Source organism: Oncorhynchus mykiss, chromosome 30 (genome assembly GCF_013265735.2).
Source record: "Oncorhynchus mykiss isolate Arlee chromosome 30, USDA_OmykA_1.1, whole genome shotgun sequence".
In the NCBI taxonomy this organism is placed as follows: Eukaryota; Metazoa; Chordata; class Actinopteri; order Salmoniformes; family Salmonidae; genus Oncorhynchus; species Oncorhynchus mykiss.
In genome coordinates, this window is record NC_050570.1 from 17,339,602 (window position 1) to 17,411,690 (window position 72,089).

General features: G+C 42.3%; 2 protein-coding genes across 2 annotated transcripts in view; one reads left to right on the top strand and one right to left on the bottom strand.

Annotated features, from left to right (window-relative positions):
• Window positions 1-299: 299 nt before the first annotated feature.
• LOC110521440 (nuclear factor interleukin-3-regulated protein-like) lies at window positions 300-15,189 on the top strand. Its single transcript, XM_021598987.2, has 2 exons — window positions 300-379; window positions 13,205-15,189. The coding sequence occupies exon 2, from the start codon at window positions 13,311-13,313 to the stop codon at window positions 14,148-14,150; it is 840 nt and encodes a 279-aa protein (XP_021454662.1). The 5' UTR covers window positions 300-379; window positions 13,205-13,310; the 3' UTR covers window positions 14,151-15,189.
• Window positions 15,190-37,488: 22,299 nt separating this feature from the next.
• Window positions 37,489-72,089, bottom strand: part of LOC110521441 (leucine-rich repeat and immunoglobulin-like domain-containing nogo receptor-interacting protein 3) — a 42,282-nt gene continuing 7,681 nt past the window's right edge. Inside the window, exon 2 of the mRNA XM_021598988.2 lies at window positions 37,489-41,510. Within this exon, the coding sequence (XP_021454663.1) occupies window positions 39,640-41,460 (1,821 nt within the window). The 5' untranslated portion in view covers window positions 41,461-41,510 and the 3' untranslated portion in view covers window positions 37,489-39,639. The remainder of the gene's footprint in view (window positions 41,511-72,089) is intronic.

The following is a 72,089-nucleotide window of genomic DNA, read 5'->3' on the forward strand; positions in this document are numbered from 1 at the left end:
ATCTCCCTGACGATAACATGCGTAAGCCTCAAACTTTACACTGAGGGGGACTGAGGGGGATACAGACACACAGAACACAAGTGATGGGCTAGGCTCGATGGTGCAGGGGTGGAAAGACAAACAAGCAGACAGACTTAATGCGCTAAGAGTGAAAAAAACAAAAGGTTGTGAGATGTCACACATAGTATTGGTGGTCATAGCCACATTACTGTAGGTGAACTTCAGTTGAGTTACAGTGGAAGGATGATTATACAGTTCTGTAAGTTGCCGTCTGTTTCTCACAGAAACGCAATGGGTGGGCGGTGGCACTTTGAGTGAGGTCATTGTCATGTTGCATCAGTGTTGGACGTACTGGAATATAGTAGTCTGGCAGCAGAAGGTAAGATCCTGTGTTCATTTTCACCTAATTTTCACCCAACTAAATTCAAGTTCCCTTCACATATGACGTATACAGCTACAGAGAGAGTGAGGTAAATATCAAGGAGTTGATTGGGTACAATAAGTCATTTTTTAGAGTCGTGCTCTGTCGTCTGATCTAACTCTCAAGTCTCAGGTTGCAGCAGTCATCAGAGAATATTACTGCACTCTTGAATTCCTAACAAATATTTTCAGACTTCAAAAGTTAGTCTTGATTTACACAATTCTAGTTTTGAGATTTTTGGAGTGTGTTATCATAGCAAGTCTATTTTACATGTGGTATCTCAGATCTGGGTATATTTTAAAAGAGGTGACTTCCCCATTTAAAAAAGATCACACATTTTATAAAATGTTGACACTGGATAGGAGCTCGTTTAAAAAAAAAATTAACATCTTTCTTTAACTTATTTAGAATACTTTTGCACAACATACAAAAACCAATACAATAATGCTATTTATTGCATATGTGTTGCATACGTGTAAACTAGGAGAAATGTAAGATGTAGTCAGGCAGTGTAGGACCTGTAAGACCTTTCTACATTTACATAAAAGTGATTACAGCAATGACAAATATTTTTAATTGACCGATTATTGTTCTATATAAGAGGGTGAAAATGTAGAATTGTAAAAGAAGAGACATCAGACAGATATTATTGTCTATTTTTTTCCCTGTTGAAAATGTTACAAACTTTGTAGAGTTAAAGGCTTAGTTACTTCTCCCTACATACTGTATAAAGCTTGTAGAAGGTAGAACAACCAGAAAATTCATAATGGATCTCGTTGTTGTTCTTCTTCTTCTTCTGGTGACGAGCTAATAAATAAGAGTCAATTAAAGTGTTATTAATAAAAAAGTACTTTTCTTATAAACACATACAATGCAAGAAAGATCCTATGAAAGATCGTTAACTGAAAAAGCATGCTTGTAATGAAGGCAAAATTCCCTGGAGAATTTAAGAGGTACTGGACATTTTCTATCATTGCCACCGTGACAGTTCGCCGAAAACATAAACAGCAAAAGTCAGGAGGTTAACCAATGGTTTCATATTAGGAACCAGGGAGAGAGACTCAAGTACTTCACAAAGCAAGGAAGGAAACAACAACAGACCAACTGGTGCTGTGACTGCTGCAGTAAAAACAGATAGGTGTCAAAAGAAGAAGTTTGAGAGTTTCTTACTAAAAAGCAGGGTCTATAATAAGCATGTCACTAAGAAGCAGGTGCAGAACTCTAGCAGTGAGGTTCTCGTCTCTGGAGAGGACTGTTCAGGAAGCTGAGCAACTCTCTCTGCTGCAGTCCTGTGCTTTCAAGCTTCCCTAATCGCTAACGCTGTACACAGCATCACTGCTCTCCACTTGCTAGTTCTCAGCCCTTGACCCCTGACAAATGTCCTCCAACTCACTGTTCCCTTACAAAAAAAGATTGAGGTTTTGAAACTGCAGTAAAAGTGCAGTAACTGCAGTCGACTGAGGTATTTTGGACACAATAAATGCAAAATAACTGCAGTGTACCGCAGTTGAACAGCAGTTATACTGCACTTTAACTGCAGTTACACTGCAAACTTACTGCAGTAAAAAAAACGGTTATTTTGGAAACAGTATTTTCAGTATACTGCTGTTATATTGCAATCTGACTGCAATCTTTTTACGGAAGAGTTGGGGCAAGTTTTTCCAGTTTGTACCCATTTAGGCCACTCTGCCATCTCGACACAGAGCTGCTCTACTTCCAGCACCTCTAGCACCAGGCTGTAAATATGTAGCACCGCATGAAATACTGTGCAACAGTACAGCAGCAATGTCAATGAGGTTTAAAATGGTCTGGATGTGGCTGTACACGCCATAAACAGATTGGTTGCTTCTAGTTATCAATTGATGAAGATATGCATTAAGAAATGATCATGACCTGCAATTTTTCTAGCTCATCATACAACAATATAAAGAGAAGGTACAACTGCAAGGGAAACGTTGAGAAGTCCAGCTATATCTGGTGTAGGGGAGTGGGTAGACTATATATAGGTATTTTGACCTCTAAACGCGTGTGCTCTCCACCACAAGGCAGAGCACTAATCTCTGTCTCTCATCTCAGTCTTTGGGTAAATGTTTATGTCCTTTGCTTTGACTGCCACTTCAAAGAGTAAGTATCAGCAACGCGCAACAACGCTGGTCTACTGTGATCTACATGAATGGTAAAATTCTCAAAGTTGTATTTTCTGGGGTTCTCGTACATGCAACATTTCCATTTTTAAACTCTTTTTCAATATTGTTAGCTTTCGTAATATTTAATTGATGTAGCAAAATTGCTTCAGACAAAGATCTACATAATTATAATATATCTAATAGGACAGACAGCGAGACTGCTCGCAAAGTATTCATGAAAACGAGAACTTGCAGGATATTTCACTAAAAGTTGAGGTAAAAAGCTATAATAGTTATGTTTTTGCACTTTATACAGCACTGGTTCGTGTGTGAAATCCTGTGCGAAAACATATTTTTCAGTGCATCTATGAAGTGTTAAGTACAGCGGTCAACAAGAGGTGTAATATCTGATTGTACATTTTGCCCGTTAAGAAGCTTTAATTTTGCCTAATGGTGCCACGACTTCCGCCGAAGTCGGCTCCTCTCCTTGATCGGGCGGCGTTCGGCGGTCGATGTCACCGGCTTTCTAACCATCGCTGCTCCATTTTTCATGTATCCATTTGTTTTGTCTTGTTCCCTGCACACCTAGTTTTCATTCCCCAATCAATCTACATGTATTTATTCCTCTGTTCTCCATCATGTCTTTGTATAAGATTGTTTGTGTTACGTGTGTATTGTTGACGCGCCAGACTGGCTTGTTTTTTCCATGCTATTTTTTCACGAAGATGTTTATTGTTAAACACAATTCTTGTGACTGTTTTGCGCGTTCTGCACTTTTGCCTAAATAAAGTGTGTACCTGTTCACAAATCTCTGCTCTCCTGCACCTGACTTCGCTACAAGTATGCACACATCTGACAAATCGAGACAATAAAGAGAGCGTGTCCCATGTGTGCATGTGCAGTTAAAAAGACTCATTATACTCATCATATTAAATAGCCAAAGGCTGAAACCTTGGTCAAAGGCCATAGGGCTCTCACTATACCAGTATCACTACTATTATACTGCACTTTCCATGACAAAAAAGTAAAACACAAAGAAGACTAAACTCTTTAAAAACCTGCTTTTTGTTAAAGAGTGTGTGCTATAGTTAGGAAAATTAGCGATTGTGACTCTGAATGACAACATAAGGCTGTTTGTATGTTTTCAATATTACAATGATTTTCCCCAAGAAATGTAGTTCGCTTCATAATAATAATAATTATCACGTTTTGTTTGCGTGCCGTGATACTTCTGAGTATCACGATACTGGTATCTTGACAACCCTAAAAGGGAGTGAGGTGGGAACATCCCTCTGACCCATGGTTATTAATAAATTATTTTCATCTCTCAGAGCAAAATGTTGACCTTCATGGACATGACAACCTTTGGGGAATTTTGTACAACACAGACGTGTGTCTGTCAGTGTGATTATAGCAATTTAGAATGGACACACTGTATTACCTACAGTTGTGATTGTGATCAGACACTTGATCAAAGGTATGATGAGTAAGTGGTCTCACCCAAGGGCACAGTCATTGCTGGTATGTTTACAACATTGAAACTCTGAGAGAGTAAATCCCCAGATTGGTAGCTCACTTCATTTTACACTGACATTTTACTGAGCTTCGTCCCAGAGCAGAGCAGCATAAGCCATATGAAGTTAAACACATGCCTTTCCCTCAAGGCCTCATATCTCCAGCTCGCATAACTTACACTAAGCTCAAATGACATAATTGTTGGTCTCATGTTACATAACTGGCAAATAAATGTAGTGTAAATCGCTAGTGTATTATTGTCTATTTCACATTTACAAGCCATCTTGTTTGCAACACACCACTGTAGGACCTTACCTTGTCCCTGCTAACCTTGTCTATAACCTTGTCTATAACCTTGTCTATAACCTTGTCTATAACCGTGTCTATAACCTTGTCTATAACCTTGTCTATAACCTTCTCTATAACCTTGTATATAACCGTGTCTATAACTGTGTCTATAACCTTGTCTATAACCTTGTCTATAACCTTGTCTATAACCGTGTCTATAACCTTGTCTATAACCGTGTCTATAACCGTGTCTATAACCTTGTCTATAACCTTGTCTATAACCGTGTCTATAACCGTGTCTATGACCTTGTCCCTGCTAACCTTGTCTATAACCTTGTCTATAACCTTGTCTATAACCGTGTCTATAACCCTGTCTATAACCTTGTCTATAACCGTGTCTATAACCTTGTCTATAACCCTGTCTATAACCGTGTCTATAACGTTGTCTATAACCCTGTCTATAACCTTGTCTATAACCATGTCTATAACCGTGTCTATAACCTTGTCTATAACCTTGTCTATAACCTTGTCTATAACCGTGTCTATAACCTTGTCCATAACCCTGTCTATAACCGTGTCTATAACCTTGTCTATAACCCTGTCTATAACCTTGTCTATAACTGTGTCTATAACCGTGTCTATAACCTTGTCTATAACCTTGTCTATAACCGTGTCTATAACCGTGTCTATAACCTTGTCCCTGCTAACCTTGTCTATAACCTTGTCTATAACCCTGTCTATAACCTTGTCTATAACATGGTCTATAACCCTGTCTATAACCCTGTCTATTACCTTGTCTATAACCCTGTCTATAACCTTGTCTATAACCTTGCCTATAACATTGTCTATAACCTTGTCTAAAATGTGGTCTATAACCTAGCCTATAACCGTGTCTATAACCCTGTCTATAACCTTGTCTATAACCTTGTCTATAACCTTGTCTACAACCTTGTCTATAACCTTGTCTATAACCCTGTCTATAACCCTGTCTATAACCTTGTCTATAACATTGTCTATAACCTTGTCTATAACCGTCTCTATAACCGTGTCTATAACCTTGTCCATAACCCTGTCTATAACCTTGTCTATAACTGTGTCTATAACCGTGTCTATAACCTTGTCTATAACCTTGTCTATAACCGTGTCTATAACCGTGTCTATAAACTTGTCCCTGCTAACCTTGTCTATAACCTTGTCTATAACCTTGTCTATAACCGTTTCTATAACCGTGTCTATAACCGTGTCTATAACCTTGTCTATAACCGTGTCTATAACCGTGTCTAAAACCTTGTCTATAACCGTGTCTATAACCCTGTCTATAACCTTGTCTATAACCTTGTCTATAACCTTGTCTATAACCCTGTCTATAACCTTGTCTATAACCGCGTCTATAACCGCGTCTATAACCGCGTCTATAACCGCGTCTATAACCTTGTCTATAACCTTGTCTATAACAGTGTCTATAACCTTGCCTATAACCGTGTCTATAACCTTGTCTATAACCATGTCTATAACCTCGTCTATAACCTTGTTTATAACCTTCTCTATAACCTTGTCTATAACCGTGTCTATAACCGTGTCTATAACCTTGTCTATAACCTTGTCTATAACCGTGTCTATAACGTTGTCTATAACCTTGTCTATAACCTTGTCTATAACCTTGTCTATAACCCAGTCTATAACCCTGTCTATAACCTTGTCTATAACCCTGTCTATAACCGTGTCTATAACCTTGTCTATAACCTTGTCTATAACCTTGTCTATAACCTTGTCTATAACCCTGTCTATAACCTTGTCTATAACCTTGTCTATAACCCTGTCTATAACCCTGTCTATAACCCTGTCTATAACCTTGTCTATAACCTTGTCTATAACCATGTTTATAACCCTGTCTATTTATATGTATTTATTAGTTAACCTTTATTTAACTAGGCAAGTCAGTTAAGAACAAATTATTATTTACAATGACGTCCTACCCCGGCCAAACCCTTACCCGGATGACGCAGGGCAAAATGTGCGCCGCCCTATGGGACTCCCAATCACGGCCGGTTGTGATACAGCCTGGAATTGAACCAGGGTCTGTAGTGACGCCTCTAACACTGAGATGCAGTACCTTTGACCGCTGCACCACTTGGGAGCCCCAAGGTCAATAACCTTGTCCACAACGTTGTCTATAACTCTGTCTATAACCCCGTCTATAACCTTGTCTATAACCTTGTCTATAACCCTGTCTATAACCCTGTTCATAACCTTGTCTATAACCTTGTCTATAACCCTGTCTATAACCCTGTTCATAACCTTGTCTATAACCTTGTCTATGGCCTTGTCTATGGTCTTGTCTATAACCCTGTCTATAACCCTGTCTATAACCTTGTCTATAACCTTGTCTACAACCCTGTCTAAAACCTTGGCTATAAATATGTCTATAACCTTGTCTATAAATATGTCTATAACCTTGTCTATAACCTTGTCTATGGTCTTGTCTATAATCATGTCTATAACGTTGTCTATAACCTTGTCAATGGTCTTGTCTATAACCTTGTCTATAATGTGGTCTATAACCTTGTCCATGGTCTTGTCTATAACCTTATCTATGGTCTTGTCTATAACCCTGTCTATAACCTTGTCTATAACCTTGTCTATAACCTTGTCTATAACCCGGTCTATAACCTTGTCTATAACCTTGTCTATAACCCTGTCTATAACCTTGTCTATAAATATGCCTATAACCTTGTCTACAAATATGTCTATAACCTTATCTATAACCTTGTCTATGGTCTTGTCTATAACCTTGTCTATAAAGTTGTCTATAACCTTGTCTATGGTCTTGTCTATAACGTTGTCTATAACCTTGTCTATGGTCTTGTCTATAACCTTGTCTATAACGTGGTCTATAACCTTGTCCATGGTCTTGTCTATAACCTTGTCTATGGTCTTGTCTATAACTTTGTCTATGGTCTTGTCTATAACCTTGTCCATGGTCTTGTCTATAACCTTGTCTATGGTCTTGTCTATAACCTTGTCTATGGTCTTGTCTATAACCTTGTCTATAACGTGGTCTATAACCTTGTCCATGGTCTTGTCTATAACCTTGTCCATGGTCTTGTCTATAACCTTGTCTATGGTCTTGTCTATAACCTTGTCTATGGTCTTGTCTATAACCTTGTCTATAACGTGGTCTATAACCTTGTCCATGGTCTTGTCTATAACCTTGTCCATGGTCTTGTCTATAACCTTGTCTATGGTCTTGTCTATAACCTTGTCCATGGTCTTGTCTATAACCTTGTCTATGGTATTGTCTATAACCTTGTCTATGGTCTTGTCTATAACCTTGTCTATAATGTTGTCTATAACCTTGTCTATGGTCTTGTCTATGGTCTTGTCTATAACGTTGTCTATAACCTTGTCTATGGTCTTGTCTATAACCTTGTCTATAACGTGGTCTATAACCTTGTCTATGGTATTGTCTATAACCTTGTCTATGGTCTTGTCTATAACCTTGTCTATAATGTTGTCTATAACCTTGTCTATGGTCTTGTCTATGGTCTTGTCTATAACGTTGTCTATAACCTTGTCCATGGTCTTGTCTATAACCTTGTCTATGGTATTGTCTATAACCTTGTCTATGGTCTTGTCTATGGTCTTGTCTATAACGTTGTCTATAACCTTGTCTATGGTCTTGTCTATAACCTTGTCTATAACGTGGTCTATAACCTTGTCTATGGTATTGTCTATAACCTTGTCTATGGTCTTGTCTATAACCTTGTCTATAATGTTGTCTATAACCTTATCTATGGTCTTGTCTATAACCCTGTCTATAACCTTGTCTATAACCTTGTCTATAACCTTGTCTATAACCCTGTCTATAACCTTGTCTATAACCTTGTCTATAACCCTGTCTATAACCTTGTCTATAAATATGCCTATAACCTTGTCTACAAATATGTCTATAACCTTGTCTATAACCTTGTCTATGGTCTTGTCTATAACCTTGTCTATAAAGTTGTCTATAACCTTGTCTATGGTCTTGTCTATAACGTTGTCTATAACCTTGTCTATGGTCTTGTCTATAACCTTGTCTATAACGTGGTCTATAACCTTGTCCATGGTCTTGTCTATAACCTTGTCTATGGTCTTGTCTATAACTTTGTCTATGGTCTTGTCTATAACCTTGTCCATGGTCTTGTCTATGACCTTGTCTATGGTCTTGTCTATAACCTTGTCTATGGTCTTGTCTATAACCTTGTCTATAACGTGGTCTATAACCTTGTCCATGGTCTTGTCTATAACCTTGTCCATGGTCTTGTCTATAACCTTGTCTATGGTCTTGTCTATAACCTTGTCTATGGTCTTGTCTATAACCTTGTCTATAACGTGGTCTATAACCTTGTCCATGGTCTTGTCTATAACCTTGTCCATGGTCTTGTCTATAACCTTGTCTATGGTCTTGTCTATAACCTTGTCCATGGTCTTGTCTATAACCTTGTCTATGGTATTGTCTATAACCTTGTCTATGGTCTTGTCTATAACCTTGTCTATAATGTTGTCTATAACCTTGTCTATGGTCTTGTCTATGGTCTTGTCTATAACGTTGTCTATAACCTTGTCTATGGTCTTGTCTATAACCTTGTCTATAACGTGGTCTATAACCTTGTCTATGGTATTGTCTATAACCTTGTGTATGGTCTTGTCTATAACCTTGTCTATAATGTTGTCTATAACCTTGTCTATGGTCTTGTCTATGGTCTTGTCTATAACGTTGTCTATAACCTTGTCTATGGTCTTGTCTATAACCTTGTCTATAACGTTGTCTATAACCTTGTCAATGGTCTTGTCTATAACCTTGTCTATAATGTGGTCTATAACCTTGTCCATGGTCTTGTCTATAACCTTATCTATGGTCTTGTCTATAACCCTGTCTATAACCTTGTCTATAACCTTGTCTATAACCTTGTCTATAACCCTGTCTATAACCTTGTCTATAACCTTGTCTATAACCCTGTCTATAACCTTGTCTATAAATATGCCTATAACCTTGTCTACAAATATGTCTATAACCTTGTCTATAACCTTGTCTATGGTCTTGTCTATAACCTTGTCTATAAAGTTGTCTATAACCTTGTCTATGGTCTTGTCTATAACGTTGTCTATAACCTTGTCTATGGTCTTGTCTATAACCTTGTCTATAACGTGGTCTATAACCTTGTCCATGGTCTTGTCTATAACCTTGTCTATGGTCTTGTCTATAACTTTGTCTATGGTCTTGTCTATAACCTTGTCCATGGTCTTGTCTATAACCTTGTCTATGGTCTTGTCTATAACCTTGTCTATGGTCTTGTCTATAACCTTGTCTATAACGTGGTCTATAACCTTGTCCATGGTCTTGTCTATAACCTTGTCCATGGTCTTGTCTATAACCTTGTCTATGGTCTTGTCTATAACCTTGTCTATGGTCTTGTCTATAACCTTGTCTATAACGTGGTCTATAACCTTGTCCATGGTCTTGTCTATAACCTTGTCCATGGTCTTGTCTATAACCTTGTCTATGGTCTTGTCTATAACCTTGTCCATGGTCTTGTCTATAACCTTGTCTATGGTATTGTCTATAACCTTGTCTATGGTCTTGTCTATAACCTTGTCTATAATGTTGTCTATAACCTTGTCTATGGTCTTGTCTATGGTCTTGTCTATAACGTTGTCTATAACCTTGTCTATGGTCTTGTCTATAACCTTGTCTATAACGTGGTCTATAACCTTGTCTATGGTCTTGTCTATAACCGTGTCTATAATCTTGTCTATAATAACTTATGGACTAGAGCTACAGCTGAAGCCGGAAGTTTACATACTCCTTAGCAACATACATTTAAACTCAGTTTTTCACAATTCCTGACACTTAATCCTAGTACAAATTCCCTGTCTTAGGTCAGTTAGGATCACCACTTTATTTTATGAATGTGAAATGTAAGAATAATAGTAGAGATAATGATTTATTTAAGATTTTATTTATTTAATCACATTCCCAGTGGGTCAGAAGTTTGCATACACTCAATTAGTATTTGGTAGCATTGCCTTTAAATTGTTTAACTTGGGTCGAACATTTCGGGTAGCCTTCCACAAGCTTCCCACAATACGTTGGGTGAATTTTGGCCCATTCCTCCTGACAGAGCAGGTGTAACTGAGTCAGGTTTGTAGGCCTCCTTGCCCGCACACGCTTTTTCAGTTCTGCTTACACATTTTCTATAGGATTGAGGTCAGAGTTTTGTGATGGCCACTCCAATACCTTGACCTTGTTGCCCTTAAGCCATTTTACCACAACTTTGGAAGTATGCTTGGGGTCATTGTCCATTTGGAAGACACATTTGTGACCAAGCTTTAACTTCCTGACTGATGTCTTGAGATGTTGCTTCAATATATCCACATCATATGACTTTGTCATGATGCCATCTATTTTGTGAAGTGCACCAGTCCCTCCTGCAGCAAAGCACCCCCACAACATGATGCTGCCACCCACGTGCTTCACAGTTGGGATGGTGTTCTTCGGCTTGCAAGCCTCCCCTTTTCCCTCCAAACATAACGATGGTCATTATGGCCAAATAGTTCTATTTTTGTTTCATCAGACCAGAGGACATTTCTCCAAAAAGTCAGATCTTTTTCCCCATGTGCAGTTGCAACCGTCGTTTGGCTTTTTTATGGCGGTTTTGGAGCAGTGGCTTCTTCCTTGCTGAGCAGTCTTTCAGGTTATGTCGAAATAGGACTCGTTTTACTGTGGATATAGATACTTTGTACCTGTTTCCTCCAGCATCTTCACAAGGTCCTTTGCTGTTGAGCTGCGATTGATTTGCACTTTTCGCACCAAAGGATGTTTATCTCTAGGAGACAGAACGTGTCTCCTTCTTGAACGGTATGATGGCTGCATGGTCCCATGGTGTTTATACTTGCGTACTATTGTTTGTACAGATGAATGTGGTACCTTCAGGCATTTGGAAATTGCTCCCAAGGATGAACCAGACTTTTGGAGGTCTACAAATATTTTTCTGAGGTCTTGGCTGATTTCTTTTGAGGTCTTGGCTGATTTTCCTATGACTCAAATTGTGTAAATTAGAAGCTTCTAAAGCCATGACATAATTTTCTGGAATTTTCCAAGCTGTTTAAAGGCACAGTCAACTTAGTGTATGTAATCTTCTGACCCAGTGGAATTGTGATACAGTGAATTATAAGTAAAATAATCTGTCTGTAAACAATTGTTGGAAAAATTACTTGTGTCATGCACAAGTAGATGTCCTAACCGACTTGCCAAAACTATAGTTTCTTAACAAGAAATTTGTGGAGTGGTTGAAAAACAAATTTTAATGACTCCAACCTAAGTGTATGTAACCTTCTGACTTCAACTGTACATTCACCTGGTCTCCTTCAGATTATTCTAGTAGTTCTTCTGTTCTTCTGTTGCTCTATGTTTCTGCCGTCATGGTGCTGACAGTTGGTGCATTATGGTCTCATCTCTCTCTGCTGTCGGAAACATGGTGGAGAAACAACGTCAAACAGCCATCAGCATTGTAACCCAAACCAGCCCGCGACCAATCAATCTCAACTATTGAGCTGCATACCACTGACATCCAGACAGATCAGAGTTCACATTGGGACATGGTGCCCTTACTAATAAGCATGTAATGGTTCAGGAGAGACTTTTATTAGGGTTGTATTAGGGTTTCTATTTTCCAGTGGCTAGGGCCCATGCACCTAACCTCTTATCTCATACAGAGGGGATAGAAGGTGAAAGGGAGGTAGAGGATATGGAACCAGAGATGAGCACACTGCAGGCAAGCAGTAGCTTCTTGTGAAGCGGTGGGCAAGTCAGTGCACCATAAAAAAAAAGACTGTGAGAGAGAGAGAGAGAGAGAGAGAGAGACAGAGAGAGAGAGTGTGTGTGAGAGAGAGAGAGAGAGAGAGTGTGTGTGTGAGAGAGAGAGAGAGAGTGTGTGAGAGAGAGAGAGAGAGAGAGAGAGAGAGAGAGAGAGAGAAAGAGAGAGAGAGGGAGTGTGTGTGAGAGAGAGTGAGTGTGTGAGAGACGGAGAGCAAAAGAGAGAGAAAAAGAGAGTGTGAGAGAGGGAGAGAGAGAGAAAAAAAGAGTGTGAGAGAGGGAGAGAGCAGAATTGTGAAACCAAAACCTTCCTTGTTTCTAAAACGGGCCTGATCTGCATCAAGCAGATTGAGTGTGATCGTAACTCTCAACCACTTGACTTGCCCGTTCTGTCAGACAAAATAGTGGTAGTAAAAAAGTAATAGTAATCTAGGAAAACAATATGAGTTTATTAGTCAAGTTGAAGGAAGAGACAGGTTCAGATAGGTTCCTGTGTCAAATCTAGAAGCTGGTTGTGTGAATGACATAAAAGCTGGCACAGCAAATACTAGACTATATATACTTATATATACTTATACTATATCATACCAACTCTCCAACATGAGCATTTTAATGTGTAGGCCATGCATACTGTCTGGTCTCTGTCTACGAGATGAATCACACGTTAAATGTACACGTCTTTCGGACATTAAGAGCAAAATGTGTTACATTATTTTAGTCACATTAGAGGGGATGGCTACACCTCAGACAACTCCTCCTCTCAGCCCTTCCACCATATACACCACTGCTTTATTCAGCCTGTATATCCGGTTAGACAGTGGGATATGAGTGTGTTAGTGGCTCTACAACACCATGTCATTCAAAGATTTCAATGCTCAAACACAGAAATGAATAAATGTTCTGATCTGTGACCCAGACTGTATAGCAGAAATGTGAAAATGTATAGCCTAATCATAGGATTTTGCAAATAACTAATAATAAACATTCCCTTCACAGGTGAAATCCTAGACAGAAACCTGAACGAAGTGCACGAGAACTTACTTATCCTTCTTTTATCTGCCCAACCAAGAAATAGTCATCCTACTTTCTATACTGAGAGCAGATGGAGCCCATGTCAGTATCTCTAAATGGGAGCACGGAGACAGTGGAGGATGGCCATACAGCCTCCCTAGAGGGGGCGCTGATACACAAGGGCCTGAGGCGCAAGAGAGAGTTCATTCCAGAGGAGAAGAAGGACGTCACATACTGGGAGAAGCGTCGCAAGAACAACGAGGCGGCCAAGCGCTCGAGGGAGAAGAGGAGGGTAAACGATTATGTGCTGGAGAGCCGCCTGGCGGCCATGAACAAAGAGAACGCCCGGTTGAACACAGAACTGCTGGCCCTCAAACTCCACTTTGGCCTGGTGAGCCCTGCGGGCTATGCTGCCCACCAGAGCAGCCTGCTACGGCTCCACCATGCCCATACCCACAGCCCTCATTCTCCGCCACCCAGCAGCCCAACCCAGCCCCTGGACAAGGACGTCTACTGGGGTAGGAGGCCCAGCTACAGAGACCCCTCTACTTTGCCAAATTACCACCACCTACCCCCTGTCCAGACTGGACAACTGGCTCCTGCCATGATCAATCCACATGCTCTACCAACTAGAAGGGCCTATCCATACTTCTTAGAAATTCCTGGTGTTGTCCACCCTGAAAACTCATCCTCCCTTCTCCTGCCCCCGCTTCTCCCCTCTCCCCTATTGTCCTGGACGGGGGTTCCCCTGCTGAGGCCCACCCCTAGGAGAGGGGGTTCAGATGAGGAGGGAGAACAGCAGGTCCCAGCAGCCTCCTCCAGTGCTGCATTACCGCACAAGTTGAGGCTGAAGACCATCAGTGCTCCTACTGTCCACAGGGATGTCAGAGACAGGGCCTCCCCCCCGCTCCCGCTCTATGTATCTGACTGACTGACCACATAGCACATGGCACAGCAGCACAGAGCAGACCAACCACAGCACTGAGAACATGAAGGATCCATGCTCTTAGCGCTGTAACATTGACACCAAATTTACAGAAATGCATTATGTCAACTTAAAACAGACATTTGTCTTTTGATTTATTTTCTGAAAGTTGTTGCTTCTCAGGTTTCACCATGCTTCCTTACTGCCCAAGTTAACTGGATTAAATACAATGTACAATACTTTACTGGCAATCATGCTGAACTAGCTGGACTTTGGGATGAAGCTATGTTTCATAGTACTGAGGGACTCTGGGGTGGTGGATGGAATTGATCTTTTTTTTTTAATTGAATCAAGTGTTTACGTTACTGTGTGGGTAATGTTAAGGTTTTGTTGGCTGGCTGGCTGGCTGGCTGGCTGGTATAGCAAGATAGCACTGTGGTTCAGTGCCTCTCTGGAGTGAGGAGAAGGGCCGTAGCTACACATGAGGACGCCGAGCTCCAGACCTCTGTCATTTAAAAAAATATATATGAATAATAAGACTACATTTATAAAATCTGTCAGGGTCTCAACTTACTGTTGAGAGTTAGAATAGTAGAACATACAAGGTGCAATTTCAAAACTTTGTTGCAACAGTTTTCCTCTTGGAATATGTCACTCACTGACAGTCACTCAATTAACCCATGTCAGTTAAATATTTTTAGATTGGTCAATTAGTCTAGTTAGTCTAGCCAGCTATCTAAACTTGTAGTAATCATGGCCGAATTACCAATCGAAAATGCAGGGCACGTGCCCAGCTGCCCTGACCTCCACAGAGCCCCCATTGATTTTGTTAGTCACTCTCACTCAGATAACATATTAACCTGGCAAAAGTCATGGCAAAATGTGCAGAATTGCACAAAATGTCTCCCCACCCAAGGGCAAAATGTGTAGAATTGCACAAAATGTCTCCCTACCCAAGGGCAAAATGTGCAGAATTGCAGGAAATTGGCTGTAAAACTGAAGAGAAAATGTGTTCTGTAAAGCAAACTTAATTGTTTACCTTTGTTAATAAAATACTTTTCTGCTAACAGATCCCTTATGTATTAAATTGTAGTTTTTAATCTCGGTACTGAGTTAGTGTGTAGCGGCTAATTGTATACCTAATAGCTATGTGTTTTCAGAGAGACTGAGGTGGGTGAAGCTACAGCAACCAATGTGATAAATGCTGGGGTTATTTATGCTTGTTTTTGTTGTTCTCAAGACTGCACTAAAACTCAGACCCTGACAACAACCCTGGTGAGGAGTATGTTTTTGGGTTGTGGTTACAGACATACTATTTTTGTCTCCTCTGCCTGCCAGCATTTCAAAGGTACTTCATAGACTTTGAGGTGGAGAGATGGGCCATCTGTAACATGTTTTATAAGGGATAGGTCGAAATTTACCGGTTGGTCCAAAATAGGGGAGGGTTGACAAACTTTTTTTTTGCTTTGGGGATGGTTGTGTGGTTTTTTGGGGAGCACAGGGGAGGGGAGTGCGTTTTTTCCTTGGTTTTCATTAGCTCTTCTGCTCGTATTTTCCCAATAAACAATGGCCTGACTTACTTTTGATATTATCCTATTAAAGTTTAGACAGGCTTGTGAAGGTTTGGTATGGTGTGGCTATTATTATGAAGCTATAGCTACTGCAGGCCTATGATATGAAGGCAGTGTGCCACGGCACTCCAACTGACTCCGACAATTGAACTTGAGGTGAGGAAGACTGTATCAGGCCTTCCAGAGTTACTCCTATAATTTAACAATATAATGCTTACATTTATACAAAATATTTGTATTGAAAATTAACGAATAATCCTCCTTCATTATGGCTACATGTATTTCTGTATAGCAGACACAGTAGTCCTCTGACATAAAGAAATGCATGTCTGTGTCGTAGCATACCACGGGCCTATCTCTATCTCTCTGGGGTTAGGACTAAGCTTCTCTTCTCAACAGCAAATGTTCAGAGGAGACTGCGTGAATCAGGCCTTCATGGTTGAATTGCTGCAAATAAACCACTACTAAGGGACACCAATAATAAGAAGAGACTTGTTTGGGCCAAGAAACACGAACAATGGATATTAGACTGGTGGAAACCTGTCCTTTGGTCTGATGAGTCCACATTTTGCGATTTTTGGTTCCAACCGCCGTGTGAGATGCAGAGAAGGTGAACGGATGATCACCGCATGTGTGTGTTATGGTGTGGGGGTGCTTTACTGGTGACGCTGTCAGTGATTTATTTAGAATTCAAGGCACACAACCAGCATGGCTGCCACAGCATTCTGCAGCGATACGCCATCCCACCTGGTTTGCGCTTAGTGGGAGAATCATTTGTTTTTCAACAGGACAATGACCCAACACACCTAAAGGCTGTGTAAGGGCTATTTGACCAAGCAGGAGAGTGATGGAGTGCTGACCGTAGAGTGAAGGAAAAGCAGCCAACAAGTGCTCAGCATATGCGGAAACTCCTTCAAGACAGTTGGAAAAGCATTTGTGGGGAAGCTGGTTGATAGAATGCCAAGAGTATGAAAACCTGTCATCAACGCAAAGGATGGCTACTTAGAATAATCTAAAATAGAAAATATATTTTGATTTGTTTAACACTTGTTTGGTTACTACATGATTCCATATGTGATATTTCATAGTTTTCATGTCTTCACAATTATTCTACAATGTAGAAAATAGTAAAAATAAAGAAAATCCCCTGAATGAGTAGGTGTGTCCAAACATTTGACTGGTACTGTAAATATATACATATACACACACTATATATATGCATATATACAAAAGTATGTGGACACCCCTATAAATGAGTGGATTAGTGTCACGTATATGGAGGGAGTCAGGAAGCAGGTGCAGAAGGAGAGTTTAATAACAAAGATGCAAGGCAAATGAACAAAACAGGGGATGCGTACTGCACATGAAAACATACCAATACTGACAGATGACTGAGGCTAATGAGGGCTAAATAAAGGGAAGGTAATGAAGGTGATGATGAAGTCCAGGTGGGCGTAATGATGGGGAACAGGTCTGCGTAATAATGGTTGCCAGGGCCGGTGGTTAGTAGACCGACGTCGAGAGCTGGAGAGAGGGTGTGACAATTCAACTATTTCAGCCACACCCTATGCTGACAGGTGTATAAAATTGAGCACACAGCCATGCAATCTCCATAGACAAACATTGGTTAAAAAAAATGGCTTTACTAAAGAGCTCAGTGACTTTCAACGTGGCACCGTCATAGGATGCCACCTTTCCAACAAGTCAGTTTGTCACATTTCTGCCCTGCTAGAGCTGCCCTGGTCAATTATGTGGTAGGCCACACATTCTCACAGAACTGGACCGTTGAGTGCTGAAGCGCATAGCGAGTAAAAATCCTCTGTCCTAGGTTGCAACACTCACAACCAAGTTCCAAACTGGCTCTGGAAGCAACGTCAGCACAAGAAGCTTCATGAAATGGTTTTCCATGGCCGAACAGCCACACACAGGCCTAAGATCACCATGCGCAATTCCAAGCGTCGGCTGGGGTGGTGTAAAGCTCGCTGCCATTGGACTCTGGAGCAGTATAAACGTGTTCTCTGGAGTGATGAATCATAATTCACCTTCTGGCAGTATGACAGACAAATCTGGGTTTGGCAGGAGAACGCTACGTGCCCGAATGCATGGTGCCAACTGTAAAGTTAGGTGGAGGAGAATTTGTTATTTTTTATTTCACCTTTATTTAACCAGGTAGGCTAGTTGAGAACAAGTTCTCATTTGCAACTGCGACCTGGCCAAGATAAAGCGTAGCAATTTGACACATACGACAACACAGAGTTACACATGGAATAAACAAAACATACAGTCAATAATACAGTAGAACAAAAGAAAACAAAAAGTATATATACAGTGAGTGCAAATGAGGTAAGTTAAGGAAATAAATAGGCCATGGTGGCAAAGTAATTACAATATAGCAATTAAACACTGGAATGGTAGATCGGCAGAAGATGAACGTGCAGGTAGAGATGCTGGGGTGCAAAGGAGCAAAATAAATAAAACCTGACTCAGTTACACCAGCTCTGTCAGGAGGAATGGGCCAAAACTCACCCAACTTACTGTGAGAAGCTTGCTGAAGGCTACCCGAAATGTTTGCCCCAAGTTAAACAATTTAAAGGCAATGCTACCAAATACTAATTGAGTGTATGTACACCTCTGACTCACTGGGAATGTGATGAAAGAAATACAATCTGAAATAAATCATTCTCTCTTCTATTATTCTGACATTTCACATTCATAAAATAAAGTGGTGATCCTAACTGACAGGGAATTTCTACTTGGATTAAAAGAAAGGAATTGTGGAAAACAGAGTTTAAATGTATTTGGCTAAGGTGTATGTAAACTTCCAAATTCACCTGTATAAATGCCCCCCTCATACTCATCTCGAGGTTGAGAATGTTTCCTCTCTATCTCTGTAATGTGTCTGTATCTATGTAATTGTATATGTATTTATGTAAAATATAGGGATCACAATAGAAATAAGTCCCCGGCATTAGTGCGCAATCCCAGTCACTTAAAAAAAATCTTTGTGTATTTATGTATTTTTTTAAACTGACAAATAAATTCAATCAATCAATCCAAACTGTGCAGCGGCCATTAGATGAATGGAAAGAAACATCTGTTACAAAACACAGAAAAGTTGAATGACATTCAGAGATTGTTAAACCAAGCCTGAAGTCGGTATGCTTTGTTTACTGGTTCTGTGGTGTATTGGCACAGGTGGAAAATTCGTTGCATATATTTTATATAATCATAAATATGGCATCAAAATGTTGAAAATCTGATTTCCCCCCTAGCTGATCATTGTCTACAGCCAGCTCCGATCGTAGTGTAATGAAACAGGCAGGGAGAGTGAGCTCGTCTGCGGTAGTCGGCGAACTCTCAATCTTCTGGCCTGCAGCCCTGAGTGGTCTGGCAGCCCAACTAATAGGCAAACGTTTTGCAAATTAAGAAATCATGTGACTAAAGTAAATCAAAATAAACTATACTATGAAACAAAGATAAATGTTATAAAGAATGATAGTAAAAACCTTTGGGGCACCTTAAATTAAATTTGCGGAAAAAGGCCAACTCCATCATTCATTGAATCAGATGGCTCATTTATCACAAAGCCCACTGATATTGCCAACTACTTTAAAAACCTCTTAAGGATCGGCCCCTTTTTTCAATTTTCACCTAAAATTACATACCCAAATCTAACTGCCTGTAGCTCAGACCCTGAAGCAAGGATATGCATATTATTGGTACCATTTGAAAGGAAACATGTAGGAGAATATAACACATTAGATCTGGTAAAAGATAATACAAAGGAAAAAAAAACAATTTGTTTGTATTTTTTTGTACCATCATCTTTGAAATGCAAGAGAAAGGCCATAATGTATTATTCCAGCCCAGTTGCAATTTAGATTTTGGCCACTAGACGGCAGCAGTGAATGTGCAATGTTTTAGACAGATTTTTTTTTTTTTTTAAATGATTTAACCGGATAGGCTAGTTGAGAACAAGTTCTCATTTGCAACTGCGACCTGGCCAAGATAAAGCAAAGCAGTTCGACACATACAACAACGCAGTTGTACATGGAATAAACAAACAATAAATAATAAATAATAAATCAATAATACAGTAGAAAAAGGCTATATACAGCATGTGCAAATGAGGTAGGATAAGGGAGGTAAGGCAAAGTAATTTCAATATAGCAATTAAACACTGGAATGGTAGAATGTGCAGAAGATGAATGTGCAAGTAGAGATACTGGGGTGCAAAGGAGCAAGATAAATAAATACATACAGAATGGGGATGAGGTAGTTGGATGGACTATTTACAGATGGGCTATGTACAGGTGCAGTGATCTGTGAGCTGCTCTGACAGCTGGTGCTTAAAGCTAGTGAGGGAGATAAGAGTCTCCGGCTTCAGTGATTTTTGCAGTTCGTTCCAGTCATTGGCAGCAGAGAACTGGAAGGAGAGGCGGCCAAAGGAAGAATTGGCTTTGGGGGTGACCAGTGAGATGTACAGTGGGGCAAAAAAAGTATTTAGTCAGCCACCAATTGTGCAAGTTCTCCCACTTAAAAAGATGAGAGAGGCCTGTAATTTGCATCATAGGTACACTTCAACTATGACAGACAAAATGAGAAAAAAAATCCAGAAAATGACATTGTAGGATTTTTTATGAATTTCTTTGCAAATTATGGTGGAAAATAAGTACTTGGTCAATAACAAAAGTTTATCTCAATACTTTGTTATATACCCTTTGTTGGCAATGACAGAGGTCAAATGTTTTCTGTAAGTCTTCACAAGGTTTTCATACACTGTTGCTGGTATTTTGGCCCATTCCTCCATGCAGATCTCCTCTAGAGCAGTGATGTTTTGGGGCTGTTGCTGGGCAACACGGACTTTCAACTCCCTCCAAAGATTTTCTATGGGGTTGAGATCTGGAGACTCGCTAGGCCACTCCAGGACCTTGAAATGCTTCTTCAAAGCCACTCCTTCGTTGCCCAGGTGGTGTGTCTTTCCTTTCCAGTATTTCCTTTACATGGATCAGTCGTCCTGGTCCCTTTGCAGAAAAACAGCCCCAAAGCATGATGTTTCCACCCCCATGCTTCACAGTAGGTATGGTGTTCTTTGGATGCAACTCAGCATAATTTGTCCTCCAAACACGACGAGTTGAGTTTTACCAAAAAGTTATATTTTGATTTCATCTGACCATATGACATTCTCCCAATCTTCTTCTGGATCATCCAAATGCTCTCTAGCAAACTTCAGACGGGCCTGGACATGTACTGGCTTAAGCAGGGGGACACGTCTGGCACTGCAGAATTTGAGTCCCTGGCGGCGTAGTGTGTTACTGATGGTAGGCTTTGTTACTTTGGTCCCAGCTCTCTGCAGGTCATTCACTAGGTTCCCCCGTGTGGTTCTGGGATTTTTGCTCACCGTTCTTGTGATCATTTTGACCCCACGGGATGAGATCTTGCGTGGAGCCCCAGATCGAGGGAGATTATCAGTGGTCTTGTATGTCTTCCATTTCCTAATAATTGCTCCCACAGTTGATTTCTTCAAACCAAGCTGCTTACGTATTGCAGATTCAGTCTTCACAGCCTGGTGCAGGTCTACAATTTTGTTTCTGGTGTCCTTTGACAGCTCTTTGGTCTTGGCCATAGTGGAGTTTGGAGTGTGACTGTTTGAGGTTGTGGACAGGTGTCTTTTATACTGATAACAAGCTCAAACAGGTGCCATTAATACAGGTAACGAGTGGAGGACAGAGGAGGACTGTACCTGCTGGAGCACGTGCTACGGGTGGGTGCTGCTATGGTGAACAGTGAGCTGAGATAAGGCGGGGCTTTACCTAGCAAAGACTTGGAGCCAGAGGGTTTGGTGACGAGTATGAAGCGAGGGCCAGCCAACAAGAGCGTACAGGTCGCAGTGGTGGGTAGTATATGGGGCTTTGGTGACAAAACGGATGGCACTGTGATAGACTGCATCCAATTTGTTGAGTAGAGTGTTGGAGGCTAATTTGTAAATGATCCTATCTATGAGGGTGCCTGTGTTTACGGATTTGGGGCTGTACCTGGTGGGTTCATTGATAATTTGTGTGAGATTGAGGGCATCAAGCTTAGATTGTAGGATGGCAGGGGTGTTAAGCATGTCACAGTTCCAATGATCCAATGAACCGTTGTATTTCTGTTCAACATTTTGTATCAAGACTGCCCAAATCTGCCTAACTTGTTTATTAATAACTTTTCATGTTCAAAACTGTGCACTCTCCTCAAACAATATCATGGTATTATTTCACTGTAATAGCTACTGTAAATTGGAGAGTTCAGTTAGATTAACAAGAATGTAAGCTTTCTGACAATATCAGAAATGTCTATGTCCTGGGAAATGGTCTTGTTACTTAGAACCGCATGCTAATCGCATTAGCCTACGTTAGCTCAACAGTCCTGCAGGGGACCCACCTATCCTGAAGAAGTTTTAATGACTTTTTAATTGGCAAGATAAGCCAATTTAGGGATGACATGCCAGCAACAAAGGCTGACACTACACATCCAAGTATATCGGACCAAATTATGAAAGGCAAGAATTTGACTTTTGAATTCCGTAAAGTCAGAGTGGAAGGGGTTAAAAAATGATTGTTGTCTGTCAACAATGACAAGCCACCGGGGACAATCCGGAGGGAAAATTACTGAGGATAATAGCAGATGATATTGCCACTCCTATTTGCCACATCTTCAATTTAAGCCTACTAGAAAGTGTGTGCCCTCAGGCCTGGAGGGAAGCTAAAGTCATTCCGCTACCCAAGAATAGTAAAGCCCCCTTTACTGGCTCAAATAGCTGACCAATCAGCCTGTTACCAACCCTTAGTAAACTTCTGGAAAAAAATGTGTTCGACCAGATACAATGCTATTTCACAGTACTCAGATTGACAACAGACTTTCAGCATGCTTACAGGGAAGGACACTCAACAAGTACAGATGATTGGCTGAGAGGAATTGATGATAAAATGATTGTGTCTTGTTAGATTTCAGTGCAGCTTTTGACATTATCGATCATAGTCTGCTGCTGGGAAAAAGTATGTGTTATGGCTTTACACCCACTGCTATAATGTGGATAAAGAGTTACTTGTCTAACAGAACACAGAGGGTGTTCTTTAATGGAAGCCTCTCAAACATAATCCAGGTACAATCAGGAATTCCCCAGGCAGCTGTTTAGGCCCCTTGCTCCTTTCAATCTTTACTAACGACATGCCATTGACTTTGAGTAAAGCCAGAGTGTCTATGTATGCGGATGACTCAACACTGAAATGACTGCAACACGTTACAAACAGTTGCAGTTAGTTTCAGAGTGGTTGGCAAGGAATAAATTAGCCCTAAATATTTGTAAAACTGAAAGCATTATATTTGGGACAAATCATTCACTAAACCCAAAATCTCAAATAAATCTTGTAATAAATAATGTGGAAATTGAGCAAGTTGAGGTGACTAAACTGCTGGGAGTTACGCTGGATTGTAAACTGTCATGGTCAAAACATATTGATACAACAGTAGCTAAGATGGGGAAAAGTATGTCCATGATAAGGTGCTGCTCTATGTGGTCAGGTGCCACAAAAAATTACTTAGGAGAATTGCAATTGGTTCCAAACAGGGCAGCACGGATGGCCCTTGGATGCACACAGAGAGCTAATATTAATAATATGCATGTCAATCTCTCCTGGCTCAAAGTGGAGGAGAGACTGACTTCTTCACTACTTGTATTTCTGAGAGGTATTGACAAGTTGAATGCACTGAGCTGTCTGTTTGAACAACTGGCACACAGCTCGGACACCCATGCATACCCCACAAGACATGCCACAAGAGGTCTCTTCACAGTCCCCAAGTCTAGAACAGACTATGGGAGGCGCACAGTACTACATAGAGCCATGACTACATGGAACTATATTCCACATCAAGTAACTGATGCAAGCAGTACAATTATATTTTAAAAAAGGACTAAAAAAGAACCTTATGGAACAGCGGGGACTGTGAAGCAACACAAACATAGGCACAGACACATGCATACACACACATATACACACACACGATAACATACGCACTATACACACACATACACATGGATTTAATACTGTAGATATGTGGTAGTGGTGGAGTAGGGGCCTGAGGGCACACAGTGTGTTGTGAAATCTGTGAATGTATAGTAATGTTTTTAAAATTGTATAAACTGCCATAATTTTGCTGGACCCCAGGAAGAGTAGCAGCTGCCTTGGCAGCAGCTAATGGAGATCCATAATAAATACAAATACATTTCTCATTAATGAGAGGTCAGAAAAGTCCAAGTATGACTAGGTGAGATGAGGGGGAGAATACCAACTTCACATAGGAGATACATTTCAACAGAACTAGTGATACATTCTGTGTATAATACAGATGTGACAACTTCGTGGTTAGTTACATGTAACTGCTGTAACCACCAGAAAGATGATTGGCCACATAACGGAATGGGGTTGGGGTCTCTATGAGTCACAGGCCAAGTTATGTTTTTTTGTCCCACTACATTGTCAGCCAACATCTTTTGGTGTTACCAACAGATGAGAACCAAGGTGGAATCGACATTATTTCAATACAACCACTGTGCATCACAGTAGCTACATCTTCATCGCTCACCTTTTGTACTGACATGAATTCTGAGTGTCACTGACTGACTTGTTGAATCTTCACCTTTGTGAAATGACAAAGTAGCTTCCTCTCTAAAAAGCTTTTACAGGCCTGTTCTTCGAGAAAAGAGCTAACAGAGTGACTAACATTATAAGGGGGAAGACATGTAGCCTGTGTCTCAATTTCTGTCACAGAATAAAACAGTGACATCCCACTGGGCACAGAAGTCTATTTTTGATTTACATTTATTTCAGTTGCCAAATTAAATCAAACTTTATTTGTCACATGCGCCGAATACAACAGTGAAATGCTTACTTACAGGCTCTAACCAATAGTGCGAAAAAAAGGTTTGTGTGTGTGTGTAGTTAAGTAAAGAAATAAAACAACAGTAAAAAGACATTTGAAAATAACAGTAGCAAGGTTATACCTGTTAGTCAGGCTTATTGAGGTAGTATGTACATGTAGGTATGGGTAAAGTGACTATGCATATATGATGAACAGAGAGTAGCAGCAGCATAAAAAGAGGGGTTGGCGGGTGATGGGACACAATGCAGATAGCCCAGTTAGCCAATGTGCGGGAGCACTGGTTGGTCGGCCCAATTGAGGTAGTATGTACATGAATGTATAGTTAAAGTGACTATGCATATATGATAAACAGAGAGTAGCAGCAGCGTAAAAGAGGGGTTGGGGGGGCACACAATGCAAATAGTCTGGGTAACCATTTGATTACCTGTTCAGGAGTCTTATGGCTTGGGGGTAAAAACTGTTGAGAAGCCTTTTTGTCCTAGACTTGGCACTCCGGTACCGCTTGCCATGCGGTAGTAGAGAGAACAGTCTATGACTGGGGTGGCTGGGGTCTTTGACAATTTTTAGGGCCTTCCTCTGACACCGCCTGGTGTAGAGGTCCTGGTTGGCAGGCAGCATTGGCCCAGTGATGTACTGGGCCGTAAGCACTACCCTCTGAAGTGCCTTGCGGTCGGAGGCCGAGCAATTGCCGTTCCAGGCAGTGATGCAACCGGTCAGGATGCTCTCGATGTTGCAGCTGTATAACCTTTTGAGGATCTCAGGACCCATGCCAAATCTTTTTAGTTTCCTGAGGGGGATTAGGCTTTGTCGTGCCCTCTTCACAACTGTCTTGGTGTGTTTGGACCATTCTAGTTTGTTATTGATGTGGACACCAAGGAACTTGAAGCTCTCAACCTGCTCCACTACAGCCCCGTCGATGAGAATGGGGGCGTGCTTGTCGCTCCTTTTCCTGTAGTCCACAATCATCTCCTTAGCCTTGGTTACGTTGAGGGATAGGTTGTTATTCTAGCACCACCCGGCCAGGTCTCTGATCTCCTCCCCATATGCTGTCTCGTCGTTGTCGGTGATCAGGCCTACCACTGTTGTGTCGCCTGCAAACTTAATGATGGTGTTGGAGTCGTGCCTGGCCATGTAGTCGTGGGTGAACAGATAGTACAGGAGGGGACAAAGCACGCACCCCTGGAGAGCTCCAGGATTGAGGATTAGCGTGTAAAATGTGTTGCTACCTACCCTCACCACCTGGTAGCGGCCCGTCAGGAAGTCCAGGATCCAGTTGCAGAGGGAGGTTTTTAGTCCCAGGTTCCTCAGCTTAGTGATGAGCTTCGAGGGTACTATGGTGTTGTACGCTGAGCTGTAGTCAATGAATAGCATTCTCACATAGGTGTTCCTTTTGTCCAGGTGGGAAAGGGCAGTGTGGAGTGCAATAGAGATGGAATCATCTGTGGATCTGTTTGGACGGTATGCAAATTGGAGTGGGTCTAGGGTTTCTGGGATAATGGTGTTGATGTGAGCCATTACCAGCTTTTCAAAGCACTTCATGGCTACGGACGTGAGAGCTACGTGTCTGTGGTCATTTAGGCAGGTTGCCTTTGTGTTCTTGTGCACAGGGACTATGGTGGTCTACATGTTGGTATTACAGACTCAATCAGGGACATGTTGAAAATGTCAGTGAAGACACCTGCCAGTTGGTCAGCACATGCCAGGAGCACACGTCCTGGTAATCCGTCTGGCCCCGCAGCCTTGTGTACGTCGACCTGTTTAAAGGTCTTACTCACGTCGGCTACGTAGAGCGTGATCACACAGTCGCCTGGGAACAACTGATGCTCTCATGCATGCCTCAGTGTTGCTTGCCTCAAAGCGAGCATAGAAGTGATTTAGCTCGTCTGGTAGGCTCGTGTCACTGGGCAGCTCGCGGCTGTGCTTCCCTTTGTAGTCTGTAATAGTTTGCAAGCCCTGCCACATCCGACGAGCATCGGAGCCAGTGTAGTATGATTCAATCTTAGCCCTGTATTGACGCTTTGCCTGTTTGATGGTTCGTCACAGGGCGTAGCGGGATTTCTCGTAAGCTTCCGGGATAGAGTCCCGCACCTTGAAAGTGGCAGGTCTACCCTTTAGCTCAGTGTGAATGTTGCCTGTAATCCATGGCTTCTGGTTGGGGTATGTACGTAAAGTCACTGTGGGGACGACGTCCTCGATGCACTTATTGATAAAGCCAGTGACTGATGTGGTGTATTCCTCAATGTCATCGGAAGAATCCCGGAACATGTTCCAGTCTGTGATAGCAAAACAGTCCTGTAGTTTAGCATCTGCTTCATCTGACTACTTTTTTATAGACCGAGTCACTGGTGCTTCCTGCTTTAATTTTTGCTTGTAAACAGGAATTAGGAGGATAGAGTTGTGGTCGGATTTGTAGGGCGAGGGAGAGCTTTGTACGTGTCTCTGTGTGTGGAGTACAGGTGATCTAGAAATGTTTTCCCCCTCTGGTTGCACATTTAACATGTTGATAGAGATTTGGTAGAACTGATTTAAGTTTCCCTGCATTAAAGTCTCCCGCCACTTGGAGCGCCGCCTCTGGGTGAGTGGTTTCCTGTTTGCTTGTTTCCTTATACAGCTGACTGAGTGCGGTCTTAGTGCCAGCATCTGTTTGTGGTGGTAAATAAACAACCATGAAAAGTATAGTTGAGAACTCTCTAGGCAAGTAGTGTGGCCTGCAATTTCTCACAATATACTCTACTTCAGGCGAGCAAAATCTAGAGACTTCCTTAGATTTCGTGCACCAGCTGTTGTTTACAAATATGCACAGACCACCCCCCCTCCTCTTAGGGTGTGTGCTGTTCTATCCTGCCGGTGCGGCGTATATCCCGCTAGCTGAATATCCATGTCATCATTCAGCCACGATTCCGTGAAACATAGGATTGTCATTCAATTAAGGTGAATTCAATATTAAATCAACATTGGATTTAGGTAAAAAGTTGGATGAAGAAAATACTGAATTACCTTATGTTGATGACTTTTTGAAAATCCAATTAGTTTTCCATGTTGATTCAAAGGCATCACATAGAATTGTTTTGTTGAAATGACATGGAAACAACATTGATTCAACCAGTTTTTTCCCAGTGGGATGGGATAACAAGGTTTGACTGAAGCCATTATTCTGATAGAGGGACAATGAACTTTTTCTTTAAATTGCAGTACAGTAACATTTAATACAGAACACCATACTTTGCTCGGATTCGAAAATAAAGCAATGCGAAAAGTTTTTCACATGCATTGTTTACTTTAAGGTTAAATAGTCCATGTTCAAAATAACCCTCAAAATTAACATTATCATGAATTTGACTTTTTCTCTTTGATAGCTACTGGCAAGACGAGTCAATTGAGATGTGTCATTTTGATGATCGAGACATGGTGGAAAAAAATGTATTGTTAGCAAGTAAAGTTAGCAAAGCCAGGCATCTTATTCTGGTTTCACATTGTTTCCACGTAATTTAAACAAAATTATTCTATGTGATGATGTTGATTGGATTTGCAAAAAATCATCAACGTAAGGGAATTTCATATTTTTTTCACCCAACTTTGAACCTAAATCCAATGTCATGGTGAATTTTTTTGTTGATTTCATGTTGAATTCATGTTAGTTGAATGACAACTCAACCAAATGTAAATCTAAAATAGACTTCTGTGCCTAGTGGGATGTCACTGTTCTATTCTGTGACAGAAATTGAGACATAGGCTACAGTAAGAAGCATTAGAAGTTGATCAGGGGGTCTTAAAAGACAAACAACTTGGCCTGTGACTCATAGAGACCCCAACCCCATTCCGTTATGTGGCTAAGCGTCTTTCTGGTGGTTACAGCAGTAACATTTAACTAACCACGAAGTTGTCACATCTGTATTATACACAGAATGTATCACTAGTTCTGTTGAAGTTAATCTCCTTCCATGTCGCGTTGGTATTCTCCCCCTCATCTCACTTAGTCATACTTGGACTTCTATGACCTCTCATTAATGAGAAACGTGCTACCATCATGTACTAGAACCTTGTTTGTACCTTTGTCACCTTAGTAGTAGGTCTTAGCAAGATAGCATCCAGATTTTGTCATTCAATCTTTTAGACAATTGAGTAAGGTGTACTTGGTTGGTGGCAATTCGGTTTCTAAGGATCCTGATGGTTTTAAAATCGGTCAAACTGATGACATTGGACATTTTCCAATCTTAGCACTGTTTTGGAGTTATTGAGTTTTCTCTCGGGTTCGTAAAAAAAAAGAAAAAAAAAACTTGTTAACTAGATTAATGCATTCATTCTATTGATGTAAGTAAGACAATTTTCTGGTGAGCACTACTTTATTCAGTTTTCTGGGGCAACAAGTCCTGACAGAAGAGAAGCTGCATATATCTAACTATAGTTGACAAACAAAAGGCCTACCAAATGTCAGAAATTATAATATGGCCTAACAAATGTTAGCAGAAACTTGTGAAAGTAGTCATTGTGCTATACGGTGAAGTACGGAGTATAAGACAAATAAATTATTATGGAATTATTATGGTGGAAAGAACTGCGCATTTAGCCTACTTTTTGAAGTGATTTGTTTGACAATCAGATGAAAACTTCGTAACACAACCCCATAGACTGCAAAACACCCATGATATGTGCCTCTGAGCCTGTGCAGACTGTTAACAAAAACAGTAAACGAGATAAGATGGTTGCATGCCACAGTATCCCGTCTAAGATCATCATATCCCAGGCATCTTATCCGGGTTTCACATAACCGGGACACAAGCTTTTCAAGTTATTGTAAACGGGATATGATGTTTATATGCGTCAACACATAAACAGAACGCTTGAGCATTCTGAATAATAACAGGATATTGGTGCGCATGTAAACGTGGTCACATCGTTGAAGCTGACTTCTCAGATTAATGTTTGTATATTTAACTAGGCAAGCCAGTTAAGAACAAATTCTTATTTTACAATGACGGCCTACCACGGCCTACAATGACGCTGGGCCAATTGTGGGCCAGACTATGAGACTCCCAATCCCTCCCAATCACAATGTGATACAGCCTGGATTCTAACCAGGGACTGTAGTGGCACCTCCTGCACTGAGATGCAGTGCCTAAAAATGCAGCACCACTCGGGAGCGATGTTGCTTGTTGTTTTATTTAGCTACTTAGTTGTCATTATTTCGAACAAAATTGCCACTATTATCTGAATTACAGTTAATCAAGGATTATTTTACGAGTGGTCCCAACGATCGTCTCTCACCTCAGATGGAGAGATGAGAGCATCTTCACTGAGGAGCAAGCAAGGTATGTTAAGCTAGCTAGCTAGTTAGGTACACGATGCATTAGCTAGACTTTATAAACTATCAGCCCTTCACTACCCGCATCTTCTTTGTATTGTTCAAGGTAGGCTATAGCCTGTGATGTTGGAGTGACAGTACTATTGAAGACAAGATGCTATAGCTAACGTTAGCCTAAATGTTTCACTGACTATTTCAGCAGACGTGGTATTTTTCATCCCTGTATCCCACAAAACAAGTTAGGTAGCTATCAAGTTAATGTTAATTAATTGAGCAAGAGGGAGAGAGAGGTATTGATAAGAGACGCACAGTGGTTTGAAGAAGAGAGACCCTTCTTTGAGAGTGTGCGTGTATCTGTTTTAATAAATAAGACTGATAAAGCACTGAAAAAAATGTTTTTTCCTCTGGGTAAAATGGTGAAGGAAATGGGCAGGATCATGGATCTGGTGGCCAGCGCTGGATCCAAAATGGTCGTCACCATGAGGCACTCAGCTTAGGTAACAATGATGACCTAGTAGTTTGTTTGTGTGTGTTAAAAATCTCTTTGTATTTCTTTGTCAGAGAGAGAGTCAATAATCATGACTCGCAATATAAATATAAAATTAATTTCAATATGAATGAAATTCTTCTTTCCCACTGCAATCCTGGCCTTCAACAATACCAGGTCGCAGTCAACACACAACACTACCCAGTAACTTTATTGGCTTTTGCACACTAGTACTGTACTATTTTACATGCTTTTCTTCAGATATATATTAATGTTAATCAGAATGATCTTTTAGTGTTGTGAGTATTGTTTTGTTTGATTAATCATGTAACAATCAACTCATTAGGATTTGGGGCTGTAACATCTGCTTCCAACTCACATCCCAGCTCACTTTCCAGCCCACTTTCCAGCTCACACTCTCAAACACCTAGATCCCCTGAATGCAGCTCACTCTCCAGATTCCAATCACCTGTCCACACATCTGTATGTCACTATCACACACTATTTAGTTCAGTTCTTTGCACCCCATCACTGTGAGGTATTGTTTGCTTTGTGACATGTCTTTCAGAGTGCTGGGTTTCCCGTGAGTTACTCCTCCCGTGTATGATAGTTTTTTCCTGCCTCACTAACAACGCATTTTGCCTATTCCCTGCCTGTACTTTAGCCTATTGGATTTCCTGTTCTCTACCTATTGCCTGACCTCCTGGCCCTTTTGGACCTCCTGTGTATGAACGTCTGCCTGCCCCTGGACCCAGCTACCGGCCTCCTCCTGTGGTCCTTTGCAATAAACACCTGCTGTGCTTGAAACCAGCCTTCTGTCTCCCCTTGTGTTCATTACAGGGGCACCATGGAATAAGTTGTTTAACGAGTTACCATCTCCCGAATTAAACTCTAGATGATATATAAGTTATATATATTGACAACAGTAATTTACTAATCATTACCTCATATCAGTCTCATAATCCTGAACGTCACGTACTTCTTGCATCTGCACAAACCCCAGCTTTACTGATCATTCTGTACCACACAAACTGATTTATTATTATTATTATTTATTTCCTAACTAACTAAATGATAACACAGGATACACACACACATGATATAGGTTATTGATTAGAAACTTCATACGATGGAAACAGGTTCCTAGTGGACTAACAACAACATGACAGATTGTTTATCAAAAGAGAGGGGAAAATGGAGAAAGAGAGAAAACACTAATACAATTGGAACTATGCTCACAGTAATCATAATACTTTGCCCCCAAACCGCCGCCAATTTGGAATAAGAAGTCATGAACATATTTACGTGTTTGAATGTCTTCCTTTGTCGTTTATCTCTGTTGGGCCCAGGCCTTTGTGGAAAAGGTTCCTTTGGGCCTTCTCCTGAGCTCTTAAGTGTAAGGCTCTGACTGTCCACAAGAGGCCATAATGTCCTTCTTCTTAGTTGGCTGTGGCTTCAATGCCTTGTCCTGTAGTCTGAAGCAGAACTAACAGGTAGGTGTTTAATTTCCCTCGTTCTGGAAGAGTGGTCCACTGAAGACAGCTCATCAGCCAGGTCGATGATCCCCAGCGGGGTGATGAGAGCAGTGTAGTAGACGATGGTTTGAAGAGAGTAACAGGATGGTCCTACTTAAATTCACTTTCTTAGATACAGTACTTAGAACAGCTACTCAGCCGTAACATTGATTGTTAGAGAGGCTACTTTGTCGTCTTCACCTCGTGTTGATTTTCAGGGTTGTAACCAATAGAGACCTAAGCTGTAGCTTGAGTCCTTCTGGTCTGATATGTTAATTCTCAACTCATCCTTTATACACTCTGGTAAAAAAAGGGATGTTCCGTCATGCTGACACGCTCTCTGAGCTCCCTCGGATGTGGCTACTTACTGGAGCAAAGTATCATCAAAACTATGATCTCGTTTGAAAACTAACATTTCATTCCTATCTTAACAAAAACACTCGCATCATCTTTGTACAGCGTGTATACTGTTCAAGTTACAATATTTTTGTTAGAACATTTTTATTCCATTTTTAATGACATCACAAAATAGACATTAGTTTTCCATAGACCACCTCTCATCATTCCCCACATTTGGATGTTGTTGTTCCAGTGTTCTCTTTTGGACGTTAAGAGTTTTTTGGCGGCAAAAAGTTGGTTGTCCGTGATGCCTTTCCACTTTATACACCTACCCGCCCAACCAGCATACATCTGTTTTTGCCTTAAGTAACCTTCTGTCTTATATAACCATGGTGAACGTGACATATACTAATTTGAGTATCCCGGATTTACTTTTACTATGTTACGTCTAGTATATGAGACCAGGCTGAGACAGCAAACTTTAAGGATGAGACTGCATAACTTATCAGGGGAATTAAAATAATAAAAACGGGAGAGGGAATAGTGAGACCTCCCCACACTACATCATATGGCAGCTCTGATCTAGCCAGAAGGCACTGCGCGAATACAGGTAGGCCTATGTAGAAAATTGGCAAACAATTCAAACCCCTTGACTTTTTCCACATTTTGTTACGTTACGGCCTTATTCTAAAATAGATTACATAAAATATTTTAATCATCAAACTACACACAATACCCCATAATTGCAAAGCAAAAACATATATATATACAAAAAAAATGTATGTATTAAAAATAAGAAACTGAAATATCACATTTACGTACAGTACCAGTCAAATGTTTGGACACACTTACTCATTCAAGGGTTTTTCTTTATGTTTACTATTTTCTACATTGTAGAATAACAATGGAACAACTATGGAATAACAAAAATGGAATCATGTAGTAACCAAAAAAGTGTTAAACTTAGATTCTTCAAAGTAGCCACCCTTTGCCATGATGACAGTTTTGCACACTCTTGGTATTCTCTCAACCAGCTTCACCTGTAATTTTTTTTAAGGAGTCTTGAAGGAGTTCTAAAATATGCTGAGCAGTTGTTGGCTGCTTTTCCTTTACACTGCGGTCCAACTCATCCCAAGACATCGCAATTGAGTTGAGGTCGGATGCCAGGTCATCTGATGCAGCACTCCATCACTCTATTTCTTGGTCAAATCACTCTACTTCTTGTCCAGCATGGAGGTGTCTTGGGTCATCGTCCTGTTGAAAAACGAATGAGCGCAAACCTGATGGGATGGCGTATCACTGCAGAGTGTCACCGGCAAAGCACCCCCACACCATCACACCTCCTCCTCCATGCTTCACGGTGGGAACCACACATGCGAAGATCATCCGTACACCTACTCTGCGTCTCACGAAGACATGGCGGTTGGAACTTAAAATCTAAAATTTGCACTCATTAGACCAAAGGACAGATTTCCACCAGTCTAATGACCATTGGTCGTGTTTCTTGGCCCAAGCAAGTATCTTCTTATTTTTTTATGTCCTTTAGTAGTGGTTTATTTGCAGCAATTCAACCATGAAGGCCTGATTCACACAGTCTCCTCTGAACAGTTAATGTTGAGATATGTCTGTTACTTGAACTCTGTGAAGCATTTATTTGGGCTGCAATTTCTGAGGCTGGTAACTAATGAACTTATCCTTTGCGGCAGAGGTAACTCTAGGTCTTCCTTTCCTGTAGCGGTCCTCATGAGAGCCAATTTCATCATAGCGCTTGAAGGTTTTTGCGACTGCACTTGAAGAAACTTTTCATATTGACTGACCTTCATGTCTTAAAGTAATGATGGACTGTCATTTCTCTTTGCTTATTTGAGCTGTTATTTTACCAAATAGGGCTATCTTCTGTATACCACCCCAACCTTGTCACAACATAACTGATTGGCTCAAACGCATTAAGAAGGAAATAAAATCCACAAATTAACTTTTAACAAGGCACTCCTGTTAATTGAAATGCATTCCGGGTGACTACCTCATGATGTTGTTTGAGAGAATGCCAAGAGTGTGCAAAGCTGTCATCAAAGCAAAGGGTGGCTACTTTGAAGAATCTCAAATATATGTTGATATGTTTAACACTTTTTTGGTTACTACATGATTCCATATGTGTTATTTCATAGTTTGATGTCTTCACTATTATTCTACAATGTTGATAATAGTGAAAATAAAGAAAAACCATGGAATGAGTAGGTGTGTCCAAACTTTTGACTGGTACTGTAAGTATTCAGACCCTTTACTCGGTACTTTGTTGAAGCACCCTTGGCACCGATTTCAGCCACGAGTGTTCTTGGGTATGACGCAACAAGCTCGGTACACCTATATTTGGTGAGTTTCTCCCATTCTTCTCTGCAGATCCTTTCAAACTTTGTCCGGTTGGACAGCTACTTTCAGGTCTCTCCAGAGATGTTCAATCGGGTTCAAGTCCGGGCTCTCGCTGGGAAACTCAAGAACATTCAGAGACTTGTCGCCGAAGCCACTCCTGCCTTGTCTTGGCTGTGTGCGTAGGATTATTGTCCTGTTGGAAGGTGAACCTTTCCCCCAGTCTGAGGTCCTGTAGCAGGTTTTCAAGGATCTCTCTGAACTTTGCTCCACTCATCTTTCCCTTGATCCTGACTATTCTCTCAGTCCCTGCTGCTGAAAAACATTCCCACAGCATGACACTGCCACCACCATGCTTCAGTGTAGGGATGGTGCCAGGTTTCCTCCAGTCGTGATGCTTGGCATTCAGGCCAAATAGTTCAATCTTGCTTTCATAACACCAGAGAATCTTGTTTCTCATGGTCTTAGAGTCCTTTAGGTGCCTTTTGGCAAACTCCAAGTGGGCTGTCATGTGCCTTTTACTGAGGAGTGGCTTCTGTCTGTTCTCTCTACCATAATGGCCTACTTGGTGGAGTGCTGCAGATATGACTGTCCTTCTGGAAGGTTGTCCCATCTCCACAAAGGAACTCTGGAACTCTGTCAAAGTGGCTGGTTGGGTTCTTGGTCACCTCCTTGAACAAGGCCCTTCTCCCCCGATTGATATTTTTGGCCAGGAGGCTAGCTCTAGGAAGAGTCTTGGTGGTTCCAAACTTCTTCCATTTAAGAATGATGGAGGCCACTGTGTTTTTGGGGACCTTCAATGCTGCAGACATTTTTTGGTACCCTTTCCCAGATCTGTGTCTCGACACAATCCTGTCCCGGAGCTCTACGGATAATTCCTTCAACCTCATGGCTAGGTTTTTGCTCTGATATGCACTGTCAACTGTGGAACCTTATTTAGACAGGTGTGTGTCTTTCCAAATCATATCTAATCAGTTGAATTTAACACAGGTGGACTCCAATCAAGTTGTAGAAACATCTCAAGGGTGATCAATGGAAACAGTATGCACCATAGCTAATTTCGAGTCTCAGATCAACAGGTCTGAATTCTTATGTAAATAAGGTATTTCAGTTGTTGTTGTTTTTTTAATATAAATTTGCAAACATTTTTTTTTGCCTGATTCCACTTTGTCATTATGGGCTATTGTGTGTAGATTGTTGATTACAAAAATGTATTTAATCCTTTTTATAATAAGGCTGTAACGTAACAAAATATGGAAAAAGTCAAGGGGTTTGAATACTTTCGGAAGCACTGTATATGTTACAAACAGGGTGCTTAATTGAATTGGGGTATTTTTTTTATATGAAACATACAGTAATATACAAAATTATCCCAACATTTGCAGGACAATGTAAACCACACCAATGTAATCTTTAGGATGCTGAAGCGCAGGAATGTTTATCATATTGTTATTTTTCACAGAACACAAAAGTAGTTATTTTATTATTAGTATTCAATGAAGGCCTGATGCTAAATGTGCAGTGCATTCAGGTCCAGGATCAGTTGCCAAAAGTTGTTGAACATTGCAGATAGAAATGCAATGAAGAGCTGACATGATTCTCTGTTCTACACGTTGTTGTACATATATTCAGAATGAAGTGAACCTCTCTCCAGTGACGATGCTGTAGATTACGCTTCTTCCAGCAGAGGGCTGCAAAGGTAAACTATTGGGACTGATGGCAATGGGGCATTGAGTGAGGGAACGATCTATGGAGCCAGTGAACTAGCATGACATAGTGCCAAACCACAGATAGACAGGCAGATGTTGATATTAACTTTAAATCAGCCCGATGACGGATCAGAAATTAGTGTGTAAAGGATGTCACGCTGCTTGCTTAGCAAGTACCACTTTCTCACGATTTGGTCCATACCTGGCGCAAACTCAGGACCTCTGCCTTGCTAGCACACGTGACCGTGCTCCTGAAAAGTCAGCGCCGTGCGAAATGCTAGTTATTCGCTGGCGCAAATCGGGACACTTCAGGCTGAGAAGTAAGTTTCACACATCCCGTGCTACGTTAGCACCCTAAATCCCAATAAGAATTTTCTCCTGTAGTGTGGAAAGAGAATAATGATTATGTGTTAGGCAGCTGCACAGTGCTAATACGGATGTTGACTACAGTATGTGCTAGGAACCTGCACAAAGTGCTAAGAGGGATGATTAAACAGTTTTGCCTATTACTTGTTCAAAAAACCTTAGCTATAACTGCCCTTCCAAAATATACAAAATACTGCTATCATAATCAAATACACATTTTACAAATATTCAAGAACAGTGTAATCTTCACATAATTTCTGATCCTATTCTAATTAATCTGCAGAACGCAAATGATGTCAGCCCTTGTGATTGGGCACGGAAGGCCCTCTAGCACAGCCTAGCTCCATTCCATTGTGACCTCTCTTCCAGCATCCAAGGTCTCTGTCACATTAGCATTTTCCTGCATATCTCTGAGACTTGGGTCCTGATGAGAAACACTGTCACTGCTGGTCACCAGGCTTCCCACTGCTTTCCTAAGCCTAAAAGAGGAAACTGATCAAATACACTGCACGCTTGCCCTTTATAAGTTGTTTAGAAAGCACAGAAAGGGCAAATCTCTGTGCCAGGCAATCTGTGTCTGATAATAATTAAATTACTGGGTATTACCAGTTAGGAAATTATACTTAGAATTATCCACATAAAATCTGACTTACAACACATTATGATCAACCACAATAGCTTTTAAAGATTACAAAATGCACTGGGGGTACAAAACATTAAGAACACATGCCTAATATTGAGTTGCAATCAGACAATGACGAATTAACAAAGGTTATATAGCAAGTAATTTAGAAACTGAGACAACAAATCTGAACACCCAACAACAACAATATACATACACAAAACGTTTTGTATACATTTTCAGATGGGGTGCAGTCTGAGGGCATGTCACTATTGCTAAATACACCACCTCCATCTGATCCCATAGCAAATTGTGTCTGGTTTTGTTTGTGATCACTCACCTGTACACCAGGTTTATACATTTTTCACTTGGTCATTCAGGGTACTTTACGTAACAAATCCATTTGAAAAATGAAACTAGTCAAATGTGAAGCAGCATTTAATGCTGTTGAATGACAGATGAGGTTGGACGTCTCCTGTAATGTAGTTTGCATTTGGAGTCATTCTGTATGGTTTTAGCTTGGGAGTGTACAATATAAAATACTGTTAAGCAGGGCGTAATTTGAGCGAGCCGGCACCTCTCAGTTTTTGACTGCTTCTTTCCAGAACCCATTTATCAGGATCCGGTACCTCTCGTTGCGTGACAAATAATTTTCACTGTTTGAAATGTAAAAATCCTAATAAAAGCTATCAGAGTTAATTCAAGTTCTCCTTTGTAATTCTCCTGGCTGCCCCCTGAAAAACGTCATGTTAAAACGTGCCTAATATTCTAAGAATTGATTTGTGTTGGCAGGCGGGGGTTTATGGTTGGCGCAACACTGTAACCTTTATACACCAACGCATGGCCAGAGCTGCGGTGAGAGAGAGAAGACAGCATCTATCCCTCACATAACTAGAATGAGATTCACTTTCTATGAGCTCTCTCCCTCTCCCTGTTCTGATAGACATGAGCCTCTCAACTCTCATCTCTCCAGAGTTGCACTTCATCATTTATTTCCTTATAGAATCATATACGCAGGAGGGGTGCTGAAGGTGCCACAGCACCCATGATGAATTCAAATACATTTGCCAAAGTAATAGAATTACCTCCATGTTCAGAAAGAAATGACATAATTCTGAATACTACATCAGGAGTTGGACTATAATTTAGCTACAGAGAATCAATATATTTTTTTAAATAGCCTTGCTGTGGATTGTGTGTAGCCCAATCACAAGGCATGCTGAGAGTCAGGAACGCGAGGCAAATCTGTCAGTGAACAGCATGCAGCCAAAACAGGCCTTTCGCAATATTTAAAATGCAATCGCGAGAAAACACAGGTTGGAAATGAAAGGGATCCTGCCGAAAAAACAATACTAATCTGATTGTAGGCTACCAAGTTATCAACTTCCAAACAGGCCTATTAAGCGAACAGCATTGTCTTACAAAGTAAAACGAGAGCGACAAGCTTTTGGCACGAGCGCATCGGCCATGTCCATGAGTGAGCTGCTCATCATTGGTTGAGTCAGTGAAACTGGAAACCTTTTTATGACTATATTTTCCTCCTCATATTGTACAATATGTGTCTCCACAAACCTAGGCCTAGGCTACTGATGGATTCAAGACAAGGTCGTTTTTATTGATCTCAGATTCTCAGTTTGTCAGTGTCAAAGTAGCCTGACAATTTAATAATTTGTGAGGTATAAAAAATATTCTGCTAGTCTCCAGTCATCTAAAATTATGTAGAATTGCAAGAAATATAAAAGGCCACATTTTTCCCAGACCCTAGACTACAAATGTTTGCCCCATGTGTGCAACTTCTACAAGTGCCTCTACTATACTGCTCTATGCCAGGAAGCAAAAGCGGTGATAATGCATGCAATGCTTTAACATAAAGGTCATTTTTTCCATGCGTTCCCATACCTCAGAGCTCCAGGTCACCCTCCTCTTTTAAGAACCTTAAAAGGGGAGGGTGCATTGCAGAGAGACAGATGGAGCTGTGCAGGGGTGTTGTGTTTAGAATTTTAACAGTCAATGGGATTTAGTGACATCTTTAACTATCATCCAGACTCCTCTGCACAAGATAAACCACAATACACAAATAGCAAATGAGAAAAAATGTGTCTGTACCAAATCCATTTACCTATTTACTTTTTGTTGATACAGACATTTACAAATACAAAACAAAGTTTTAGTACATTGTCTTAGATCACCTAATTTGTTGATTTCTGAACCAATAGGGATCAGAATCATAAAGTCCAAAGTTATTATTGTGTCCCCATCTGAGTCTACTAGTAAACAGAGTGAGCCGTTTTCTGACTCAAATCATCTTCATGTTGAACTTGCGGGCCCCTCCTTGTCCGCCGCTGGCTGCAGGGCCGTCCACCTTTCTGAAAGAGTACTCAACTGAGAAGTTATTCTTGTGCTGTCCCCGGCCCTGGCTCCATGCGAACAGCATCAGGAAACAGAAAACCACCACGCCAAGGAACAAGCAACACCCCATGGCTGTGGATATCAGGATTGTCTTGAGGTCCAAGGTGAACTTGAGGAAGACCTTGGTGTCGTTCAGATTGGTCTCGTTGAGGTCACCTGTGTAGTATGTGCGGTTGGCCATGAGTGCAGCGTCCAGAGGCAGTGAACTCACGGTCAGCGTGGCAAAGTAGGTGGCATTGCCCCCGGCGTTGCTGGCAATGCAGATGTAGGTGCCGGTGTCGGTCAGCTGGGCGTAGCGAATCTCCAGCGTTCCCTCGGGTAGGACGGTGACACGTCCAGTACTCTTGGTAGTGATCCGGCGGCGCTGGGGAGATACCCAGAAGATGATAGGTGTGGGCTCACCCTCCGCCCGGCACACAAAAGACACCACCTGGCCCTCCCTGGCAGTCACTGGCTGCAGCTTCCTGTTGCGTATCTTGGGCTTCTGGCAGGTAAAGTGGTCAAAGAGGGCAGAGTCTGAGAATGCGCTGAGGGCCCTGCCCTGCACCTCCATGGGGCCTGCACACACTGGGGACTTCCCTTCAAAGTTGAGGGTCTTCCTGCGCTGGAGGATCCAGAGCAGGCGGCAGTCACAGGACAGAGGGTTCCCATCCACACGCAGCGTCTCCAGGGTATTGACGGACTGGAAGGCACCCTCCTCCAGGGTTACCAGGGCGTTAGTGGACAGGTTGAGCAGGTGGATCTGCCGAAGGCCGCCGAGGGCATACGGCTGCACCGTCATCAGGTTGGTGTTGACCAAGTGCAGCTCCTTTAGACGGACCAAGTCCCTCAGGGCCCAGGACTCCAGCACAGAGATGGGGTTGTATGAGAGATTGAGGCTGATGAGCTGGGGCAGGCTGCGCAGGGCGGCCGTGGGCACGGAGGTGATGTTGGTGTTGGTGATCGACAGCCAGGACAGGTTAAGGCCCTGGAGGCTGTGGGGGGAGATGTGCTCCAGGAAAGGCCAGTGGTCGATCTCCAGCCCCCGCAGCCCGCCCAGTTTACGGAAGTTCTGGTCCTCCAAGGAGGAGATGCTGAGGTAGCGCAGGCGCAGAGTGACCAGGCTGCGGAGGTAGGACAGAGACTGGCTGGAGATGGAGGTCAGGTTACACCTCTCAATGGTGAGCTCCCTCAGACCCACCAGGCCCAGGAAGGCCTTGTTGGAGATGTAGACCAGGTCGTTGTCACCAACCTCCAGGTTCCTCAGGCTTTTCAGGTCCTGGAAGGTGAAGTCCAACAGGATGACAATCTTGTTCCCGCTCAGGTCCAGTGTGGTGAGGTTGGTGAGGCGTGAGAAGGCGCCCATGGGGACCAGTTTGAGCTGATTCCCCCTCAGCGACAGCACCCTCAGGCTCTGCAGGCTGGAGAAAGCGTTGGGTTCCAGGACGGTGATGATATTCTCACTCAGGTCCAGCTCCTCCAGCCGAGGGAAGGAGAGGAGGTCGCCATGCTCCACCCAGCGAAACCTGTTCCCACTCAGGTCCAGCAGACGTGTGTCCGAGGAGATGCCGTCGGGGAAGGCAGACAGGCGCTTGCCCTGGCATGCCACAGACTTGAGCTTGGCCATGCACTCACAGCGCTGGGGACAGCCTTGGCTCTGAGTGGAGGCCACAGTAGTCAGCAGCAACAGTAGCAGGCCAGGCCACCCCAGGCCTGGAACAGCTGCCATGTCCCCTCACTACCTTTGCACCACTGGGTCTGGATCACTGCTCCAGACACCTGTCCACAGAGACCAAGAGAGAGAATGAAACAGACAAAGACAAATCAGTGCATGTATATCCCCTCCAACAGTTGAGATCAAACCCTGTAAATGAGTAAAATTACAATTACTGGTTTTAATTAACTTCGCACTGAAGTACAATTACAGCTAGTGCTCTGAGTCAAGTCTCAGAGGGTTACACACCATGGGAAACCCGGTCTGAGTTCCCAGTAAATTATTATTCTGTTTAGAGGAAGGACCCCAGAAGATAATGAGTGAAAAGTTCATTTACTCATCATAAATAGGTCAGAAACAATAGTGTGATCTAAAGATCTAAAGATCACACCAAGACTCTGTCTAACTGACTCATACCCTGTGTGTCATGCCTCCATGCTCCAACATCAAGCAATACCGCTGGGCAGAAAATCTAGTGTTCAATCCGGGAGCGAGTGTTATAGTGTTCAACTGACTCTTTAGTGTAGCTCTCAGGCAATGTCACCCATCACACAAGGCTACGACCCAGCGCACAACACTATAATACTTCCATTACATCTCCATATTGCTTGAAAGAACTCTGCCTGGATCTCATATAACAGACCACTCCACAGGATAATGACCACCTGCATCAGAGCGTTAATCCCTTCCTCAATCCATCATTTTCTCCAGTTTATACCTTTGACATGAAACATCCCAGGATTAACGCGTTCCATAACATCATATTCATTAAATGGTGGGCTTACGAAGGAGTAAATGTATTAAAACCCCATGAGACCTGTCACTCCCATTAGTTCATGCATGAGGAAGTCCCCAAGCCATGTGTTCTGTGTGTCACCCGAGCACACAGATACTCTACTTACTACAAGCCATAAATGAACACAGTGAAATCATGAACAGAGGAGCATGCCCTAGAATGGTTAAACATAGCAACGCCTCATGAAATATGCACTCTACACAGTGTGCCATAAATGTATGAATCAATTAGACAGAAATGCTGCTAAAGTCCCAGATTAATGTCATTTCCTTTGGGGGGTTATTAGTAAGAATTCTGAGAACTCTAACACTGTGTTATAGTCTCCTCCCCTCTGACACAATATGGTATGCACACACCCAACCCCCTCACACCTTCACACACACAACACAGGGTGTGATCAGAGAGGACCCGTGACACTCGAGAGGAAACAGAAAATGTCTGAGGATTTTCAACTCCCACGGATGATTTAAACATTCTTTTCATGTTCCTAAGATCTACACGCTCTGATTTAAATTGATCTTGAGACATAGGAATAAGTATACCCATTAGTCGACCTGTCACAGCCTAAAACTAGCTGATAATAATGTCTTCTGATCAGTTTAAAGGGATAAATGCATTCGTACAGTACAGCTTTGAAGAGACACAGGAAATGCATGTCAGGCATATTTAGGAAATGCAAATGTTATCGATTTCAAGGATTTATTTTGCCAGGCTTAAGGACCACACAATGCAATCTAATTGCCCTTTAAATGTTACAGTATCTTCCTGGAAAGCCCATACAAGGTCCTTTTGAGCAAAATAAAATGATGGCCTACTTGATGGTCTTGTTAGCATATCTTTCTATGTGCCCTGTGTGATTTTCAAATTCATCAAATTTAAGCTGCAGAGGTATTGAATAAACAATGGGAGTGTAATATCATATGGCAATTCCCCAGGCATGGGTCGATGTAAAAACGAATGAATAATATATTAAGTCATTGTACTTATGGGGGGCACACAGCCAAGAACAATAGTTCTCCCATTTCTCCTAAAGAGACCATACTATACAGTACAGCGCCAGCCAGATGAACACAGACTGTGGAGTGGGTGGATACAGTGACCCTGAACTCATCAGTTCTCTGGCCGGAGCGAATTACCTAGCAGCCCCCGAAAACACCCAGAGAGATTCTGGCAAAGTGTGGCTTTTCAGCTCCAAAGTCCCAAGCACAGGTTAGCAACAGAGACAGATTTAGAATATAGAGGGGGTTGTGTCTTTATCTTTGCAACACTATATTCACCTCAGCCTTGTTTGTCCGCTTCTCCTCGTTCACCTGTGTTTGCATAACAGCTATTAGCGGACAAAGTGGATGGCAAATTCAGAGAATGTGTAGATGAGAAGAGCCGTTTACCAAATGATGTCTGTCCTTATTTACAGATACCAATTCAGAGTTATGGAGTTGAAGGGCTGACCTGAAGGCCTTTAATGTGAGGCCTCCACATGATGAAACATGAGGGACATTAAGAGAGGACAGGGCAAGAGGGTGCTGCAGAAGTTCTGCCAAACAAGACAAACGTAAACATGCATTTGGAAAAGGTAGTGGAGTAAAAGTAAAACTTGTCAAAAATATAAATAGTAAAGTAAAGTACAGAGTCCACAAAATATGACTTAAGTAGTTGTCATGCCCTGACCATAGAGAGCCCTTGGTTCTCTATGGTGTTTAGGTCAGAGCGTGACTGGGGGGGTGTTCTAGTAATTTGGTTTCTATGTTTTGGGATTGAGTATGGTTCCCAATTATAGGCAGCTGATTATCGTTGTCTCTAATTGGGGATCATACTTAAGGATATGTGGGTGTTGGATACTGCTTAGAGGTAGCAAGGAAGAGGTGTGGGTGTGTGTAGTGCACTCCAGCAGGCAGCACATCTAATCTCTCCAGCAGGCAGCACATCTAATCTCTCCAGCAGGCAGCACATCATCTAATCTCTCCAGCAGGCAGCACATCATCTAATCTCTCCAGCAGGCAGCACATCATCTAATCTCTCCAGCAGGCAGCACATCATCTAATCTCTCCAGCGTTTCCACTGCAAGTGATAGACTCGCATCGATTTCAGCTCCACCACCATACCCACTCACACTTTACATAAGCATGTCCTCCTCAGTCTAAAACACAGTACTTCTCTCTGAGGTCCCATCATCAGAAGTAGTAATACCCAGCCAGCATGGGGAAGCCCGTGGGCACTTGGCATAGTAGGCCAGCATGAAAATCGATTCTCTGGATGGGCTCTATTTCCCAGACTTCCCCTCTACCTTCCACCTCATAGTCCTATGATGGATCACTGCTGCACTACCAGTCTGGGCCTTGGGCCCTCCACAGCAGGCAAGGACACGCAGCCACCACTGGAGGACAGCAGGCCAGGAGTGGTATGGGGAACCACTGTGGACATTATGGTGACAGGGCAGGTCGGAGGAGATGGACAAGGAGGTAAATAGCACACGTAAGTGTGTTTTTGTCCTCAGGCGATATGCAAAGTACTGTGACTGATGATGGCTGCTGTCTGCTCTATAATGGATGTCATATTATGTTCATGTGTTCTTCAGGCTTTATAGAGGGACTAAGAGGTACTGTTTAGATGATTTATAGAGGGACTAAGAGGTACTGTATAGAGGCTTTCTAGAGGGACTAAGAGGTACTGTACAGAGACTTTATAGAGGGACTAAGAGGTACTGTTTAGATGATTTATAGAGGGACTAAAATGTACTGTATAGAGGCTGTATAGAGGGACTAAGAGGTACTGTATAGAGGGACTAAGAGGTACCGTATAGAGGCTTTATAGAGGGACTAAGAGGTACTGTATAGAGGCTTTATAGAGGGACTAAGATGTACTGTATATAGGCTTTAGAGGGACTAAGAGGTACTGTATAGAGGCTTTATAGAGGGACTAAGAGGTACTGTATAGAGGCTTTATAGAGGAGTAAGAGGTGCTTTATAGAGGCTTTATAGAGGAGTAAGAGGTGCTTTATAGAGGTTTTATAGAGGGACTAAGAGGTACTGTATAGAGGCTTTATAGAGGAGTAAGAGGTGCTTTATAGGCTTTATAGAGGAACTGAGGTACTGTATAGAGGCTTTCTAGAGGGACTAAGAGGTACTGTATAGAGGCTTTATAGAGGGACTATGAGGTACTGTATATAGGCTTTATAGAGGAACTGAGGTACTGTATAGAGGCTTTATAGAGGGACTAAGAGGTACTGTATAGAGGCTTTATAGAGGGACTAAGAGGTACTGTATAGAGGCTTTATAGAGGGACTAAGAGGTACTGTATAGAGGCTTTATAGAGGGACTAAGAGGTACTGTATAGAGGCCTTATAGAGGAGTAAGAGGTGCTTTATAGAGGCTTTCTATTAAAATCATCAGTGATTACTTTGTATCGTATGGAGAAACCCAATGGCACACAGAGGATGGGTTGGGAGGGGGCTTATGGGTCTTTTTTATAAATAATGGGGCCAACTTATACTACTTGACATATAGGGCCTAACTTTTATCCCCCCTCCCCAAATAGTAGGCAATTCCCAATTTGAGAAGAATGCATTTTCTGGGGACCTTGCCAATGCATTGTTATTCAAAATATGATTACATTCTAAAATATGTGAAAAATAATGTGGACATTGCCTGACTAAATAGATTTGATACATGCATTGCGATTTTTCTGTAGTCTATGTGGCTGCCGCAGACACACATAACAAAGCCATGAATAGGGGTAGTATTCATCTCACCATTTGAATATCACCATCACTGTTTTTATAATGACAAACTGACCAAAAACAAGGTTCCTTTTTTAATGGAAGAATTTCTCTGGAAAGCAAAGTTGAAGCCAACATTAAACACTGTCATCCTCATAACAACCACACGTGGTTTTAAAGGTGCACTATGCAGAAATCTGCCATTTCCTAGTTGCTGAAACTTTAATAGTTTGCCTAATTTCCGTTTGTATGACAAAATAAGCTAGTATAGTGTAGAGAATCATTGTACCATCTAAACCACTGTGAAATATATTTTCCATAACCAAAAATATTGTTGTTTCAGCTGTTTGAAGCTGCTGTTTATGCAAAAACAAAACTTAAGAACGGTAAGCATAGATTAATAGATCTATAACTCATATGTCTATGTGAATTTAGGTTGCCCAAAAAGTTACATACGTATTGCCACTAATGCTACAGAGTAGTACAACATCCTTCAATTGAAGCAGCTGGAAACAAAATGAAAGGGGCCACATCTCTCACAAAAATGGATCAAGAATGATATCAAGGATAATTATAAGGGAGCAGGAGAACTTCTAAATTGGCTACAATAATTGCAATGCATTTTCAAGCACCGAATTGAGGAAATGTCTGATTTTCAAGGTAGGCCTTTCCAATAATTTCTGAGCTCCACATTCAAGTTCAAGTAAAGTAGGCTACTTCAAGCCCCTTATATTGTTTCAAATTGCAGGTGCAACATGGAAAGCAAAATGTATTTGTCATATTTCATTACCAGATAATGTTGTGAAGAAGCCCACTAGGCCATGTAATCCATTGTCATTATACACAGAATACATACGCTATGTGTAGGATAGACTACCCAACGCTATTCCTTCTAAGTATTCTGTGTATAATGACAATGGATTACATGGCCTAGTGGCCCTTGTGTAGGATAGCGTAGTATTGGGTAGGATAGCTTTGTGTAGGATAGCGTAGCGTTGGGTAGTCTATCCTGTCCACTCCGTGGCACAAAAACATATGAAAACATGAACTTATTACCTTGATGCTTATTCTGTTAAATCAAAACGAGACCCTCCTGTAAATCAAGCAGACAACAGATTATCAACATCCATTTGCTAGGAGTATTAGATCCAACGTGGATCGGGGCACAACTGTCTTCACGGGCTTAACAAATGAGACTCCAAAATATTCTGGACATTACTCGCAAACACCTTATTTCCAGCACTGTTGTTTCACACACCAGCTGTTCATCACTTGACTGTCATTAGGAAAATTCCTTCCTAGATTAGATGATGATGTGTGAAGTTGTAATCTGAATGTAATGACATTAAAACAATTTGCTGATTTAATTATCAATGACTTATCAACAGCTGTAACAAGGAAAATCCTCACTGGTACCCTAGTTTATAGAAAGACCCTTACTGTATACGTGAGGGGTTCTCGAAACAGCCGCTGAATAATACAAATGAAAAAATGTCACAGTCCACGGTCATGACACACTGACAATGACATAACCTTACCTGCGTCATTAGACCCCCCATCTACCCATACCACTACCACCACTGATTCACAATCTACGATAGATGGGTGGCTATGGATAACGTATGGATACTAGATCCATAGACAAGACAATGGTCCAGACCAGCCCCTTCACCAGCAACCATTGTCTTATCTTTATTTTCTTCATTGTTTTTACAAACAAAATATTGTATTGACTACGTTGACTGACTATAAACGGTACCTCATTGTTGGGTGACAAATGGTAAGCTGAGATTTTGTATGAGCAGCATTCAGACAGCATTGCTCTGAGGTTAAACCGGGATTGGGTGAGGTCCTTGACAAACACTTCCAAACGATCTATCCGTCTAAGCAAAGTCAGTTTGAGTTAACGCCACAGAGTTGTTGTTCAAAAGAACATTAAGTTAAATGTCACCCTCCAATGACCCACACTCCATCACAGTAATGCTATGTGAAATATCCTCCCCTAGTTGCACACAATGATGCCAGGAAGCCAGGGTGGCTTTCAAAATGCATGCAATGGTGTTATCTTACCAACTACCAACCTCCTAGGCTGCGCACCCAATGGTGTTATCTTACCAACTACCAACCTCCTAGGCTGTGCACCAAATGGCGTTATCTTACCAACTACCAACCTCCTAGGCTGTGCACCCAATGGCGTTATCTTACCAACTACCAACCTCCTAGGCTGTGCACCCAATGGTGTTATCTTACCAACTACCAACCTCCTAGGCTGCGCACGCAATGGTGTTGTTATCTTACCAACTACCAACCTCCTAGGCTGCGCACGCAATGGTGTTATTTTACCAACTACCAACCTCCTAGGCTGCGCACCCAATGGCGTTATCTTACCAACTACCAACCTCCTAGGCTGTGCACCCAATGGTGTTATCTTACCAACTACCAACCTCCTAGGCTGTGCACCCAATGGCGTTATCTTACCAACTACCAACCTCCTAGGCTGTGCACCCAATGGTGTTGTTATCTTACCAACTACCAACCTCCTAGGCTGTGCACCCAATGGCGTTATCTTACCAACTACCAACCTCCTAGGCTGCGCACCCAATGGCGTTATCTTACCAACTACCAACCTCCTAGGCTGTGCACCCAATGGCGTTATCTTACCAACTACCAACCTCCTAGGCTGTGCACCCAATGGTGTTGTTATCTTACCAACTACCAACCTCCTAGGCTGTGCACCCAATGGTGTTGTTATCTTACCAACTACCAACCTCCTAGGCTGAGCACCCAATGGCGTTATCTTACCAACTACCAACCTCCTAGGCTGTGCACCCAATGGCGTTATCTTACCAACTACCAACCTCCTAGGCTGTGCACCCAATGGCGTTATCTTACCAACTACCAACCTCCTAGACTGTGCACCCAATGGCATTATCTTACCAACTACCAACCTCCTAGGCTGTGCACCCAATGGTGTTGTCTTACCAACTACCAACCTCCTAGACTGCGCACCCAATGGTGTTGTCTTACCAACTACCAACCTCCTAGACTGTGCACCCAATGGCGTTATCTTACCAACTACCAACCTCCTAGACTGTGCACCCAATGGCATTATCTTACCAACTACCAACCTCCTAGGCTGTGCACCCAATGGTGTTGTCTTACCAACTACCAACCTCCTAGACTGTGCACCCAATGGCGTTATCTTACCAACTACCAACCTCCTAGACTGTGCACCCAATGGCATTATCTTACCATCTACCAACCTCCTAGGCTGTGCACCCAATGGTGTTGTCTTACCAACCTCCTAGACTGTGCACCCAATGGCATTATCTTACCAACTACCAACCTCCTAGGCTGTGCACCCAATGGTGTTGTCTTACCAACCTCCTAGACTGCGCACCCAATGGTGTTGTCTTACAAACTACCAACCTCCTAGGCTGTGCACCCAATGGTGTTATCTTACCAACTACCAACCTCCTAGACTGTGCACCCAATGGCGTTATCTTACCAACTACCAACCTCCTAGACTGTGCACCCAATGGCGTTATCTTACCAACTACCAACCTCCTAGGCTGTGCACCCAATGGTGTTGTCTTACCAACTACCAACCTCCATCTAAATCGTAGCTCTTTCATTATCACCTCACTGTGGTTTCTTCTCTCTGTTGTTATTAAAAACCTTTTGGAGCAATATTCTTTCCTACAATATAAAGGACATAATTCAACTCTGAAATGACTCAATGCAATACATATTTTCTCGCACGCTATAAAGGGTGCGTTCGTAAATTACCTCCAGTGTCAGATTTCACTCTAGGCCATTTGTAAATGTAGAGGGTTGAGACACCTGTCCCACTAGGCAGTGTTCAACGTCTAGTTTTGATTTGCACGTCTAGTTTTGAGTTGTCAACTAACGTGAATTCCCTGTGACATCAACAAAACATTTCACCATGTCATTGGATTTAGGTTAAAAGTGGGGTAAAAAAAGTACGACAAAATGCCCTTACATTGATGACTTTGAAATGACGTGGAAACAATATTGATTCAACCAGTTTTTGTCCAGTGGGGTGGCTGTGCTTTACAGATGTGGGTGTGGGCAGGCAGGACAAGGCGAGGAGCGTTGTAGTTAGTGACAGAGGGTCGTCCAGAGACAGGGAAACAGAGGACTGGGCTGTGGTACAGTAAATAAGCATATGTGGCACCTGAGGCATGTAGGCGCAGCCACCGGCAGTAGGACTCTTAAATGAACATCCTCTCCATGACCCTATCCTCTACCCATTACACAACATCACAGACATGCTGGAGGGATGACCACGCACTAGTAGTGCAACCCTACATCTTCATCAGACAAAGACAAGTGGTAGAGTATATGAAAATAGTAGGTGTGTGTGTCTAGCTATATACAGTGGGGCAAAAAAGTATTTAGTCAGACACCAATTGTGCAAGTTCTCCCACTTAAAAAGATGAGAGAGGCCTGTAATTTCCATCATAGGTACACTTCAACTATGACAGACAGAATGAGAAAAAAATGTAATGAATTTATTTGCAAATTATGGTGGAAAATAAGTATTTGGTCAATAACAAAAGTTTCTCAATACTTTGTTATATACCCTTTGTTGGCAATTACAGAGGTCAGACATTTTCTGTAAGTCTTCACAAGGTGTTCACACACTGTTGCTGGTATTTTGGCCCATTCCTCCATGCAGATCTCCTCTAGAGCAGTGATGTTTTGGGGCTGTTGCTGGGCAATATGGACATTCAACTCCCTCCAAAGATTTTCTATGAGGTTGAGATCTGGAGACTGGCTAGGCCACTCTAGGACCTTGAAATGCTTCTTACGAAACCACTCCTTCGTTGCCTGGGTGGTGTGTTTGGGATCATTGTCATGCTGAAAGACCCAGCCACGTTTCATCTTCAATGCCCTTGCTGATGGAAGAAGATTTTCACTCAAAATCTCACGATACATGGCCCCATTCATTATTTCCTTTACACGGATCAGTCGTCCTGGTCCTTTTGCAGAAAAACAGCCCCAAAGCATGATGTTTCCACCCCCATGCTTCACAGTAGGTATGGTGTTCTTTGGATGCAACTCAGCATTCTTTGTCCTCCAAACACGACAAGTTGAGTTTTTACCAAAAAGTTATATTTTGGTTTCATCTGACCATATGACATTCTCCCAATCTTCTTCTGGATCTTCCAAATGCTCTCTAGCAAACTTCAGACGGGCCTGGACATGTACTGGCTTAAGCAGGGGGACACGTCTGGCACTGCAGGATTTGTGTCACTGGGGGCGTAGTGTGTTACTGATGGCTTTGTTACTTTGGTCCCAGCTCTGCAGGTCATTCACTAGGTCCCCCCGTGTGGTTCTGGGATTTTTGCTCACCATTCTTGTGATCATTTTGACCCCACGGGGTGAGATCTTGCGTGGAGCCCCAGATCGAGGGAGATTATCAGTGGTCTTGTATGTCTTCCATTTCCTAATAATTGCTCCCACAGTTGATTTCTTCAAACCAAGCTGCTTCCTTACCTATTGCAGATTCAGTCTTCCCAGCCTGGTGCAGGTCTACAATTTTGTTTCTGGTGTCCTTTGAAAGCTCTTTGGTCTTGGCCATAGTGGAGTTTGGAGTGTGACTGTTTGAGGTTGTGGACAGGTGTCTTTTATACTGATAACAAGTTCAAACAGTTGCCATTAATACAGGTAACAATTGGGGGACAGAGGAGCCTCTTAAAGAAGAAGTTACAGGTCTGTGAGAGCCAGAAATCTTGTTTGTAGGTGACCAAATACTTATTTTCCACCATAATTTGCAAATCAATTCATTTAAAAAATCCTACAATGTGATTTTCTGGATTTTTTTTCTCATAATGTCTGTCATAGTTGGACCTATGGACCTATGGACCTATGATGAAAATTACAGGCCTCTCTCATATTTTAAAGTGGGGGAACTTCCACAATTGGTGTCTGACTAAATACTTTTTTGCCCCACTGTATTACACAGTTGTCTGAGCAACTTGCAGTATAAAAACAGAAAATATATCCTCTTATAGCCTTTGACTATGAAGTCATTGTAGAAAATCCATTTCTAAAGAACTCAATGGACTTGGATGTCCTGTGTAGCTCAGTTGGTAGGGCATGGCACTTGAAATGCCAGGGTTGTGGGTTTGTATTCCCACGGGGGACCAGAATGAAAATGTAGGTACTCACTACTTACTTTAAGTCACTCTGGATAAGAGAATCTGCTAAATGACGTAAATGTCTGTTCTTGAAAAGTACGGTCATCAATTACCAAATGTAATGACTTGCAAACATCCTTGACCCTGCATGCTTTTTGTGAAGTGCTCTTATTGTTTATGTATGCATGGTACCTGTTCAACCACCCTGAAATACCTTCATTCCATTTCCTGTCGAGGAATTGAAAACTAAAATTAGTTTTGTAGCCTATAATATGTGGCAGAATAATGGCTAACAGTGGAAGGTAGTAAATCTGAAGCCAGTAGAAAAACATGATGACATTGAGGATGAACAGCAGGAGCTTTATACCTGCATAAGGATGTCCATTGATTTCTGGCAGGGGGACAGAGTGCACTGTACAGTGCAGGACCTTAACACCAAAATACAAACACAACATTCAACAACTTCAAAGATTTTACTGAGTTAGAGTTCACATAAAGAAATAAGTGAAATAAATTCATTAGGCCCTAATCTGTGGATTTCACATGACTGGGACAACAGATGGTCACAGATACCTTAAGAAAAAGTAGTGGTGTGAATCAGAAAACCAGTCAGTATCTGGTGTGACCACCATTTGCCTCATGCAGCGCAACACATCTCCTTCGCATAGAGTTGATCAGGCTGACGATTGTGGCCTGTGGAATGTTGTCCCACTCTTCAATGGCTGTGCGAAGTTGCTGGATATTGGCAGGAACTGGAACACGCTGCCGTAGACGTTGATCCAGAGCATCCCAAACATTTTCAATGGGTGACATGTCTGGTGAGTATGCAGGCCATGGAAGAACTGGGACATTTTCAGCTTCCAGGAATTGTGTACTGTTCCTTGCGACTTGGGGCCATGCATGATCATGCTAAAACATAAGGTGATGGCGATGGATGAATGGCACGACAATGGGTCTCAGGATCTCTTCACAGTATCTCTGTGCATTCAAATTGCCATTGATAAAATGTTATTGTGTTTATTGTATGTAGCTAATGCCGGTCCATACTATAACCCCACTGCCACCATGGGGCACTCTGTTCACAACGTTGACATCAGCAAACCACTCGCCCACACAACGCCATACACGCTGTCTGCCTTCTGCCCGGTACAGTTGAAACTGGGATTCATCTGTGAAGAACACACTTCTCCAGCGTACCAGTGGCCATCAAATGTCAGATTTGGCCCACTGAGGTCGGTTACGACGCAGAACTGCTGTCAGGTCAAGACCTTGGTGAGGACGACGAGCACACAGATAAGCTTCCCTGAGACGGTTTCTGACAGTTTGTGCAGACCCACAGTTTCATCAGCTGTCCAGGTGGCTGGTCTCAGACGATCCCGTTGGTGAAGAAGCCTGATGTGGAGTTCCTGGGCTGGCGTAGTTACACGTGGTCTGCGGTTGTGAGGCCGGTTGGACCTACTGCCAGATTCTTACTGCCAGGCGGCTTATAGTAGAGAAATGAACATTCAATTCTGTGGCAACAGCTCTGATAGACATTCCTGGAGTCAGCATGCCAATTGCACACTCCCTCAAAACTTGAGACATCTGTGGCATTGTTTTTTGTGACCAAACTGCACATTTTCGAGTGGCCTTTTATTGTCCCAAGCTCAAGGGTGGACCTGTCAAATTAAAATAACATTGTATTGGTCACATACACATGGTTAGCAGATGTTATTGCGAGTGTAGCGAAATGCTTGTGCTTCTAGTTCTGACAGTGCAGCAATATCTAACAAGTAATGTCTAACAATTCCACAACAAATACCTAATACACACAAATCTAAGTAAAGGAATGGAATAAGAATATATACTTATAAATATATGGATGAGCAATGACAGAGGCATAGGTTAAGATGCAATAGATAGTATAGGTAGTATAGAATAGAGTATAAGATATGAGATGACTAATGCCAGATATGTAAACATTATTAAAGTGGCATTATTAAAATGACTAGTGTTCCATTTATTATAGTGGTCAATGATTTCAAGTCTGTAAGTAGGCAGCAGCCTCTCTGTGCTAGTGAAGGCTGTTTAACAGTCTGATGGCCTTGAAATAGAAGTTATTTTTCAGTCTCTCAGTCCCAGCTTTGATGCACCTGTACTGACCTCACCTTCTGGATAGTAACGGTGTGAACAGGCAGTGGCTCGGGTGGTTGTTGTCCTTGATGATCTTTTTGGCCTTCCTGTGACATTGGGTGCTGTAGGTGTAATGGAGGGTAGGTAGTTTGCCCCCGGTGATGCGTTGTGCAGACCGCACCACCCTCTGGAGGGCCTTGCAGTTGAGGGCGGTGCAATTTCCGTACCAGGTTGTGATACAGCCCAACAGGATGCTTTAGATTGTGCATCTGTAAATGTTTATCAGGGTTCTGGGTGACAAGCCAAATCTCTTCAGCCTCCTGAGGTTGAAGAGGTGCTTTTGCGCCTTCTTCGCCAGTGTCTGTGTGGGTGGACAATTTCAGTTTGTCTGTGATGTGTACACCGAGGAACTTAAAACTTTCCACCTTCTCCACTGCTGTCCCTTTGATGTGGATGGGGGGGGGGGGGGGGTGCTTCCTCTGCTGTTTCCTGTGTAATGATCATGCTGTTTAATCAGCTTCTTGATATGCTACACCTGTCAAGGTGATGGATTATCTTGGCAAAGGAGAAATGCTCATTAACAGGGATGTTTTTGTGTGTGTGGCCTCTTATTTCAGCTCAAGAAACATGGGACCAACACTTTACATGTTGAGTTAATATTTTTGTTCACTGTAGATAGCTTGGAGGCAAGAGGGTGAAAGTGAGTGAGAGCAGCCATCTTGCTTGGCATTCAGCCTTCCTCAGCTGGCCTCAATCCCCTGTCAAGAGTCATCACTTCACCCGGGCTGGGCATTGCCCGTTTGCTTCACTTGGCATCACATTAGAATAGATGCAAACAGAGATGGGGCAAAAAAAGCCACTAGAGTACTTGATTACACATATTCACAGACAGAAAAGGACAGAAAACAGTCCCATCCACACTCGCACTCACATTAACACTCATACTTGTGCAAATACACAAATGCACAGTCCTTCACACTTGCACACACTCTCATGAACACACACTGTCATGATGCTAACCCTTTCGGTGATTTGGCTAGTTGAGATGTGAACAACACCCTCCCCTCCTAACAGGGGCAGTTTTAAGACTTTACAACCACATCGTAAATTCCTTGCAGATACTCAGAGACTCATACTGACCATGCAGTATGGGAGAGAGAGGGTCACAATAGAGGGTCCCCTCTCTCCACTGGGATTCTCTGCCTCTAACCCTATTACAGGGGCTGAGTCACTGGCTTACTGGTGCTCTTCCATGCCATCCCTAGGAGGGGTGCATCACTTGAGTGGGCTAAGTCGCTGACGTGATCTTCCTGTCTGGGTTGGCGCCCCCTTTGGGTTGTGCCGTGGCGGAGATCTTTGTGGGCTATACTCGGCCTTGTCTCAGGATGGTAAGTTGGTGGTTGAAGATATCCCTCTAGTGATGTGGGGGCTGTGCTTTGGCAAAGTGGGTGGGGTTATATCCTGCCTGTTTGGCCCTGTCCGGGGGTATCATCGGATGGGGCCACAGTGTCTCCTGACCCCTCCTGTCTCAGCCTCCCGTATTTATGCTGCAGTAGTTTATGTGTCGGGGGGCTAAGGTCAGTCTATTATATCTGGAGTATTTCTCCTGTCTTATCCGGTGTCCTGTGTGAATTTAAGCATGCTCTCTCTAATTCTCTCTTTCTTCCTTTCTTTCTCTCTCTCGGAGGACCTGAGCCCTAGGACCATGCCTCAGGACTACCTGGCATGATGACTCCCAGTCCACCTGTCCGTGCTGCTGCTCCAGTTTCAACTGTTCTGCCTGCGGCTATGGGACCCTGACCTGCTACCTGTCCCAGACCTGCTGTTTTCAACTCTCTAGAGACAGCAGGAGCGGTAGAGATACTCTCAATGATTGGCTATGAAAAGCCAACTGACATTTACTCCTGAGGTGCTGACTTGTTGCACCCTCGACAACTACTGTGATTATTATTATTTGACCATGCTGGTCATTTATGAACATTTGAACATCTTGACCATGTTCTGTTATAATCTCCACCCGGCAGCCAGAAGAGGACTGGCCACCCTACATAGCCAGGTTCCTCTCTAGGTTTCTTCCTAGGTTTTGGCCTTTCTAGGGAGTTTTTCCTAGCCACCGTGCTTCTACACCTGCATTGCTTGCTGTTTGGGGTTTTAGGCTGGGTTTCTGTACAGCACTTTGAGGGTGCTGATGTAATAAGGGCTTATAAATACATTTGAGGCAGCTGATGTAGTAAGGCAGCTGATGTAATAAGGGCTATATAAATAAATGTTATTTGATTTAGAACAAAGGAACTCTCCCGCCAAATTCTACTACATCCCAGAATTTGAGAATTGAACAATATTCCTACTTTAGAGAATGTGTAAACGGTCGGTGGAGAAGCCAGCTACGACCCGGTCCATTTTGTTTCATGTTTGTGACCTCATGAAAGACAATACAGCCACATTAAATCAAATCAAATAAAATGTATTTATATAGCCCTTCGTACATCAGCTGATATCTCAAAGTGCTGAACAGAAACCCAGCCTAAAACCCCAAACAGCAAGCAATGCAGGTGTAGAAGCACATTATCCTAACTCTGTTTATACAGGTTCCTCAGTTATGAGGCTTGCATCTAATTCTTGTATAAAATGAATGAGTAAAGATTAAACTATTTGTGAAATGATGTAATATGCTGTTAACCTTTAACATGAGATAATTGGCCTCCATGTAAAGTTTAACTAAGTCAGTAGCCACGCCCAAGTCAATAGACAGTGCTTGGCAATGATGAACCAACCCCTTTTCCACTGAATAAAATCCTCCGTGACGAAAAGTCACCTCAGTTCCAAATAACAGGAGGACTTGTCCTCCACGTTGAAAAGGGCTAAATTCAACTCTTCCGGACAGGAAACGTGAGAGCTTGCGCCACATGTGAAATGGTATGAACTCTGAACTATTTATCATCTAAAGAAGAAGTGCATACTAAACTAGCATACAGTTGAAGTCGGAAGTTGACATTCACCTTAGCCAAATACATTTAAACTCAGTTTTTCACAACTCCTGACATTTAATCCTAGTAAAAATGCCCTGTCTTAGGTCAGTTAGGATCACCACTTTATTTTTTAGAATGGGAAATGTCAGAATAATAGTAGAGAGAATGATTTATTTCAGCTTATATTTCATTCATTACATTCCCAGTGGGTCAGAAGTTTACATACACTCAATTAGTATTTGATTGCATTGCCTTTAAATTGTTTAACTTGGGTCAAACTTTTCAGGTGGCCGTCCACAAGCTTCCCACAATAAGTTGGGTGAATTTTGGCCCATTCCTCCTGACAGAGCTGATGTAACTGAATCGGGTTTGTAGGCCTCCCTGCTCGCACACACTTTTTCAGTTCTGCCCACAGATTTTCTATGGGATTGAGGTCAGGGCTTTGTGATGGCCACTCCAATACCTTGACGTTGTTGTCCTTAAGCCATTTTGCCGCACCTTTGAAAGTATGCTTTGTACCTGTTTCCTCCAGCATATTCACAAGTTACTTTGCTGTTGTTCTGAGATTGATTCACACTTTTCACACCAAAGTACGTTCATCTCTAGGAGACAGAACCCGTCTCCTTCCTGAGCGGTATGATGGCTGCATGGTCCCATGGTGTTTATACTTGCATACTATTGTTTGTACAGATGAAAGTGGTACCTTCAGGTGTTTGGAAATTGCTCCCAAGGATGAACCAGACTTGTGGAGGTCAACAATATTTTTTTTCTGGGGTCTTGGCTGATTTCTTTTCATTTTCCCATTATGTCAAGCAAAGAGGCACTGAGTGTGAAGGTAGGCCTTGAAATACATCCATAGGTACACCTCCAATTGACTCAAATGATGTCAATTGACATGACATAATTTTCTGGAATTTTCCAAGCTGTTTAAAGGCACAGTCAACTTAGTGTATGTAAACTTCTGACCCACTTGAATTGTGATACAGGGAATTATAAGTGAAATAATCTGTCTGTAAACAATTGTTGGAAAAATTACTTCTGTTATGCACAAAGTAGATGTTCTAACCGACTTGCAAAACTATAGTTTGTTAACAAGAAATTTGTGGAGTGGTTGAAAAACGAGTTTTAATGACTCCAACCTAAGTGTATGCAAACTTCCGACTTCCACTGTATATCAGACTGCAGCTGACCATATGCGCAAATCTAGTACGAGAACAATGCAAGCATCTCCAGAGTGAGATGGACCTCTCAGACCATGTGAACCTTTCACGCGACGACCCGGTAGATTCCACAAAGGACGAGGGGGACATCGACTGGACAAACCAGAGCCGATCGTTAGTGGCTTATGTATTTATGTGAGAATAGCTTCCCAGGTCCGATAGAGACCCATGTTCCTTATTATTCCTTCCGAAAACCCCTTCTCTTCTCTCTGAATCCATCATGTTATAACCAAACTGTTTTTGTTTAGTCCACTAGGGATGGTATTTACTGTATATTATTATTATGTATTGTATATTCTGTAATTGTTTAATTAGTTAGTAAATAAATAATTTAGGCAATTTGTGTATAGATGATTCATAAGTAAAAGCTGGGTCCATGCAGATAACCAAGAATTTTACGACGTTTGGAATGAGAACTGATAAGGTAATAAATAATTCATTAATAGGAGATTGTACTTGATAAGATATGAAAATATCTTTAGAGTCGATTCGGGAAATAAACTTTATAAACATTTCCCCCTGGAGCCCTGACTTCCTAGTTAATTCCTAGTTAATTAAAGTTTACATGATTAGTTTAATCACGGAATAATAATTACATATAGAGAATTGATATGATAAAATAACAGTCTTCCCATTTAATGACAAGACAGAGACACAACAACACACGCACACACAGTCAAACACACCATCTCCATCTCCACAGCGTAACTGTGACTGTTCCCTCTAAAGGTCAGTGTCTAGTGTCTGCAGGCAGAGAGAGTACACACGGGGTCACAGGAAGAGTCCTTGTTTGCAAACAGATCCATGTTGAGCTAATGAAGTTGGGATTCTGGAATGCCAGAACACTCTCTTTGCATTCTCTGGGTTCTAATTGGTGCCAAGGACAGTTCAGTGACACGTAACAGATTATGTAATCGGATGGGACCCACAGGCGCTCGGTGTCGTTCTCATCGCGTCCATTAAGAGTATCTCGGACTCTCCGTCATTCAGTCTATAGCTTTCACTGCAAGCAAATCAACAGGGGCAATTAACCACAGTTAACAGGAGAAATTGAGCATCTGTGAGGGTTACGGATGGCTCTTCCTTTAGCTTCTGTCAGTAAATTGAGAACTATGAGTGGAGGAGTCAAATAGAGAGCCAGTAACATGAGGAAATTTACAGTAACTAGTTGCTACATGCCCATTTCTCAAACTGCTATGATGAATGGCAGGCTAGTATTTCAGGCAATCCAATATTGCATTTAAACCTCATTGAGGAAGAGGTCTGCCAGAGAGGGAGTGGTATGTAAATTAATCCCTTTCCTCTTGCTCGGGCAAATGCTGGGAGATTCAAACTCTCAGAAGCAATGTGAAAGCTCAGTATAATAGTCCATGCAAAGACATCTCCAGAAGAGGAAGTCCAATCAAATGCTCTGGTGAGAATAGTTCTCATGAGAACGCTGAAGTAATTCCACTGTGACAAGGAGCCAGCAAGACCGTATATAAATATGTCTATTGCTTATCCATTAGCCTTATCAAGCTCAGCCATCCGTTTAGTGTTTGAAAAGACCACTTATCGGAGCTACAGTCAATCTCCCTAAAGTCTATACGCCACTCTTTTGTCCATCAGACTTCTAAGCTTAACTGAGCTCACAGAGATATTGATCTAGTTTCAGTAAGATCTGTATTTCACTGCTACTTGTGCATGCAACGCATTCCAACATTGTAATAGCACGCAAGGTGGAAAACTCTGCCGTTCTGCCCTTGAGCAAGCAGTTAAGCCCTTGAGCAAAGCAGTTAACCCCCAACAAGAGCTGCTCCCCGGGCGACGATGGCGTGGACATCGATTAAGGCAGCCCCCGCACCTCTCTGATTCAGAGGGGTTGGGTTAAATGTTGGACACATATTTCAGTTGAATGCATTCATTTGTGCAACTGACTAGGTATCCCCTATCCCTTTTAAGAGGAGAGTGGTTTTGTCTTTATTATGAAGCCTAAAGGGAACTGCAAAGAAAAGTCTAAGTATTTATAAAGGTACTATGGTTACCCAACCTGATCAGGCTGGCTCTCAGAGTATGAAATATAAAATATATTACAGATGATGCCGTTTCCCTCTGAAGTGACACAGGAAGTCACTCAGCTGGATAAAACATATTAGTCGTAATCCACAAACTCATGCCAAAGACACTTAGGGAAAATACGTAGCACTTTAAACTGAACAATAAACGATCTCACTCACAACAGCCTTCCACATACACTCTCATGTACCAGTACTGAATTGGAAAGCCATTAATTGAGAGAACAGAAGTACCCTCCAAGTTAAATTAATGGTCTTACACTGCTCTATTTCCAAAGAGGACCAGATGTCAGGTTGCTTATTGAGCAAAACTCAAATTTCAAGGTGCTAAAGAAAATTCAAGCAAACTATGTCAAAAACATCCTTTTTAAGAGGTAAAGTGACATTTACATCGTGTCCACTGATGGCACATGTTGGTGAAGTGACTTTGGTTGTCAAGGTTGAGTGGCTTGTTGGACACAGTGATCCTGCTGCAGACTGGCCCCCTGCAGTACTGACCTGGGGTGATGAGGGTGGAAGGAGGGGGGGAGAAGGAGGAGGAGGAAGAAGGTGACTGAAGGGCAGAGTGGAAGAGTAAAGGGCCAACAAGAGGTGGACAAGGCCACAGGGGACAATAGGGGGCCCCAGGGGCCAGGGAACGGGTCACCACTGCACCAGAGGTGCTAACAGACTGAGGCTGAGCCTGGGCTCTCATTACCAACAACATAAGGAACACCTGATACTCCGGCCCTCACCCACATGAAAGGCTCTCTCACAGCCTGCTTGCGCAGTAGGGCTCAAAAACCAAAGCAGAATAGGTCACCTGATTGCCCCTCTCAAGCAATAGCCTACTCCTAGTTAGCATAATGACAGGACAACAGCATGAGATACAGGCGGCTATTTTAGTCTATATTCAGAGGGATTGGTTTTTGTTTACTTTTCTTTTGCACAATTCCATACGGAGGACGTTACAGATGTACAATATGATTAATAATTTTGAGCTTTGTCTTTACCCTTGAGATAAAAATGTCATCATATAATTTTTTTTCAAAATGTTAATTCTAAACAGCAAAATCTGCAGTTCAGACAATAACTACTACTGACCAATTATTTAAAATTGTCACACACACACAAATCTGAGCACACAGAAGGATTATTATATAATGTTATTGTGATGGAATGTCGGGCTCTGTTGTCCATATTTTAGCCTCGGCATGTTTGCCTGGCCTACTTCAATGTACTCCGTCTAATCCGGTGGTGCTCTTTCCGCCCGGCCCACTCTGCCTTCTACACCCCTGGTAATCTCACCGCTGCCAAAACAGACAGCTATTGTGGACAGCTGGCAGCCTCTAGGAAAATGACACACACAGAAAACTGTCTAAACACTGGAACAAAAGGTTAAATATCCAAAATAGTGTCTCTGCTATGCTGCCTGCCCCCCTAGTGACAGGACAGTTTGGGATTATGGTATTATTGCTGTCCAGAAACATATGTTAGAGGTGCCTGCCACTACCCACTGTATTGTATGGTGTGTTATATGAGATAACATTTATATTTTTACAGGTGTATATTCAGGAAAATACAAAATAAACAAAAAATAAATCAATGTTCTCCTTTAGTCAGATTCAAATGTCAACAGGCTCTAGGGCCTGAGAAGCCGCAGATAAAAGAAAAGCCGGTTTCTGGGACTTCTGGTTCGTTTGGGCAGTACAATTAATCACAGGCGCAATAAAATGCCACAATATCCACCTTCTTCTTGATCACTTTCCCTCAGCTGTTGAACAACCCTTAATTTCCACAGGCTGTGGGGCATCCACCACTATTATCTTCAGCTCCACTCGCTCCTCTAACTACTTCCTGTGCCTCCATGTAGGAGACCTGCTGTACGGCCCTGACCCTTGTCACTTCATACTCCTTTACCCTAACCGGGCACTCTTGGGAATTGGGAAAGTGCAACACCGTACATCCTCACTTTCTTCAACAATATTCCTTCCGGCACACACTTGATACATGGCCATACCTTTTGCAATTCCGGCAAAATGGCTTGGACTTGAAAACTCACCGCGTACCTCACATATCCCAGCTTCACATGATAAAGGAGATACTGTTCATCCAACATCAATGACACCGGCAGGCTTTCCTCTTTCCACTACACGGTTCAGATGCTTCAACTACTCCTGGTATGTTCCTTGTAACCCACGAGGCCTCAACATCCAACGCCAGAGATGACACCTTTTATCTGTGTTCTGCCCCCACAATCTAAACTCTCCACTTTTTATGTCAGTAGTTTGTAGAGCCATAATGCCTTCTGCTTCTGCTCTTTTGACACACAACAAATCCAAACTAAACCCCTTCTAGTCACTCTGACCGAACTCCAGCTTTCCTAATGCATCCTCGATACTTCAAACGGATCGCCCAAAAAAAGCATCATCATTAGTGTATCGTAATCCAACCAAAAACCTATGTTCATTTACAACTTTAGCCCTTTTTGTTTCTACTCTCTTTCACCATTTTCAAGTTCATCCATCCACCTCCCATATTCCTCCACTCCGGAAACAATCATCGTTGTGTCTAGCTAGCGTCTCCATTCCCTTACTCTATTTTTGCACACTCGCTAACTTAGCTTTACACGAGCTACTTGACTGGTTCATCTCTGTTCTCCCCATCTCATGCACACCAGCCAGCACAATGTATCTAGTGGGTCACAAGGCCACAAAATTCTGACGTCTGGGAGAATTAAGTTGATGGTATCATTGTAAATCCCTTGGGGAACTCCCCTCATTCAATCACAAGGGACACGTAGCACTGTGACCAAGGTATGCAGGGAGAGACGTGTCTGATGTAAACTGGTTGAGCTGGGTGGAGCCTAGTTTGGACTGATCCAAAATGACTCCAGTACAGTCCAGGCCACAGTAAACACAACAGGTAAGTATTGAGGTGCAGTTGTAAAAGAAATTGCATTTTGCTTTTTGTTTGTTCACCAAAAAGGCAGAATATGGTCCGCTTCACAGTCCAGCATTGATGTAATATTTTGCTATGAGGTAATGCGGATGGATTATTTATGTATTTGTTTAGTGAGCTACACTCTGAGTGTTAATAACATATATGTCTTGATAATGCCAAATAATGAGGTCTTCATGCCAATGCTATTTGACAAGATTACGTTAATTACACTGACTGCTAATGCAATTAAGCGCCACAGAAAACCTTCGCAAACTTTTCTCAAGGCACATAGGGAAGAAAATCTCTAATTACATCATAGATAGTGATTGGTAATTAATCTGCAAACATAATTACTGTATCTATTACATGCTTAGCCAAATACAAAAATGAGAGGAAAACATATTTCAGAGGAAAACCCATCTGGTAAAAGGCCTGTGGAGGAGCAGTGGCATATATTCATGGATGTGAAGGGAAGCCAGGCCTCCTTAAAAAAATTGACCAATCAATTTATTTTATTTTAAATGATGTATCTTTCTTCTCTGTGTTTTTATAATTTTCTTTCAGTTTTCAAGAGACTGAATGTATCACTGGAGAAAGCATCCGAAAGAGCGAAACAGCGCCCCTCTGTCTCCCCATGTGTAGGCCATCTATTTGATGCGGTCTGGTCATAAAGAGTGTCTGGTCATTGTTGCTGCCCGTAGCACTGAATGCAAGGGAAGCCAGCGAGCATTTGGGCTCTCTTGATAAAAGTATAAAATAGTAGCCAATCAGCATTGAGCTAAACTGAGTGAGCTCAAATGTGAATGGTCTTGGCACACACAAAAAAAAAGGTGTTGAGGAAATTCAGTTTGGATTTGGCTTCACTCCTATCACAGAGAAATACATCATTGATAGAAACATCTTGTTGTGTTGTCCTCCGGTGGTTAGCTAGCAAACTAAAATAGTCCCTTTCCTAAATTAGCCACGGCTGGAGATTGGGATTTGGACTTTACTTAATTCTCCGTACTGGCCAATGATTATAACAGCGATTCTGATTCAACCATAAAATACATTGTGCCCTTGGCCTGAGAGGATGGAAGTTCAATATCTAGCTAGATGTAGAAGGCTAATGTTAACTAGCTAACGTTGCCCATGAAAGGAATTTAGGCTTGCGAGCAAGCATTTTAGCCAGGAAGCTTAGGACAACAAAATAAAAGCATGTCCTATATGACAGTCATAGACTGTTTCGTCAACCTGAAAGAGAGGACGGCATTGGCGTTTCTCTACAAGTAGGGTGAGTCAACATGTTTTTTCAACTTGCATGAATGTGCACACACAAAAATCGAACCACGGACAGCCACATCATTTAGCTGACATTGATTGGACTAAATTGCTTTTGGTATCTTTTAGTTGTCACTGTGTTAGACTAAACATAGGTGATTTGATGATGGTGAAATGTTGAAGTTGAAATGGTCCTACCCAAGACAAAACACCGGCGTTACATAGGCAAGGGGGGGGCCTGGTGAGATTTAGGCGAAGGGAACACCGGCCACCTTTTCCCTCTATTCAACTGGCTAATGTACAGTCACTCGATAATAAGATGGATGACCCCCAATCGTGGATTTGCTACCAACGGGACTCTCGAAAATGCTATATTCTTTTCTGAAACAAGGATTTCGGACAGGGCAGACAGGACAGTGGAGTCGGAGAAATCGAGGGGGGAAGGGTTTGCCTCTACATCAGCTCCAACTGGTGTGATAACTCCAGTGTCGACCCGCTGGAGTTTTCAGCTGTTATTGTGACTGTTTACATTCCACCTCAGGATAAGAAAAAAAACTAGCAGGCACTTAACAAACTGAACAAGGCTATAAACAAGCAAGAAAACCTACATCCAGAGGTTGCTTTTCTGGTCGCCAGCAATTTTAGTTCCTTGTCACTAAGACATGTGATTTCCAACATCCATCAAAATGTCTCTGCCACTAAGGTCGAAGAAGTCCTAGACCACTGTTATACTACCCACAAGCAAGCATACAAGGCCCCTCCTGTGTCGGCAAATCAGATCATGACTCCGTACTCCTGCTTCCTCTTTACAAGCAGAAACTCAAACAGGAAGTACCTGTGACTCGCGCCATTGAGAAATGGTCACTAGAATCAGAGATTATGCTACAGGACTGCTTTGCTAGTGATGAATGGATATGTTAAAACACTCTGCCGATAACATTGACGAGCTATCCACCTCCATCACCGGCTTCATTAAAAAAATGTATCGGCAACGTTGTCCCCACGGTGAGGGTTCGCCGCTTCCCCAATCAAAAACCTTGGATTAACACAGAGGTTGGTGCTAATCTAAAGAACAGGGCTACCGCACAGAGAGCTTTCATAGACATCCCTGAGGCTACGGCCGCGGACAGGAATAAGTACAGAAGTCCCAATTTGACCTCCGCAGAGTCATCAAACTCAAAAAAATCACAAAAAAATCACTCAAGCAAAAGGACAATATAGGAATAAGGTCGAATCATACTACAAAGGCTCGGATTACAAAGAAAGACCCAACCCCGATCTGCCCAACGATGCCTCTCTACCAGACGAGCTCAATGCATTTTATGCACACTTCAACAACAACATCGTGCTGGGGGTGAGGTCCGTCCCCGACCTAGTTGATTGGGTGATCTCGCTCGCCGAGGCCGACGTGAAAAAGGTATTTAATCAGATCACTTACAAGGCCGTAGGACCCGACGGTATTCCAGGGCGCGTTCTCAGAGCATGCACAGAGCAGCTGGCAGACATATTCACAGTCATTTTCAACATCTCCTTGTCCCAGTCTGTAATCCCCACATGTTTATGATGACTACCATCCTTTCTGTCTTCATGACAAAATGACCACCTCCCTGTAGCACTCACTACTGTAATCATGAAGTGCTTTGAGAGGCTGGTTATGGCACACATTAACTCCACCATCCCAGACACTCTAGACCCACCTAATTTGCCTACCGCCCCAACATATCCATGGATGACGCAATCTCAATTGCTCTCCAGACTGTCCTCACCCACCTAGATAAGAGGAATACAGTACCTATGTAAGAATGCTGTTCATTAACTATTGTTCAGCATTCAACACCATTGTCCCGTCCAAGCTTAGGATGGGACAACTTCCCTCTGCAACTGGATCCTGGACTTCCTGATGGGCCGATCTCAGGTGGTGAGGGTAGGCAACTTCACCTCAGGCACGCTGACCCTCAACACAGAGGCCCCATAGGGGTGTGTGCTTAGTCCCCTCCTGTACTCCCTGTTCAACCATGACTGTGTGGGCACGCACACATGATTTAAACACCATCATCAAGTTTGCTGACAACACGACAGTGGTAGGCCCGATCACCGGTGACGATGAATCAGCCTACAGGGAGGAGGTCAGTGACCTGGCAGTGTGGTGCCAGAACAACAACCTCTCCCTCAATGTCAGTAAGACCAAGGAGCTACACACTCACACACACACTCACAACATCATCTGCTCACTCACACATAATAATGCACATACATTTATACTGACTCTACATACCCGCACACCCACCCCCGTCACCTTACCCCTGTACATATCTACCTCCATCACTCTAGTATCCCTGTCCCCTTACCCCTATACATATCTACCTCTATCACTCTAGTATCCCTGTCACCTTACCCTTATACATATACCCCTATACTACCTCCATCACTCTAGTATCCCTGTCACCTTACCCTTATACATATACCCCTATACTACCTCCATCACTCCAGTATCCCTGTCACCTTACCCCTATAAATATCTACCTCCATCACTCTAGTATCCCTGTCACCTTACCCTGTAAATATCTACCTCCATCCCTCTAGTATCCTTGCACATTTTAAATATGGTATTGGAACTGACCCTGTATTATAGTATGCTTACTTACTTACTTATTGTGTTCTTATATATTTCTTATTTCTCGTGTGTTTTTCTTCTGGTATTACATTGTTATTGATTATTACATTTGTTGGATTTTGAGTTTGCAAAAAAGGCATTTCACTGTACTTGTGCATGTGACATTAAAATGTGAAACTTGCTGGAATAGTGGAGGCAGCTCCTGGTTGCTCTCTGGTTTTTGATGAAACAAAAAGCTGTGGTTGAATTTATTCTGCCACTGTCTCTTCTTATTGTCTCGGCCTTTGGCACATACTGTCGCAAGGCATATGAACTAACAGGTTATAGAGCAAACAACGCAATTATCACAACACATGTTGTAATATGTTTTTTTTTTCTGGCTTGGTTTCCCCAGTGATTTTACCCATGCACCGCTACTGCGGAGGAGTGAATTCAAATGAAGTATCTGGGCCACGTCTACAGAGAAATACATTTAACACCATTTGATACCGCCTCTTGTTACAGAGAATAGGAGAAGAGAAAATAGACGTGTGGAGAGACCGATTGACCATGAAGAGTAAACAACAGATGAACGATCCAGTGAAAATCAAAAGGAAAATGTTCAACAAGGGGTAAGAAAAGAGACAAGCCTGCAGGATGACAGAGAGGAAGAGAGAAAGCAGTCTTTCCCGAAGAAAGAAATAATAAAAAAAACTGAAGAAACAAAGAGAATAGGAGAGAGAGGGTTTAAAGCAGGGGTGGGGGACGTCCGGCATCCGGGCCTTATACGGCCTACGAGAACGTTTGATCAGGTCCTCGAGCCAATTCATAAATATCATTTTTTAATCAAAAAAAAGCTCTAGATGTCGTTTTTCCACAATAATAAAATGAAAAATTCAGTTGCTCATCATCATCGAGCCCCTGTACATCAGAAAATGGCTACAGTAAAGACAAGAAAAGTGCATGCAGAGTGTTGCGTTTTCCAAGACAAATGGACAAATTCATTTTTTTTGTTGAAGTGAAAGGCAAACCTGTATGCCTAGTTTGTGGGGATGCACTTGCAGTAATGAAAAAGGCATATTTGGAGCTTCATTACAGCTCGAAACATGCTAAACTGAATGAGTTGGAAGGACAACTTCGTGTGGATGAAGTCATTGCTCTTCAGCAGTGTTTGGGTGCCCAACAAGCCGCCTTTACGGAAACTCGTTTGGATGGGGAAAATGTTATGCAAGCAAGTTTTGTAGTGAGTGAGCTTATCGCAAAGAAACTAAAGCCTCATTCAGAAGGAGAATTTGTAAAAGAGTGTCTCCTTGCCACTGCAGAGTTGCTAGCACCAGACAAAGTTAAATTGTTCCAAAGTGTCAGTTTGTCTCGAAGAATCGTCCCGGAGTGGATAAACTGACATGGCACAAGATTTCGAAAAAACATTGACGGACTCCGCAAAGATATTTTGAGTTTTTCTCTTTGGCATGTGATCAAACAACTGACATAACAAATACTGCCCAATTTGCAATTTCTGTGCGTGGGAATATCGCTGAGTTTTACACAAGGGAGGAATTGCTGTCTTTGGAAGCCATGCAGGGCACCACCAGAGGCGAGGACTTGTTTGAGATACTTGTCTCGGCCATGAGCAAATTTGAGTCACAGTTTGAAAAACTAAGTGGCCTTACTACAGATGGAGCGCCAGCCATGGTTGGCTCAAAAAAGGGGTTAACAGCATTAGTGAAAAAATAAATGAGTTGCCTCAGTCTTGATCCAAGTGATTTAATTGTATGCAACTGCATCATACATCAAGAAAGTCTATGTGCACAGCCCCTGAAGCCGAACAACGTAATGGCAACTGTAGTGTCGATCATCAATTTTATCAAAAGCAAAAGGCTGAACAACCACCAGTTTAAGGAGCTATTGATTGATCTTGAATCGGAGTATGGTGATGTGGTTTACCACTGTGAGGTACGATGGTTGAGCCGTGGAAACATGCTTTCACGGTTTTACGGACTGAAGGAGGAAGTAAAACAATTCATGGAGATGAAGGGGAAACCTGTCGCAGAACTGAGTGATGACAAGTGGTGTGATTTGGCCTTCATGGTGGACATAACCAAGTATCTGTCTGACTTGAAGCTTCACTGGCCGAAGCAGCTTCTCAGCGATCTGCTATCAAACGTGAAATTGTTCAAAGCGAAATTAAAGCTGTGGCAAGTCCAACTAGAAAGGGGTAACACAGTGCATTTTCCTACTCTGCAAGGACAAGAGCCTGAGATTACGTCGGAATATGCTGGTGAATGTGGAAAGCTTGCGAACGCATTTTGTGAGCAGTATAAGGATGTGAAAAGTAAACAACTGGAGATGAACATATTTGCAACCCCGTTTAACGTCGAACCAGCGGATGTGCAGGATGGCCTACAACACAAAGTCATTGAGCTGCAAAGCAATGACGAGCTCAAAGCCAGGTACAACAACCTCCCTCTCCTTGAGTTCTACAAAATGTATGTTAGTGCTGAGTATTTTCCTGTTCTGAGAAGACATGCACTTAAATGTGCACCTGTGTTCGGGACGACCTACTGCTGTGAGAAGTTCTTTTCCAAACTGATTCTTGCAAAGATTCGATTTCTCGCTCAAGACTGACTGATACAAACCTGGAAAACAAACAGAGAGTAGCGTCATCTTCACTACCAGCTGACATCATACGATCGTCAAAGATAAGCAGTTTCAGCCATCGCATTAGAGGTGAGTTTGAACAAGTAATCATAATAACAACAACAACATTTACAATGCTAATATTTATTTAAATAGGACTAGCACTTGTCTAAATACTCAAGGGCACAAGCAACATCATATTTAAACTATACAACCAATGTCAGTGATTAAAGTCACATTAAAACATGAATAAAGCAGAAAATAGCACATTTTAATAATATGGCCCCCAAATTAATTTACAAGTATCCAAATGGCCCTTGATGGCAAAAAGGTTCCCCACCCCTGGTTTAAAGGAAGTTGAGGGATTATACAACTTGATAGAACCAGGGAAGGAGAGAGTGGAAGAAATGGATTTGTCTAAATTGAAGCGCGGCAGAGAGTGTAGACGTGTGTGGCTGGATGGGTATTTGACAGGTGTTCTCTCCTGTCTCTCTGGTGTAAATCTCAGCTCGAGAGAAATCCTACCCCACTGTGCAGTGGCCATACTAAAGTCTGCCTAATGCTCCATGGAGAGGTAACACTGAGCCGTGGTAAATAACAGAGGTTCTGAGTTCTCCCAGATGAAAGCTTAGGAGGACTCAGCTGCTCTCTCTCTCTCTCTCAGTATGTGATTCCTACCCTAGCACCTTGGTCCTGCCTCCCAACAGGAACAGGAATAGTACTATGTGACGTGTATCATATGTTTTTACAATCATATATCATTTTAATCTGCAACATACAGTAGATCATATATTATTGAGTATTTGCCTTATAGAAAATGCCAGCAAAAGGCCAACAATTGAGTCTCAAATAACAATGGTGACAGTCTGTAGCATATCTAGCGCTATGATAATCAACTAAATGCTATGCTCACAGCAGAGTAAAACGAAAACTGTCTATTGAAATCACACTAAACCAGTCTAAGCATGTAATTTCACTGACCCTGGATTGGGGCAGCTGCTAACAGAGATCCCATATTCCCTTCATAGCCTCCCACAGGCTTGGCTAGGCAGCATGCCATGGTCCACTCTGTACAATGAGATCTCTGGGTAATTGGGTGCTGCACATCAAATGCAGATCTCTTCTGACATCACACAGGAACTCACTGGGGCAGGGATAAAACAGTATGCTGTATAAAAGCACACAGGCAGTTAGTGTCAACAAACAGCACAGCCAAGCACACAAACAAACAAACAGCAAACTCCCTGCCATCACACAATGTTTATCCCGACTCATCCACCAATCAGCCTTCACCACATTTGGAAGAAAGGTAGCTCTTCATCCGAAGGACGAGAGATCAACTGATCTGAGATGAGAGCGAGAAAAAGAGCGAGCGAGAGAGGGGGGGATTGGAGAGGATGACGGGATAGGTTCTGACAGTTTACTGCCATACAACCGACCAATCTATGAATCTGTGATGGTTGTGTATTTCTAAGAAAGCTGAATAATTCATTTCAACCAATGACATGCTGGAGTGGAGAGAGGCACTTGTGCATGATAAATTCATAGTATATCCCAGTGGTCCAAAGGCACTCTGTCCTCTTAACCTTAAGAGTGTGGCAACCCAGTACACACAGACGAGAGTTCACCTGTCAAACAGAGAGAACAGTGAACGCCATCCAAGAAAAACACACACACCCACACACACACACACACACATACACACACACACACACACACACACACACTCCAGAACCAAAGTATTCTCCTCACTCTACTCTACTGTATAAGCAGCCAGTGAAGTCAAATTATCTCATGTGTGTTGGCAAACATAAATATGCAGTGTGTGCACTGTTGGTGCCGAACAATATTTTAGATTCAATTTTTTTAAATGAATGATCTTGTCACACCTGTCCTTGTGCTGTCTCCACCCCCCTCCAGGTGTCGCCCATCTTCCCCATTATCCCCTGTGTATTTATACCTGTGTTTTCTGTCTGTCTGTGCCAGTTCGTCTTGTTTGACAAGTCAACCAATGTTTTTCTCGTAGCACCTGTTTTTTCCCAGTCTCTCTTTTTCTCATCATTCCTGGTTCTGACCCTTGCCTGTCCTAAATGTGAGCTCGCCTGCATGACCACTCTGCCTGCCCCTGACCTCGAGCCTGCCTGCCGCCCTGTACCGTTTTGGACTCTGCCCTGGCTATGAACTCCTGCCTGTCCCCGA

Coding starts and splice junctions, on each gene's coding strand:
- LOC110521440 (XM_021598987.2), top strand. CDS start 13,311: ATGGAGCCCATGTCAGTATCTCTAAATGGGAGCACGGAGACAGTGGAG.